Source organism: Mobula hypostoma, chromosome 7, assembly GCF_963921235.1.
Source record: "Mobula hypostoma chromosome 7, sMobHyp1.1, whole genome shotgun sequence".
Taxonomy (NCBI): Eukaryota; Metazoa; Chordata; class Chondrichthyes; order Myliobatiformes; family Myliobatidae; genus Mobula; species Mobula hypostoma.
In genome coordinates, this window is record NC_086103.1 from 21,075,895 (window position 1) to 21,147,983 (window position 72,089).

The following is a 72,089-nucleotide window of genomic DNA, read 5'->3' on the forward strand; positions in this document are numbered from 1 at the left end:
CTGGGGCAGCCTGCAAGTGTTGCTGCACATCCCAGCACCACGTAGATTACAACTAACAATAACAGAAAACAAAACAAGATAACAACAGCAAAACAAACTCCGTGTTACCCACTCCAACCCCAGGTAAATTCGTTTTATGGAAGATTAAATTATTTTCCTATCATCATCATGTGCTGTGTAGTATGACACAGGCATTAATTGCTACACTACCGCACTGACAAAGACTTGAATGCAGCTATTATCTAAATGGACTGAATGTCCTAATTCTGATCCTTTGTCTTAAGGTCTTATCACCCAGGAATTCAGTCACTTCGACATTGAACTAGCCAGCTCTTACTGATTATGTTCTAATCAGGGTGGTGATGTCAAGGAAAAATGTGATGGGTAAACCACTTTTTCTTCAATTAGTGAGAAAGCAACAAGTCCTCACAGTTCTCCAGGTTGCTCTAATCAGCACATTCCCATCATCAGCCTTCAGACTATGGGTATAGCTAAGGATTTCTATGCCACCCTTAAGAGCAATGGTATGTGCTCAGATAACACACTGAGTGTCAGAAGATGGCCGAGAAAGAAAATTATAGTATTTATAATTGCATGGTCCCAGCACCTCTCAGGTAGTGGATCAATAAGCTCCAACTCCTGTATGCCACCTCAGGGTGAATCTACTGGCCTGAGAAAGGGCGCAAAACAAATCTACCAGCACTGTGAAGTGCAGCTAAGGAATGGAACTATCTCAACAGTTTTCTTGGAATATAGAAGACAAAATAAGTAGTCCTAATAATGTGATGAAGTTTGTGAAAGGATTTGACCAGTACAAAATCATGTCCTAGAGCAGCAAAACCCAGAAGAGAGACATTACCTTAAACTTATTGCAAAGCCCTTCTGCAGTGTCATTAGAAGCTACTTTTCACAAGTTAGTAGAAACTCAATATCATTAAGATTTTTGTGTAGGGATGAACTGATGCAGATGAATGGATTAAGATCCGATCACCACCCTTGATGTAAATGAATACATTTATTCATTATACCTTTATCCACACATGAGGCTCATTACCAAGTTAAGAGACCATGGTATTACAGGAAAGTTACTAACATGGTTAGAGCATTGGCTGATTGGTAGGAGGCAGTGAGTGGGAATAAAAGGATCCTTTTCTGGTTGGCTGCCATTGATTAGTGTGTTCCGCAGGGACTGGTGTTGGGACCACTTCTTTTTATGCTGTATATAAATGAAATAGATGATGAAATAGATGGCTTTGTTGCCAATTTTGCAGATGACACGAAGGTTGGTGGAGGGGCAGGTAGTGTTGAGGAAACAGGTAGGATACAGAAGGACTTAGACAGATTAGGAGAACGGGCAAGAAAATGGCAAATGAAGTACAATGTTGGAAAATGCATGGTCATGCACTTTGATAGTAGAAATAAACGTGTGGACTATTTTATAAACGGGGAGAAAATCTAGGAATCTGTACCAGGGAGTCCTTGTACAGAACATCCTGAAGGCTAACTTGCAGGTTGAGTCAGTAGCGAAGAAGGCAAAGATAGTTAGTATTCATTTCAAGAGGTCTAGAATACAAGAGCAAAGACGTGATGCTCAGGTTTTATAAGGCACTGGTGAGGCTTCACCTTGAGTATTGCGAACAGTTTTGGACCCCTCATCTTAGAAAAGATGTGCTGATACTGTAGAGGGTCCAGAGGAGCTTCACAAGGATGATTCCAGGAATGAAAGGGTTATCATACAAGGAATGTTTGATGGCTCCAGGTACTCACTGGAATTCAGAAGGATGAGGGGTAATCTCATTGAAACCTTTTGAATGTTGAAAGACCTAGACAGAGTAGATGTGGAAAGGATGTTTCCCATGGTAGAGGAGACTAGTTCAAGAGGGCACAGCCTCAGGATACAGGGGCACCCTTTTAAAACAGCGATGCAGAGAAATTTCTTGAGCCAAAGGGTGGTGAATTTGTGGAATTTGTTGCCACTTGTAGCTGAGGAGGTCAGGTCGTTGGGTATATTTAAGGCAGAAATGGATATGTTCTTTATTGGACATGGCATCAAAGGTTATGTGGAGAAGGCCCAGAACTGGGGTTGAGGAGGAGATAGAAAAAAAGGATCAGCTCCTATATCTTATAGTCTATTAGTTATTGAGGTAGGAAAAGAGAGAGTTAATAATCAGTAAATTATTGTCCTGGAAAGGAAGTTTGCTAAGGCTATTGGGGAGAGTTTAAATTAGGATTGCTGAGATGTGGGAACCAAACTGAAGAGATGGAGCAAGAGACGGTTGGCTCACAAATAGAGAAAACTTGGAGACATTGCGAGAGGGAGGATAGGCAGGTGATAGAGAAGAGACGCACTCAGACCAATGGTTTGAGATGTGTCTATTTTAATGCAAGGAGTATTATGAACAAAGCAGATGAGCTTAGAATGTGGATCAGTACTTGGAGCTATAATGTTGTGGCCATTACAAAGACTTGGATGGCTCAGGGACAGGAATGATTACTTCGAGTGCCAGGCTTTAGATATTTCAGAAAGGACAGGGAGGGAGGCAAAAGAGGTGGGGGCGTGGCACTGTTGATCAGAGATAGCGTCACAGCCATAGAAAAAGAGGAAATCGTGGAGGGATAGTCTACTGAGTCTCTGTGGGTGGAAGTTAGAAACAGGAAGGAGACAATAACTTTACTTGGTGTTTTTTATAAACCACACAATAGTAACAGGGACATCGAGGAGCAGATAGGGATACAGGTTCTGGAAAGGTGTAATAATAATAGGGTTGTCGTGGTGGGAGATTTTAATTTCCCAAATATTGATTGGCATCTCCCTAGAGGGAGGGCTTTAGATGGGGTGGAGTTCGTTAGGTGTGATCAAGAAGGTTTCTTGACACAATATGTAGATTAAGCCTACAAGAGCAGAGGCTGTACTTGAACTGGTATTGGGAAATGAACCTGGTCAGGTGTCAGATCTCTCAGTGGGAGAGCATTTTGGAGATAGTGATCACAATTCTATCTCCTTTACCAGAGCATTGGAGAAGGATAGGAACAGACAAGTTAGGAAAGTGTTTAATTGGAGTAAGGGGAAATACGAGGCTATCAGGCAGGAACTTGGAAGCATAAACTGGGAACAGATATTCTCAGGGAAATGTATGGAAGAAATGTGGCAAATGTGCGGGGGATATTTGCGTGGAGTTCTGCATAGGTGCATTCCAAAGTACAGGAACCGTGGTGTAGAAAGGCTGTTGTAAATCTAGTCAAGAAAAGAAGAGCTTACGAAAGGTTCAAAAAACTGGGTAATGATAGAGATCTAGAAGAATATAAGGCTAGCAGGAAGGAGATTAAGAAAGAAATTAGGAGGCAGAAGGGGCCAGGAGAAGGCCTTGGCAGACAGGATTAAGGAAAAACTCAAGGCATTCTACAAGTATGTGAAGAGCAAGAGGATAAGACGTGAGAGAATAGAACCAGTGAGACAGTGGAAAAGTGTGTATGGAACCGGAAGAGAGAGCAGAGGTTCTTAGTAGGTACTTTGCTTCAATATTCACTACAGAAAAGGATCTTGATGATTGTAGGGATGACTTAACAGTGGACTGAAAAGCTTCAGCATGTAGATATTAAGGAGGATGTGTCGGAGCATTTAGAAAGCATCAAGTTGGATAAGTAACCAGAACAGGACAAGATATAGCCCAGGCTACAGTAGGAGGCAAGGGAGGAGATTGCTGAGCCTCTGGCAATGATCTTTGCATCAATGAGGGGAAAGGAGAGGTTCTGGAGGATTGGAGGGTTGCAGATGTTGTTCCCTTATACAAGAAAGGGAGTAGAGATAGCCCTGGAAATTATAGACCAGTGAGTCTTACTTCACTGGTTGGTAAGTTGATGGAGAAGATCCTGAGAGGCAGGATTTATGAATATTTGAAGGGGCATGATTAGGAATAGTCAGCATGGCTTTGTCAAAGGCAGGTCATGCCTTAAGAGCCTGATTAAATTTTTTGAGGATGTGACTAAACTCATTGATGAAGGTAGGGCAGTAGATGTAGTGTATATTGATTTCAGCAAGGCATTTGACAAGGTACTCCATGCAAGGCTTATTAAGAAAGTAAAGAGGTCTGGGATCCAAGGGGACATTGCTTTGCTGTTCCAGAACTGGCTTGCCCACAGAAGGCAAAGACTGGTTGTAGACGGGTCATATTCTGCATGGAGGTCGGCGACCAGTGGTGTGCCTCAGGGATCTGTTCTGGGACGCCTCGTCTTTGTGATTTTTATAAATTACCTGGATGAGGAAGTTGAGGAATGGGTTAGTAAATTTGCTGATGACACAAAGGTTGGAGGTGCTGTGAATAGTGCAGAGGGCTGTCAGAGGTTACAGCAGGACATTTTTAGGTTGCAAAACTGGGCTGAGAAGTGTCAGATGGAGTTCAACCCAGATAAGTATGAGGTGGTTCATTTTGGTAGGTCAAATATGATGGCAGAATATAGTATTAATGGTAAGACTCTTGGCAGTGTGAAGGAACAGAGGGATCTTGGGGTCCTAGTTCATAGGACACTCAAAGCTGCTGCACAGGTTGACTCTGTGGTTAGGAAAGCATATGGTGCATTAGCCTTCTTCAATCATGGGATTGAGTTTAGGAGCCGAGAGGTAATGTTGCTGCTCTATAGTACCCTGCTCAGACCCCACTTGCAGTACTGTGCTCAGTTCTGGTCAGCTCATTACAGGAAGGATGTGGAAACCATAGAAAGGGTACAGAGGAGATTTACAAGGATAACAACAGGAATTCTGCAGATGCTGGAAATTCAAGCAACACACATCAAAGTTGCTGGTGAACGCAGCAGGCCAAGCAGCATCTATAGGAAGAGGTGCAGTCGACGTTTCAGGCCGAGACCCTTCGTCAGGACTAACTGAAGGAAGACAAGGATGTTGCCTGGAGTGGGGAGCATGCCTTATGAGAAAAGGTTGAGTGAACTCAGCCTTTTTCCCTTGGCACACCAGAGGATGAGAGGTGACCTGATAGAGGAGTACAAGATGATGAGAGGCATTGATTGTGTGGATAGTCAGAGGCTCTTTCCCAGGGCTGAAATGGCTAGCACAAGAGGGCACAGTTTTAAAGTGCTTGGAAACAGGTACAGAGGAAATGTCGGGTAAGTTTTTTTTAAAATGCAGAGAGTGGTGAGCGCATGGAATGGGCTGCCGGCAACGGTGGTGGAGGCGGATATGACAGGGTCTTTTATGAGACGCCTGGAAAGGTACATGGAGCCTAGAAAAATAGAGAGCTATGGGTAACGGTTGGTAATTTTTAAGGTAAGGACATGTTCGGCACAACTTTGTGGGGCAAAGGGCCTGTATTGTGCTGTAGGTTTTCTATGTTTCTAAATTAGGGTTTAGCTTGTGCAGATGCGGTATCATGGAAACACTCAAGGTTTAATAATAAAGAGGGAATAGAGCTGTAACTGCACCAAGATACAGGGACTTGATGATCAGGTGATAACATACTACTATTGCTGTGCCCGAAACTTAGATCTGCTGCCAAGTAACTTAAGTGTTTTATTTTATAACTGGGTGGCAGGGAGATGTGAGCATGCAGGTCACCCTTGGGCTAGATGTTGCACCTGTTTAGCACCCCCTCCCACGGATCAGTGTCACATGAAGCCATGGGAGCAGGTGGAGGATTGTCGATTGAGCAGCAGGTGCATATCACACACAAGTCCTGGTTCTGCGACCACTGACGCCAGGCAGACAATCTCTGAAGAATATTGATAATGGCTGGGGTCACTTGTTTTGTGCAGACACTGTCCAGAAGGAAATGGCAAACTACTTCTGTAGAAAAACTTGTCAAGAACAATCATGATCATGGAAAGACCATGATTGTTCACGTTATATGACACAGCACATAACAAACAAAGAAATGCTTTGGTAACAATAATCTCGTTTTTCTATATTTAAGTCTATAATGACTTAATCTGAGAAATTTAACAAGCAAGACTTAGTTAATGATGCTTCCATGTAATCATGCAAGCATAGAGGTTTGTAAGGCCGTGCCGAAATTGTAATTGGGTAGATCAGCTTTGTCTGATCTCTTGGTGCACACCAGGTTTCAGTAAATCACACATTCTTCAAACACTAACTCCATGTTGCCTGTTTTATGCTCCTACAGGACCAATAGCCTACTTGTGTTACTGTGATATCCACCGCAGATTTTAATGGAGACACTGGCAAACTATTAAGGCCCTCAGCTGGAACTGATGTGCAATTGGGAGAGTAACATCAGAGAAAGCAACCAGCATTTTTAATTAACATCAATGTTACATTCATTTCAAATAGCATTGTTAGCAAATTATTAGTGATTACAATCAATATACACTTATTGACATTAACATGCTGTATATATACATATACATGTTCTCATATATACAACACTGCACAACTTATACATAACAGATTACAAAGAATAATCAGTAAAAAGACATTTATAAAGAGCTTAAATCAACTGTTCTGGACATATAAAGGAAGTTAATTCATACCAGGTAAAACAGTAAAATGGAACCCGGGGAACCCCTGTATTAAACTTATTACACAACCCAGTATTAGAATACAATTTAAGAACATGTGCAGGTTTCTGTTAATAATTTTTACTCATTTTACAATAAGCCTTACCACAACAATAGACATCACACACACATTAAAGTAACATTAACTCCACTGTATGAATATGACATGCAGCATTACATTCAAATGTTAAATTCAAATCTATGGTAGGTTATAAACTTTTTCTTGATCAAACTTGACATTACTTCAGGATGTTTGAGTAACTAGTGCTAATCCCACAGATCAAAGAACTAAGGTTTTTTTCAATATGCTTAAAGTAAACAATTTTTGGAGTACTTCCTTGAAATAAAATTGAGCAGATACCACACGGAACGTGAGCATTAAAGCTCACAAAAAAGTATGCAGACATATAAAAAAAGATCACTAGCAAACTATTTCAACAGTTTCTCCTCTGATAATGCCATACGTCCTTCAACAATTGATCAGTACAGTCAAGTGTCTATTTGATTCTATCACAGTTAATCAAATCAGCAGTATTATATTAGATAGGTCCACACTAAATGAATGACAATGCAGATTCGACCAGAACCTGTGGAGAAAAAAAAGTCTTGGATATGCAGAGCTTACATCTCACAGCAGATTTTATTCCAACACTGGGGGCTCAGTGCATAAGCTTTGGCAGTTGCAAGGGACAACTAACCTTAATTTTAGGGTACTTGGAGGGACCCACCTCGCCTTCACTAGTCACAAACCATCCCTGAGCTCTGATCACAATAAGTTCTAATCATTTACGTATGTGCTTTAGCCCCATGCAATTAATGACATTCATTATGACCAAGATAAATCAGCTGAAGCTGAAAATAGTGTATTTAATCAAATTAGTTGAAATTTGAATCTTTCAACCCTATTGCAGCTACAACATGATTTCTCACAGGCAAACATACCATTTTTTTTCTGAACATTTATTCTGAAAACCTTGGAAAAATTATTATAGTATTCAGAAATTTCTTGACATCTGATATAATTGGAACAATTTTTTTCTGCTCACAAACGTGTGCCAAGGAATCCATAGATAATCCCAGGTGCTGTCAATGACTTGCTTTGCATATTATATAGTAGGAATAAATTAAACCAATGTGGGCACAGCTGGAAGTCTCCTAATTTATGAAAAGGATGGGACTCTGGGGTTTTCACAGTGAAAGCCAAATCACCAAAATTTGAAAGGCTTATTGTACGCCATTACCCGCTACTACCCTACAGCTGCATAGCAGTACCAAACATCACTGCTGAAACCAAAAAGGCTTCAGAGTATGCAAACTGCAGATATTCCCAGGTCATGAACACGTCAAATTAGCCTGTGAATTCAAAATATCAGTAAATGAAGACTCTTGCTTTCCACTAGAGTAGCAAGTACCACCTCAGTCTTGGGAATGGAGGTGAACAGTCTGATTTGGAGGTAAAAAGTAATTCCTTTTCCATACATATTCAACCTTGTAAAATATTTACAACACTGAACACCTACACATTTAAGAGTATTGTTCAGAATCATCAGTAATGGGGGTTGAAGGTTGACATTTTTTACTTGACTTGTAGAACTGACTACTTTGTGTTCATCTATCCTCAGCAGTTTGAACAAATCCTTTGTTCCCTTCTCTAAGAGAAAATGTTCTTAGCGCAATACTTCATAAGTTCAAATAAGAGCAGCTTCCCTTTTAACAAATATAATTAAGGAATTGTTGAGCAAAACTTTTGAGTTAGTGTTTTAAGAATAATAGCAATTAAAGCCCAGAGTTCTTGCTAACATTAGACACTATGGACACACCCTACAATGAGCTAAAAGTGCTCTATTGTCTTTGTTTCCTATTTGTACTTCCACAATTTTCCTAGTTAACAGTTGCCAGTACACAGATTGCTTTAACTTATTTACCATGCACTAAGTTGCTGCAAATAACTGACTCTTAATATAAATAACTTTGAGAAGGCAGAATCCAAGAATGTCACAGTACTAGGCCATACAGCCCAGTGCAAATGTGACGATCCATTAAGTCTATTTCACTGCCCATTCTTCATTCCTTGTTTATTTTTGGTTCAGTGATTCAATTGCCTTTTGAAACATTTTACAAAACTTAGTTTCTACCCTTTTTAGTTGCTGTATTCCAATGTTAAGTACCTTACCATAAAATAATCCTCCACTATTCTCTTACAGTTCTGAAGAATGACTAACTTTTCCTGAGTATAAATCAACAGAAGAAATGATACCTCATCCACCATTATATTCCCAAAGCTTTCCCTAATTTCTTCTTGACCCCCACCATCTCATGAAAGTGCCACTTTCTGTGGCTCTCCAGAACTCTAATCTTTGTGAACTTCTTCTATAGTCTCTCCATGTACCTTCTGAAGAAGGAATAGAATGTGAACAATTTAACTGAACAATTTTTAATAAATATTTCTTCCCCCTCCTGCAACCCCAAGCTAAAGGTTAATAGATAATATACTCCTTTATACAAATAAAGGAGCCATATTATGCATCAAAGTATTAATCACCTAATCTACAACACTGAACACAATCAGAAAAGCATTGACATATTACAACAATAGAGCGGACAAGGCTTTAAACAAGAACTGGTGGTAAAAATTATAGCAAGTTTGAACTTGAAAGTCTATACACTTCAGAATGAAAACAAAATGACAGAGGTAACGGTTGCAACTAAACAAAGTTACTTGGTACCTGTTGTAGAAAACCTCAAGTCCTTTGAGTTTCAGGAAGTCTCTGAAAGTGTTAATTGGTGTTTTGATTTTCCGTCAAAAGCAGGTAATGTTTTAATTAACAGGTTAGCTGCCTGCTGAATATTTTTCACTAATAAGACAATAAGCCAAGACCAATATCATGAATAACTAAAGAACAGAATCTCACAATATTAGATAACAAAACTTGATCTCAGGGCATTCTACTATCAAGAACTTCAGACCTTTTCCTCATAGACCAGTATATGTGGATTCAAGAAAAGTTCATGTTGAGACATCACAGACCACTTATTAATGTCCTACAACATATCGCATCTAAAACAAAAGTTCACTTGTCAGCCTAGTCTTTTGGTCATTGAAGGAGAGAGTCAATTCCAGCTTCAGCTTTTGTCGAGCGCTTCCTGATGATGAAAAAGGAAACAAGCCACATTTATTCAAACATTTACTTTCATCTTCACATTTCCCTAATTGTGTACAAAATTATTAACCCATTGCTGATATACAATAATAACTTGTAATAAGAATATGAGCAGCTGATATGAAACTTTAAAGTACAGTATGCACAGAAGATTAACATTAGATTTGATGAGATTAACAAGCAAATGAATGAACATTTAGCAGATTAAGTCAAACACGAAAATATGATCTAATAGTTTGGTTGGGATAGACAATATAATCTGCATGCCATCCCGAGATTAAGACTTCTCAACATTGACACACTTACATACAAATGAGCTCTAACAGTATTATTTCAAGGGTTATACATACACACACAGTTGCTCCTATGAAAGTCTAAACTAGTTTTCTGTGTCTCCCCACTTTTCGTAATTCTTCTTTGCTATGTGCTATTGATGCACAGAAATATGGTTACTACATTGAAAACTTTTTGTGTATTGGACAAAATATACATGGATCCTTGTTTTAAAAAATGGAACCTATTTGTTACCCAGAGACAGCCTGGAGATTTTTCCCTATTCTTTCCCTTTCTCTTTCAGAGGTTTTCCTTCTGTTTCTCAGTTCTCTTAAAGTCATCAAACAATTTACTCCTAGAGTGGAACTTAGTAATTCTACTTTCAACAAGGGTGCACTACAATGTAGGAGGGGGAGTGTTGGAGGGAGGGGGGGGGTTGTTGGAGGGGAGGGTTGTTGGAGGGGTGGTGGGGGGGTGCAGGCCAGAGGCGGGGGGGAGAGATGGGAGGCAGAGCAGGGTATGAAAAATTGATTTGCAGGGGATGAAAGCAGCTGGGAGGGCAGTGTAAATGAGAGGTGAGAAATAAAAGAGGACAACACAGTGTGCAGTCGAAGAGAGAATAAAGCAGAAAATATTTTAATTACTAGCAGCAAACTTTATCAGCAGCCAAAACCTGCATGTGAAAACATAATATACAGTAGGCTAAATCCATCACTCAAAAATCACACAGGATCTAAACTTAAAAAAAGACAACACCCTCAGATAATGGAAATTCACCCCTGCAGAATTCACAAATTACCACCCAAAAATTTGTGAAGAAAGGAAAATAGATAGAAACAAAATTTTATTATCTTTCAGCTTCTGTTTCTTGTTTCATGCCCATATGATGTGGCTTCACATGATGCAAAATTGCAATACGGACTATTTTGTAGATGTGCAACTCCACTGTAATGTAGTCACCTGCAGCCACAATGAATGTCACAGTTTAAAACAAAATAGTAGGTTTGTAAAGACTGTTAGCAGAGAACTCTGTGATTACTATTTGCCGATTTGCATGGGCAAGTTGAATTATGAATACTTGCTGAAAACCTATAAGTTATCACAGAATAAATTGAATGAGTGTATATTTTTGCGTGAAAATGTTATCTCTCCTGTCAAAATAGCAATGAATCACTTTGAAAATGGACAAATTACTGGAAGTTGCCTAATACTTTCACAATAATCTCTTCATAGACATCTAGTTAAAAAGAAGTTTGAGAGAATAGAACACATGTTAAGAAAAATTTGACATTTAAAAGACAAGGATAAAATATTTCCTACAGCCTTACTTTCTTCCGGTTTTGGGTCTGGATTTTCCACTTTTTGAAGTTCTTGGTCGCTCCAGTTTCATTAATGACTGACGTAGACTCTCTTCAGTGTAGGCCAAGTAAACATGAGATAGATCCACTTCAAATGGCTGAAATAATCAAAAGTGAAACAAAGATCAGCTTTAAGAATCAAAGCCATTAAGAATTTTCTGTACATCTATCATTCAAGGCCACCTTCATTGTGAATTTCATTTTTTACACCAAAATTCCACAAATATAACTAACATCAAAACACATTATAAAATAATGCACTTAAGCACACAGGGATCATAAATCAAGATGTAAATAATACCTTGCACCAGATGATTAGAGGAAGTAAAAAGAAATTTGGGCAATATTTATAATTGTGTGAAAGAACATTGTGGAGTAAATAACTTGCAAATATACTAGGCCTTTTATTGTGCAGGATGACCCTGAGCACTTTAACAATTTATTCTTTTATTCCAAATATCTAAACAAATTTTGTTTGGTGGAAAGTGCCATCACTGTATTTCCATCAAGATTGTGTTCAAGTCCCACTCAGGCAAAGAAATAAAGGTAAATGTCAAATCCAGTTAAATTCCTACAATGTCAAAAGGACTTCAGTAACAGTATTATAACTCTATAATCCTATCACATTATGTAAGTTTTAAAATACATACAACTGGTAAAGAATGTATGAATCACAATCCTGAATTATAACCTACCCTTTTTATTTTACCATGTTTATTATAAAACTACAGGCCAACTTTCCACAGTATTCAAGTTGAAACACAGAGTCCATAATTACAAACGCAGATGCATTGCTCGATTTCTGCAAAATTAGTTACGCCTAAGATAATTTGGAGGTGCGGAGCGAAGTTAAATGGCAACTCCTTTGCTTGCATCTTCAGAAACAGCTCTATTTCCATCTTTGATATCTCTTGGCCTGCAGTTACATTCTGACTTTGGCTCTTTGCTGGAAAGGGACCCACTCTCAGGGCCTCACGCCCAGCCATTTTTTGATATCCCAAGGACGCGGCCTAGAAGACTAGTGCGCCTTCAAGGTGCTGGATTTTTGTGGCTCTGGAGACAGGCTGATTCTAGGCCGGTGCCCCTGACTGGGGTGGGGTGTCGCAGGAGAATACGGAACATCGGGAGCAGCGAGTTAGCTGCCATAGGCTCTGTGTCCAGAGACCCGAGTCTTTCTGGGGCCAACTCTCTGGGCACAGATCTTAGAAAAATCTACGCAACTGACTTCTAACATCATAAATCAGTGAGTTATGTCTCCCCTCTCGCTGTGAAACAAGGACACCTCTTTTTCCCTTATTCGGGGAGAGGGGGAGAAGGGGGGGAGAGGGAAGGGGAGGAGAGAGGGGGAGAGGAGAGAGGGGAGAGGAGAGAGGGGAGAGGAGAGAGGGGAGAGGAGAGAGGGGAGAGGAGAGGGGAGGGGGGCGAGGGGAGGGGGGGCGAGGGGAGGGGAGCGAGACAGATTGTGGTATGTTGAATTACTGGGTGAACGAGTAGCCTTTGGGGTACTGCAAGTTTGTGTCTTTATTGATGCTTTGCTGCACGCTTGAGTGCTCGGTGGGGGGGGTGGGTGCGAGGCGCAATGCTTTTTTTGCTGGTGGGTGGGAGGGGGTTTCAATGCCTTTCTGCTGTTTGTGCATGGGAGGAAGGAGCTGGGGGGGCTTTGAGGTTCTAACGTTTAACTGTCATTCATTCTTTGGGTCACTCTTCTGTTTTCGTGGATGTTTGTGAAGAAAAAGAATTTCAGTATGTATATTGTATACACTGTCCTGACATTAAATGTACCTATTGAAACCTATTGATCTGAATGAGGCACACAACTCCAAAACTTAAAATGATTTCATTTGATTAAATTTGAAACAATTGTCACAAAAACTGCTTTTCTCAGCATCAATTAAACTTATTTAAAAATAACATTAATGAAAACTATCATAATAATCTTTGGAATTCTCATTAATTTGAAAATATGGGCATTCAACCAGTTAAGTCGCATTTCAAATAGATGACACTTCCAACTGCTTATAAGTTTTATTAATATTTTGCCAAATATTAAAGACTGATTAACTAATAACAATTTTGAGGCATTGAATAAGGAAGGATAAAGAAAAATATGAATTGCATTCAGAATGAATTTTTTCCTCTATATAGTGAAGAATTCAGAAGGTGCCATCAACTTACATCTTTTTCCGTTTTGTCAGGGACCGGTGTCTGTTTTCTCATATTGTTTCCTGTATATGCCACACATTTCTACAAATAAGCAGAGAAATCTTTAGCCAAGCTCAAAAACCTATCTTTCTTCATATACAGCAAACATTGCCTTTGGAATGTACAATAAAAAATCAAATGTGTAGGTACCATATTACAATTCAGCTGGTTGGAATGAAGTACATGGATAAGTAAGCAGTAAGAATGGAAATACTACCCAGAAAAATATCTTAAGGGTGAGAAGATTAAGATACATGGGATCTGGAGCAACTTGATCTAGAAGATTAAACTGGATGTGATCCATGGTGACTTACTTGCTAGATTGGATTCGCAATTAGCTTGATATAGATGTCAGAGGATAATGGTGGAAGGGTGCAATTCTGAAAACAGGTCTATGAATGGTAGTGTGCTTTAGGGATCATTGCTGGGAGCTCTGCTGCTTGTCTTTTATCTAACCGACTGGGATAAAAATGTAAATGGACTGATTAATCCATATGCATATAACACAAAAATTGATGGAGGAGTTGTAGATGATGAAAAATGTTGACAAAGGATACATTCAGGCACAGATCGGGTGCAGGTATGGGCAGAGTAAAGGCAGATGAAGTTTAATCCAGGGAAGTGTGAGGTGTTGCATTTTAGGAGGTCAACTTCAAGAGAAACGTACATAGTAAATTGCAGGACCTTAACAGCATTGATATGCAGAAGCTGATTGGTAATCCGTTAGTTTATTATTGTCGCATGTACATATAGTACCAAGATACAACGTAAAGCTTTATTTTGCATGTCATCCAGAAAGATCATTCCAAACATAGTACAGAGCTTGTGCAAAAGGAAAAATATAACAGTATGTAAAATATAGTTTTATAGTTACAGAGAAAGTGCTTGCAGGTAGACAAATAAGGTGAAGGGCCATGACAAGGAAGAGTGAGATATCAAGAGTTCAGTTTATTGTAAAAGAGATCTGCTCAATAGTCTTTTATAGCAGTGGGATAGAAGCATAGGAGGGATATAGATTACTTGCAGGCAGATGAGATTAGTTTCATCATAGTTGGTACACATGTTGTGGGCTGAAGGCCCTGTTGCTTTTCTGTGTTCTGTAAATGCTCTTGGTGAAACACTTCTATGGCTTACATGTAGATATAGTCAACATAAATGCTCTGGTCTGTCTTAAATGTTACAATTAATCAACTTTGCAAACCTACCAGCTGCCACTCTCCAATGTCTTCATTCCAGTGTACGTAGTTTTCAATCATCTCCTTGAAGGTATAAATATCCATTTTAGACAAACTTGCTCTCTTTTTATCTATTGGTGCCAAGCACAAAATATAATAAATACAAGGTGTAACCCAGTTCAATGTAGTACATAATCTGATCAATCATGCTTGATTAAACTGTCAGGCTCTTCTGAAGTACAAATAAGCCTCTTATTCTCTAATTCTGTTATTAATGTCCTCAATTATCAATCAGAATTTTCAACAGGTTTAGGTTTTGCATATAATTTAATGGGAATTTCCTACCATTTGGCATAATCAATTCAAACAGTGGAAGATTAGATGTAGTCTGTAAACTTCCCAGCTTACTGCCCAAAATACAACTTTACTGAAACATTTATAATACCAAAATTTGGGAATATCGATTATCGTTACAAGTTCTATTGACAAGGTGCAGGCTAACATTTCACAGTAAAGGGCATTTTGCGTTTCCTTTTATGCACACACTGATTTTCATTGCTTATTCTTTTCCACCTGAATCATCAAATAGCCCTTAGACCTAGGTTCAAAATCTCACACGCAGCAGTGATGTACAGCATATATTATGAAATCACATTACATTCATGAAAACTGCACCATTCAAGCAATCCCAACAACTATCTAGACAAAAGGTATGCTCAATATACAAGTGGAAAATATTCAATTTTATAAAAACCCTGACGTAAGTAAATTATTAAAGAAAAGTTAACCTGGTATTCATGAGGAATAAAGTTGTCAACAATCAGCATCTGGAGTCTGAGCTCTCGGCCTAGCTGTCTTACATTCTCCAGCAGTCCTTCGATTTCACGTTGATGTTCTTGTTGCAAGTCTGCCATCTTTGAATAATAACCACAATAGACCATCATCAATGCCATCATGTCACACCTCAATGTTTTAACACAAAAACCTGGACTTTCAGTTTATTTCAATTCATTGGCCAATAAGAGCAATTTTAAACTGCTTTACTTTTATATTGAAAAAGCAATCACAAAATTAGGAGATGACCAGTAAATATATACAGTTTTGTTTTATATTTCTTAGCCCTTCTTCTTCAAATACAAGTCTTTCCTGTCAACTTTAAGTTACAAACACGAGAGATTCTGCAGATGCTGGAAATCCAGAGTAACACATACAAAATGCTGGATCCTTCATCACTGCCCGAGGCGTCAACTGTTTATTCCTTTCCATAGATGCTGTCTGACCTGCTGAGTTCCTCTAGCATTTTGTATGTGTTAACTTTAAATTAAAATTTCCAAGTTCTAAGCCTGACACTTCGGTGCATTCTATATGGGTACTCATTGCAGTGATTATACCAAAGCAAATGCAGAAAGTGCACTAGCCCCATGGCTGGCTGAGTAGTATAGATCATCTGATATGTTTTAAAATATATCTTTCCTAGTTTGGGCTTTCAGAATTTAATATACTCAAACCAAGTCAAGTGAAGTTTAATGTCATTTAACTACATACATGTCTATCAGCGGTCCCCAACCACTGGGCCGCGGACCAGTACCGGGCCGCAAAGCATATGCTACCGGGTCATGAGGAAACGATATGATTTGGCGATATGTGTTAGCTGCACCTTTCCTCATTCCCTTTCACGCCCACTGTTGAGCCATTACGCATGCGAGGTTATTACCCACGCGTCATCCATGTCAGCGCGGGAAGGAGATCAACTCCTCGAGCTTGCAAATGACGGCAGGCTGAAAAGTATGTTTGACATAACATCTCTGCCAGCATTCTGGATCAAAGTCAAGGCTAAATATCCTGAGATAGCCACGAAAGCACTGAAAACGTTGCTTCCAACGTATTTCTGCGAAGCGGAGTTTTGTGCAATGAATGCAAAGAAAACTAAATTGCGGAATAGACTGGACATAAGGAACCCCGTTCGAGTATCGCTGTCTCCCATCACCCCTCGATGGGACCGTCTTGTTGCAGGAAAACAAGCCCAGGGCTCCCACTGATTCAGCGATATTGGTGTGTTGCAATGATTTTATATGTTCATACGGGGAAAATATGTGCTGTGTGTTTCATATTCAAACGTTACTTAAAATGTTATGATGCTATTGACTTACTGATATAACCATATAACAATTACAGCACGGAAACAGGCCATCTCTGCCCTTCTAGTCCGTGCCGAACGCTACTCTCACCCAGTCCCACTGACCTGCACTCAGCCCATAACCCTCCATTCCTTTCCTGTCCATATACCTATCCAATTTTTCTTTAAATGATAATATTGAACCTGCCTCTACCACTTCTACTGGAAGTTCGTTCAACACTTACTTCAAGCTCCCCTGTCCTCCCCTGATAATTGACTTATTACTATATTCATGCGAGGAAAATATGCGCTGTGTGTTTAATATTAAATTCATTAGATAAACCCCTTTAGAAACGAAACTGAGTGTATTAGCCACTTATCACCTATATTCCGGTCCTGATTAACACCCCCCCCCCACCCGCCCCCTGAACAGAATTGCCAAAACGATTTGCAGGAATAAAATTGGGAGGCGCATGCATGCGCAGGTCACGCATGCGCACTGGTGCCCGCGCAAGGCTTCATGGTCATTGTAGTCTTACTCTGGGTAAACACAACGTATTTGACTGCTACTCTTGTCCATTGGCAACCCTACCCTCCCCCACCAATCCCCCCCTCCACCGCCCCGGGTCGACCGGTCCGCAAGAATATTGTCAATATTAAACCGGTCCGCAGTGCAAAAAAGGTTGGGGACCCTGATGTGTACTATATATATATACTGTATGTAGAAATGAGACATTTCTTCAAACCAAGGTGTAAAGCACATAACACACGATAACTTATGAAGATAAGGATAAAATCTACAGATGAATCACAGATAAATAACAAACTAAAGTGCATTAATATTAAATATCATAAAGTACGGAACAGATTGACCAGTGACATTTCAAATATGATGCAGCCAGGAGTTCAGAAGCCTAACGGTGTGGTCATCTAGTCATGCTTAAAGGAATCAGTACAACTTAAACAAGATCTTTTATGTCCTCAAGTAGTATCTCACCTCCGATTTTGCTGCCATCAGCATTGTCCAAACTTTCTTCAGTTTCTTTGTTTTACCTTGTGCCTCCTCCTGCAAACTGGTATACTTCTCCTCAATGTCTAGACGTTCTTGCTTCAATGAAAAACACAGCAAAAAGAAACATTTTTAGAAATAATCAACAATAATATACATGGAAGGCAATGTTGAGGACAATTATCTTTTCCTACAGCTGTTTCAAAAGCTTTGATGCAAAAAGAACATTATTGAGGTCAGCTGATAATTATAATATATCTGTGCTAATGTAGTTTCAACATAATGAATAATAGAGGAGGCTATTTGTATTAGTAAAATATCTTCAATGAAGGAAAATGAACTTCACTATTCCATAAAAATATAATCAGAAAACTAATGCGCACCAATCCAACAAACAGGTTATTAAATGAGAGGTTGAAGGGTGGCAAAAGGCAAAATGACAGAGAAATCAATACCGAAAAAAAAACTGGAACGGACAAAATTTTAAGGATGTCAAGAAAAGAGATGAAATTGAGAGATCTAGGGAGGAAGGTAGGAGGTAGAGAAGCCCGAAGGCACACACTCAACATTTCAGGAACGGCTTCTTCTCCTCCACCATCAGATTTCTAAATAGACAATGAATACTACCATGGTATTTTTCCCTCTTTTTGCATGACTCACTTAATATTCTTCCTTACTATATATTTACTGTAATTTATAGTTTTTTTATGTATTGCAATGTACTGCTGCCGCAAACCAAATGTTACGACATATGCCAGTGAAATTAAATTTGATTTTGAATCTGAATCTTCAGTGTAAGGAACCCAAAAGTTAAATAAAACAATAAAGGAAGGTTTAAAACAATAAAGAGGCCATTGGTTCCTTGTGTGTGATCTGCCATTCAATGTCACTTTAATCACTGAGCCACTTTCTTGTACTAACCACATATATCCAAGAAAACACTAATCTGAACTAAACAGACTGAACAACTTAGTCTCTGCAGTTACTTAATCATTGTGGAGGCTATATGTTAAGAAAAATACCTTCAATGAAGAAATATGACCCTGGTTATCTCAAACAGGAGTAATCAGAGGCCCAAGTTGTACATAAAGAAAAATATAGATGAAACAGAATAATAATCTTAAATGTAGGTCAGCATAGGGACAATTTATGGGTAAACAGTATTAGGTACAAGATAGGATCAGATAGGATAGATTAGAAGTAACAGGAGCAAAGACAAGGTTAACTAAGAAAAGGATGACAATTTTAACTTTAATTCCTTTAAATTACACATCATAAGGAAGATTAGCCGAGGTAGAGTTTAATTTTGTGATAATAGGATGGTGTTAAGAGCATTAACCTCTTTTTCCTCCAACTCCTTTCTAAGTTGTTCTGCGCGATTCCGGCGAGCTTCCAGTTCACAATTAGATTCATCCAGCAGCCTCTCTTGCTCTTCAGCTTTTGCCAAAAGATCCACTCCTCCCACGATCACCTTCTTCTCTAGAGCTGACAATTTTTCCAACAAAGACTGATGTTCTTGCCTAGGAGGTCCAGTGAAAGAATTCCATTATTCAATTACTTTGTAATAAACAGCTTTAGAATGTAAATTCTCTTTAAAAAAGTAATGAAAACACCAAGCTACAAGCAAGTCAGTGCAAGACCATATAACAGAGTCTGAAGTTATGCTCATCATTGCCAGTCAATAAAATGCAAGTAAATCGCCCATAAAGATGGAGAATGCAAATTTGAATGTCCACCCAAAAATTTCAACAAAATACCTTAATCAGAAAAATACAAACTCACTACAAATACGAGTCCTAATGGGAAATTGCCAACAACTACTAATGCAAAATTACTTGTAATCATGGTTGCAAACATTTGACATAACATACTTTAAAAGAGTATTCCTTCTGCAATATTTGCAGTCAGCACTTGAATCAAGCAGCTTTAATACAATTTGTCTTTACTAAAGTTTTTTTTTAATCCAAGTACAAGTTACAGAGACTAGATAGTTGCATCAGTCTTGTGATGCTGCTGTGACACTGTAATTTCCTTTGGGATCAATAAAGTATCATTTAAACTATATGAATTAACAGTATTTATCCATCAGCTTATTTCCAAGGGCAAAAAACAATTATAGGAACTATGTTGCATTTGGAGTCAATTTTAATGGAATGGTAAATTGATAACAATAAACAAACAACTTATCTAACTCTGAAAATTGATTTTTTTAAACCAGTGGGGGGGGGGGGATTGTTGCTCGCTGCTGCTTATGCGCGGGAGGGAGGGGAGCTGGGAGGGGGACTTTTCGGTTCTTACGTTTAACTGTCATTCGTTTTTTGGGGCATTTCTCTGTTTTTGTAGATGTTTGCGAAGAGAAAGCATTTCAGGATGTATATTGTATACATTTCTCTGATGTTAAAATGGACCTTTGAAGCTTTGAATGAATTTAAATTTCCTGATATTACAGTTGACAATATTTTTATACATTTTGTCTATTTCTATAATTATTGCCTCGTTTGTAGTCGGCTTTTTCCAATCTTCATTCTGCTCTCTGTACATGATTTACACCTAATTTATATTTCCTGCTTCAACCTTACATTTTTACTCAGCAATGATTCTTTGAAGTGACCAGTTGTAATATTCCACTGTTCTTGTCCTGTTCAGATATCTTTAGAAGGCACAAAACTGGATCAGACTAAAGGATCAAATACTCTATAATGAAGCTTTGAAATCTGTTAAAATCTTTCTCGGTATTTATGAAATGAATAGTGTAGAATGTCCCTTGTAAAAACTTTCAAAGTTCAAAATTCAAAGTAAATTTATTATCCAAGTACAATTTCTCACCATATACAACCCTGAGATTCATTTTCCTGTGGGCTTATTCAATAAAGCATAACAGAATCAATGAAAGACTGCATCAACATAGGTGTTCAACCAATCAGCAAAAGACAACAAATGGTGCAAATACAAAAAGAAATAAATAATAATAAATATATAAGCAATAAATATTGAAAACATGAGATGATGAGTCCTTGAAAGTGAGCCCATAGGTTGTGGGAACATTTCAGTGATGGGACAAGTGAAGTTATTCCTCTCGATTCAAGGGCCTGGTGGTTGAGGGGAAATAACTGTTCCTGAACCTGGTGGTGTGAGTCTTGAAGTTCCTGTACTTTCTTTCTGCAGCAGAGTGAAAACACAGTATGATCTAGGTGGTGAGGGTCCTTGATGATGAATGCAGCTTTCCTACAACAATGTAGATGAGCAAAATGGTTCATCCATCCTATTATGGTTATTATTCTATTATGGACTTACTGAGTATGCCTGCAAGAAAATGAATCTCAGGATTGTATATGGTGGCATATATGTACTTTGACAAAGTAGTGTTGAGGTGGAAGATCAGCAGTGAGCCTGCTGAGTGGTAGAGCATGAAGGACTGATTGGCCTAGTCTAGCTTCACTTACATTTTTCTCTTCACTGACATGATAGCCACATCTAGTGGATATAAGCAGATACTGCAAAACTAAAAATACAGTGAATACAACAAATCTGAAACAGAAGATAGATGACACATTAAGTAACCATACCTTTAGCATACATTTAAGGAAATCCTATTCTGTACATACCTTTCCAGGAGCAGAGTAAAATTTTCCAACTGATGTTAAAAATGTTAAGACACACTTAACTCAAAACTACTTCAGGATCTGAATAACAAAACTACAAAAGTAGCTGGCGCTTAAGAACATGAGTACAAATCATCTTACCTACCACCACATTATAATTTCACACAAACACACAATAAAAACCAGACTGTAAACATTTGTAATGAAAGCAATTTTCACCATCATTACAACTACAAAATTTAAGTCTACATATTTTAGTGATTTCTGTGACTTCCACCTCAAAAACTATTAACTGAACTTTATATTCTTTTATCTTACTGTGCTTTCAGCAGGTCTTTTTCTCTCTTCTCTAGCTCTGCTCTTGCTTTGTTTCTTTCTTCCTCCTCCATGTCAAGCTTGGCTTCAAGAACTTTTCTCTCTTCATCAATCTTTGCCTGCATTTCCGCCATCTTTTCAGGAGATACCTTCTTCCTTCCTTCATTACAGAATAAATTGTGTTATATCACAGTGCATGTCACATATCTAGATTTGGCCAAGTTTACTTACCTCTGGCAAAATAAGTCACCCTTACAATTAAACTCATTGCCAACTTTTATGCCTGTGCACTAACTCAAACTTTACGACATAAACAAAAAAGTACTTGAAACATTCAGTGTGTTAGACAGTGTGGAACATTTTAGGTCTTCAGAATAACCAATTCTTAGAGTCTCCAACCTGAAATATCAACTTTCTTTTTCCACAGATGCTGTCTTAATTTACTGGATACTTCCAGTATCTTCCGTTTTTATTTCAGATTTCCAGCATCTACATTTTTTTTTATTATTTCAAGAATCTGAGAGAATATGGGCGCAGATGCCATTGCATCCAAATAAAACATGCAAGCCAACCAAAGATGTCTGTTCACTTTTATTCTACTTAATGTTCATAGTTTAATGTTTTAAAGTAACTAGTTTAATACTTTCTTTTAATTATACAAGGCTGAATTACACTTAAAATGTCTCTGATTACCATTTTTCAAGCTCGCTGATAGAAGCTATCTGTCAAACGTCATCAAAACAATCGAGGATCCACCATCTGTGGCCCAATCACCACAACATTTACAGAGGACAATAGTCCGTGGAGAACCATGGTCATTTGCTCAATTTAATTGTTCTAGGATTTTGTGCTGTTCTTTTGTAAGCATGCAGTTCAGCATTTTATTTTAAATGGCACTGCATTCAGAATTTGCAAAGACAACGCAGGCAGAAAAAATGTATACGAAAAATATTCTACCAGAGAAAATAAGAAATTACAAACCTGCTTGATCTTTAATTGGGAAGAAATTAGTTTACCCCACATAGACAATATGCGAACATAGGAGGAAAAAGAAACAAATCATTAATTTCTGCATTTTTAATAGTTATAGCAATGAAGGCATGAACTGTCACAATAAACAAATAAAAGTTAATAAATCTTAACCATGCATCTGAACCGTGCTAAAAATTACAGAACATAAGAAATAAGAGCAGGAATAGGCCATCTGGCCCGTCAAGCCTGCTCCAACATTTAATTAAATCATGGCTGATCTGGCCATGGACTTATCTCCACCTACCTACCTTTTCCCCATAACCCTTAATAATTCCCCTACTATGCAAAAATCTATCCAACCTTAAATATATGTCTTAAATATATTTACTGAGGTAAACTCTACTGCTTCATTAGGTAGAGAATTTCACGGATTCACCACTCTCTGAGAAAAGCTGTTCCTCCTCACCTCCGTCCTAAATCTACTCGTCCGAATCTGGAAGCTATGTCCTCTAGTTCTAATCTCATCTACCAGTGGAAAAAAAACTTTCCTGCCTCTATCATATCTATCCCTTTCATAATTTTATATGTTTCTATAAGACCTCCTTTCTTCTGAATTCCAGCGAGTAGTCCCAGTCAACTCAATCTCTCCTCATAGTCTAACCCCCTCTTCTGTGGAAACAACCTGGTGAACCTCTTCTGCACCACCTCCGAAGCCAGTATATCCTTCCTCAAGTAAGGAGACCAGAACTGCACGCAATACTCCAGGTGTGGCCTCACCAGTATCCTGTACAGCTGCAGCATAACCTCCCTGCTCTTAAATTCAATCCCTCTAGAGATGAAGGCCAACATTCCATTTGCCTTCTTGATAGTCTGCTGCACCTGCAAGCTAGCTTTTTGTGAATCATGCACAAACACTCCCAAGTCCCTTTACACAATAGCATGCTGCAATTTTTAACCATTTTAATAATCTGATCTTCCATTTTTCCTTCCAAAGTGGATGAGCTTGCATTTACCTACATTGTATTCCATCTGCCAGATCCTTGCCCACTCAACCTGTCTATATCTCTGCAGATTCTCCACATCTTCTACACAATTTGCTTTTCCACTCAATTTAGTGTCATCAGCAAACTTGGATACACTACACACGGTCCCCTCTTCTAGATCGTTAATGTATATTGTGACAGTTGTGGGTCCAGCACCGAACCCTGCGACACACCGCTCACCACTGATTGCCAACCAGAGTAACACCCATGTATCCCAACTCTCTGCCTTCTATTAGCTAACTAATCCTCTATCCATGCTAACAAGTCACCCCAAAATCCATGCATCCTATCTTATGGATAAGTCTTTTATGCGGCACCTTATTGAACACCCTCTGGAAATACAAGTAAATAATGTCCATCTGTTCCCCTCTACCCACTGCACTGCTTTTCCCTTTACAACTGATGTCTGACACATTCAATACTTTGGAATTAATGTCTCATTAACATATATTACACACTGACCTACTCTAGAAACTGCCTAGAATTTCATTACCGCATAATCCTCTGTTTTTCTAAGCTCCATGTACCTATCTAAGAGTCTCTTAAAAGACACTAAAGGAGGACTAATTTGAAAGGTCAACTATTTCCCCCTCCTGCCAATTAGTTTCAGAATTTTCTGATTTTATATCTTAACAATAGTACTACTTCAAAATCATTTTAAATATTGAGAGTTACAGAGTGCAATTTAGAACAGGCAACATGACTACTTTAGCAATGAGGAAAAAGTACTTGCTTTGAGGCATTTTCCTCTCATCAAAACTGAAGCCCTGGCCCATTAACCCAAGAAAGTTAAGCATAGTCATAGAACACTATAGCACAGAAACAGGCCTTTCAGCCCAACTAGTCCATGGCAAACTATTAACCTGCCTCGTCTCGTCCCATCAACCTTTATACACCTATAGATATGCTCTTGATTAATCGAGAATTTCAGATTACTATCAAAGCAATGCAAAGTCAATGTTTACAAACTGTCAAAAGAAACAGCAGCATCATTGTGATACTGTGGATTTTTTTATGATTTACCACTTTTCACAAGAACTACTTTTCACATTTCAAGAAATTTTTGATATTTGAATTGACACAAGTTGCTTCACTCAACATCTACAGTTGCAAGAAAAAGTCTGTGAACTCTGCAATTACCTGGTTTTCTACATTAATTACTCTTAAAATATGGTCTCATCTTCATCTAAGTCTCAATAATAGAAAAACCCAATCTGCTTGAACTAATAACACACAATTGTACTTCTTCTCATCAATATTGAGTACACCATTCAATCATAGTCTAGGTTCAAAAAAGTATGTAAACCTCTGGGGTAATGCCTTCTACAAAAGCTACTTGGAGTCAATCAATGAGATGAGACTGAGGTGTGGGTTGAGGAGGTGCTTTGCCCTTTAAAAAAGACACACAAAGTCAGGTTACTGACAGGGCTGCTCTTCTCAAGAAAGATCCATTTATGTGCACCATGCCTCGATCAAAACAACTTTCAGAGGACCTTAAAATTGTAGAGATGCATGAAGCTGGAAAAAGCTACAGTAAGTATTTCTAAAGACCTGAGCATTCATTCGTCCACTGTAAGAGAAATTGTCTACAAATAGAGGATATTCAGTACTGATGCTACTCTCCCTAGGAGTGGGTGACTGCAAAGATCACACCAAGAGCACAACATGCAATGTTGAAGAAGGTGAAAATGAACACAAGGGTAACAGCAAAAGACCTGCAGAAATCTCTTGAACTTACTAAAGTCTCTGTTCATGTGTCCACTATAAGAAAAACATAAAACAGCTGAACATCCAAGGATACACGGTGTATCCGAAAGATAGGAAGGTAGGCAGAGGGGGTGGCGTGGCTTTATTGGTAAGAAATGATATCAAATCATTAGAAAGAGGTGACATAGGATCGGAAGGTGCAGAATCTTTATGGGTTGAGCTAAGAAATCACAGGGGTAAAAGGACCCTGATGGCAGTTATTTATAGGCCTCTGAACAGCTGCAGTGCTGTGGACTACAAATTACAACAGGAAATAGAAAAGGCTTGTCAGAAGGGCAGTGTTATGATAATTGTGAGGGGTTTTAACATACGAGTGGATTGGGAAAATCAGGTCAGCACTGGATCTCAAGAGAGAGAATTTGTAGAATGTCTACGAGATGGCTTTTTAGAACAGCTTGTTGTTGAGCCCACTAGGGGATCGGCTATACTGGATTGGGTATTGTGTAATGAACCGGAGGTGATCAGAGAGATTGAGGTGAAGGAACCCTTAGGAGGCAGTGATCATAGCATGATTGAGTTCACTGTGAAATTTGAAAAAGAGAAGTCAAAATCCAATGTGTCGGTATTTCAGTGGAGTAAAGGAAATTACAGCGGCATGAGAGAGGAACTGGCCAAAGTTGACTGGAAAGGGACACTGGTGGGAAGGACAGCAGAGCAGCAGTGGCTGGAGTTTATGCGAGAAGTGAGGAAGGTGCAAGACAGGTATATTCCAAAAAAGAAGAAATTTTCGAATGGAAAAAGGATGCAACCGTGGCTGACAAGAGAAGTCAAAGCCAAAGTTAAAGCAAAGGAGAGGACGTACAAGGAAGCAAACATTAGTGGGAAGACAGAGGGTTGAGAAGTTTTTAAAAGCTTACAAAAGGAAACTAAGAAGGTCATTAAGAGGGAAAAGATGAACTATGAAAGGAAGCTAGCTAATAATATCAAAGAGGATACTGAAAGCTTTTTCAAGTATATAAAGAGTAAAAGACAGGTGAGAGTAGATGTAGGACCGATAGAAAATGATGCTGGAGAAATTGTAATGGGAGATAAGGAGATGGTGGAGGAACTGAACGAGTATAGGAAACAGAGAGTGGGAATAAAGGGATCCTACTCTGGATGGCTGCCGGTTACCAGCAGTATTCCACAGGGATCAGTGTTGGGGCCGCTTCTTTTTACATTGTACATCAACGATTTGGATTATGGAATAGATGACTTTGTGGCTAAGTTTGCTGATGATACGAAGATAGGTGGAGGGGCCGGTAGTGCTGAGGAAACGGAGAGTCTGCAGAGAGACTTGGATAGATTGGAAGAATGGGCTGAGAAGTGGCAAATGAAATACAATGTTGGAAAGTGTATGGTTATGCACTTTGGCAGAAGAAATAAACGGGCAGACTATTATTTAAATGGGGAAAGACTTCAAAGTTCTGAGATGCAACGGGACTTGGGAGTCCTCGTACAGGATACCCTTAAGGTTAACCTCCAGGTTGAGTCGTTGGTGAAGAAGGCGAATGCAATGTTGGCACTCATTTCTAGAGGAATAGAGTATAAGAGCAGGGATGTGATGTTGAGGCTCTATAAGGCGCTGATGAGACCTCACTTGGAGTACTGTGGCAAGTTTTGGTCTCCTTATTTAAGAAAGGATGTGTTGACATTGGAGAGGGTACAGAGAAGATTCAATAGAATGATTCCGGGAATGAGAGGGTTAACATATGAGGAACGTTTGTAAGCTCTTGGACTGTATTCCTTGGAGTTTAGAAGAATGAGGGGGGACCTCATAGTAACATTTCGAATGTTGAAAGGCATGGACAGAGTGGATGTGGCAAAGTTGTTTCCCATGATGGGGGAGTCTAGTACAAGAGGGCATGACTTAAGGATTGAAGGGCGCTCATTCAGAACAGAGATGCGAAGAAATTTTTTAGCCAGAGGGTGGTGAATCTATGGAATTTGTTGCTACGGGCAGCAGTGGAGGCCAAGTCATTGGGTGTATTTAAGGCAGAGATTGATAGGTATCTGAGTAGCCAGGGTATCAAAGGTTATGGTGAGAAGGCGGGGGAGTGGGACTAAATGGGAGAATGGATCAGCTCATGATAAAATGGTGGAGCAAACTCGATGGGCTGACTTCTGCTCCTTTGTCTTATGGTCTAAACAAGAATATTATTCATGGAAGGACACCATGGAGGGAACCACTGCTCTCCAAGTTTGCAAAAGACTACCTGGATGTTCCACAAGGCTTCTAGGATAATGTTCTGTGGACAGACGATACGAAAGTTGAACTTTCTGGTAGAAACACACACTGCTATGTTTGGAGGAAAACGGGCATTGCGCACCAAAACCTTATTCCAACTGTGAAGCATGGTAGAGGAGCATCATGGATTGGGCTGCTTTACTGCCTCAGAGCCTGGAGAGCTTGCAATCGTTCAGGGGACAATTAATTCAAAATTGCATTAAAACATTTCGCAAGAGACTGTCAGCGTAGCAGCCTGTCACCTGAAGGAAGGCAGAGGGGGCAGCTTTGCTCTGTTGGTAAAGAGTTAAATAAAATCATTAGAAAAAGGTGACAGAGTCAGAAGGTGTTGAATCATTGTGGATAGTGCGAAGGGACTGCAAGGGTCCAAAGACACTGATGGGGGTTATATACCACAAACAGTAGTAAGGATGGAGCCTACAAATTACAATGGGAGATAGAAAATGCATGCCAAAAGAGCAATGTTACAATAGGCATGAGGGACTTCAATATGCAGATAGATTAGGAAAATCAGGTTGGTGCTGGATACCAGGAGAGGAATCTTCCAGTTTGCCTACAAGATGGCTTTTGAGAGCAGATCGTGGTTGAGTCCATGAGGGGGATCAGCTATTTTGGATTGGGTGCTCTGCAATAAACCAGAATTGATTAGAGAGCTTATGGTGAAAGAACCCTTAGGGGAAGTGAAGATAATGACAAGTAAAGAAAGTGTTTAATTGAAGTAAGGTATGAAGCTATCAGCCAAGAACTTGGAAGCATAAATTGGGAACAGATGTTCTCAGGGAAATGTACAGAAGAAATGCGGCAAATGTTCAGGGGATATTTGCATAAGTACATTCCAATGAGATAGGGAAAGGATGGTAGGGTACAGGAACCATGGTGTACAAAGGCTGTTGAAAATCTAGTCAAGAAGAAAAGTAAAGCTTACGAAAGGTTCAAAAAACTAGACAATGATAGAGATCTAGAAGATTATAAGGCAGGCAGGAAGGAGCTTAAGAATGAAATGAGGAGAGCCAGAAGGGGCTATGAGAAGCCCTTGGCGAGCAGGATTAAGGAAAACCCCAAGGCATTCTTCAAGTATGTGAAGAGCAAGAGGATAAGATGTGACAGAATAGGACCAATCAAGTGTGACAGTGGAAATGTGTGTATGGAACCAGAGGAGATAGCAGAAATACTTAATGAATACTTTGCTTCAGTATTCAAGACAGAAAAGGATCTTGGCAATAAAGAGATGTGCTGGAACTTTTGGAAAGCATTAAGTTGGGTAAGCCTCCAGGACCAGATCAGATGTACCCAAGGCTACTGTGGGAGGTGAGGGAGGAGTTTGCTGAGCCTCTGGCAATGATCTTCGCATCATCAATGGGGACGGGAGAGGTTCTGGAGGATTGGAGGGTTGCAGATGTTGTTCCCTTATTCAAGAAGAAGAGTAAAGATAGCCCAGGAAATTATAGACCAGTGAGATTTACTTCAGTGGTTGGTAAGTTGATGGAGAAGATCCTGAAAGGCAGGATTTATGAACATTTGGAGAGGCATGATTAGGAATAGTCAGCATGGCTTTGTCAAAGGCAGGTCATGCCTTAAGAGCCTGATTAAATTTTTTGAAGATGTGACTAAACATATTGATGAAGGTAGAGCAGTAGATGTAGTGTATATGGATTTCAGCAAGGCATTTGACAAGGTACCCCATGCAAGGCTTATTGAGAAGATAAGGAGACCTGGGATCCAAGGGGACATTGCTTTGTTGATCCAGAACTGGCTTGCCCACAGAAGGCAAAGAGTGGTTGTAGATGGGTCATATACTGCATGGAGGTCGGTGACCAGTGGTGTGCCTCAGGGATCTGTTCTGGGACCCCTAGTCTTTGTGATTTTTTATAAATGACCTGGATGAGGAAGTGGAGGGATGGGTTAGTAAATCTGCTGATGACACAAAGCTTGGAGGTGTTGTAGAAAGTGTGGTGGGCTGTCAGAGGTTACGGCGGGACATCGATAGTATACAAAACTGGGCTGAGAAGTGGCAGATGGAATTCGACCCAGATAAGTGTGAGGTGGTTCATTTTGGTAGATCAAATATGATGGCAGAATACAGTATTAATGGTCAGACTCTTGGCAGTGTGGAAGATCAGAGGGATCTTGGGATCCGAGTGCATAGGATACCCAAAGCTGCTGCGTAGGTTGACTCTGTGGTTAAGAAGGCATACAGTGCATTGGCCTTCATCAATCGTGGGTTTGAGTTTAAGGGCTGAGAGATAACGTTACAGTTACATAGGACCTTGGTCAGACCCCACTTGGAGTACTGTGTTCAATTCTGGTCACCTCACTGCAGGAAGGACGTGGAAACCATAGAAAAGGTGCAGAGGAGATTAACAAGGATGTTGCCCAGATTAGGGAGCATGCCTTATGAGATTAGAAAAAAAAAAGGTTGAGTTAACCAGAAACGGTATTATTAAAGCTAATCAGACCAGTAGAACCTAGAAAACACAGAAATTTTCAAGGGAAAAAAAAAATCATCAGCAGGTAAAATAGTTAAATAACTTCTGTAGTTCAGTTGGTGACTTACTCACTTCAAGAGCAGATTGCATCTTCACACACCAGTCTGAAAGATCTGGGCACTAAATTTTAGTCTGAGACTGTGGTATTGTACTATAGGCCATGTTACAGATAGAGATAACGTCTTTCGGGTACAGTATTAACACCCAGGTTTGTGTTCTTAAGATATCTCATGCACTTATGAACGAGCAGCAGACTTTCGCTATTTCGCTTGTTTCTCTTATGTCACAAAAGGATGCAAACTGATTTCATTTTAGAAATAGGGTTATTAGGTGTGGAAATGGATTAAAAGACATTGGTACAGTTGGATGATTAGCAGGGATAGTTGAAATACTGAGGCGTGAATTAACTGAGAGGAATTATTCCTTTTCTTTCCTATTATATGGCCTTCATCAATCATGGGATTGGGTTTAGGAGCCGAGGGGTAATGTTGCAGCTATACAGGACCCTAGTCAGACCCCAGGAGTACTGCACTCAGTTCTGGTCACGTCACTACAAGAAGGATATGTAAATTATAGAAAGGGTGCAGAGGAGATTTATGAGAGAGTTGCCTGGATTGGGGAGCATGCCTTATGAGAATAGGTTGAGTGAACTCGGCCTTTTCTCCTTGGTGCGGTGGAGGATAAGAGGTGACCTGATAGAGGTGTGCAAGATGATGAATGACATTGATCATGTGGATAGCCGGAGGCCTTTTCCCAGGGCTGAAATGGCTAACATAAGAGGTCACAGTTTTAAGGTATTTTGGAAGTAAGTGCCGAGGAGATGTCAGGGTTAAGTTGTTTTGTTTATTTGTTGTTTTTTTAAACACAAAGAGTGGTGAGTGTGTCGCAACAGTGGTGGAGGCAGATACAATAGGGTCTTTTAAGAGATTCCTGGACAGGTACATGGAGCTTAGAAAAATAGAGGGCTATGGGTAACCCTAGGTAATTTCTAAATTAAGTACATGATCGGCACAGCATTGTGGGCCGAAAGGCCTGTATTGTACTGTAGGTTTTCTATGTTTCTATGTAATGTGATCAAATTCACCCCGAAATTTAGATTTTTTTTAGATTATGAAGACACGCAGTCCTCTTTTATTGTCATTTAGCAATGCATGCATTAAGAAATGATACAATATTTCCTCCAGTGTGATGTCACAAAACACAGGACAGACCAAGACTGAAAAAACTAACAAAACCACATAATTATAACATATAGTTACAACAGTGCAACAACACCATAACTTGATGAAGAACAGTCCATGAGCAAAGTAAAAAGTTCAAAGTCTCTCAAATGTCCCACATCTCACCCTGACGGGAGAAGGAAGAAAAACTCTCCCTGCCATGCCCGACCACAGTCCGACTCTGAGTCGTCCGAAAACTTCGAGCCTCCAATCAGCTCTCCGACACCAAGTACCGAGCACCATCTCTATCCGAACAATTCGACCTCAGTCTCGGTCGCCAACAGCAGGCAAAGCCGGGGATTTTGAGACCTTCCCCCCAGAAGATTCTCGATCGGGCAGTAACAACAGCAGCGAACCTGCGTTTCAGAAATTTCTCCAGATGTTCCACTGTGCTTTCACGTCTGTCTCCGTCAAATCAGAATTGTCCATGGCCCCTATTTAACGGATACGATATCATTTTCACCGGAGGGCTGCGCACGTGCTGCTATCTTCTCCTCCCGCAAATTTGAGAAGGAAAAGCTAAAATCAGATGTATCAGTATTACAGTGGAGTAAAAGGAATTATAGAGATGTAACATGCTGTAATGTTTCACTGATAATGTATCGGTTTCTCTGTAGCAGTAATGTTTGGGTTACGACTAGAGATAATGGGGTTTGGAATGCTGTTGTTCTTTCTTGAGAGTCTGGAAGAGAGATTTTCACAGTCTTTGGTTGGCGAGAGGAGAAGGAAGACGTATGTGGAGAGAGCTGGAAGACCACCAGATGGAGCGGACCAGGAGTGAGGGTCCGAAGGTCAACGATGCTCGGAGGTCGATGGTTGACGAATGGCCGTATTTGTGAGCTCCAATGTGCACTTTTGACTTTTCTCATAAAATGGGCCCTTTTTCTTTTTATTTTCTTTACTAACCCTCTATTCAGATTAAGATTTATAAAGTTCAATCAGTTAATTGCATACAGTGTCAGTCAGTGTATGCCGTCCCAAATCCAGGGTAGGCGGCTATGCACCTCCCATCTTCTTCGATCTTGCACTCTTTTTCTGGCCTCAGCATAACTCAACCCAGTCCATTGCCTCACATTATCGTACCAAGTGGTTTGCTGCCTTCCTCTTTCCCTCTTTCCTTCTACCAATAACAATTTCTGCAGTCCACCACCTCTTAACAAATGCCCAGCATATTCCAGCTTCCTTTTCTGCACATTCTTCAGCAACTCCTTTTCTCTCCTCACTCTCTTCAACACTTCCATATTACTGACCTTCATCACCCATCTAATTTTCTGCATTCTCCTTAAACACCACATTTCAAACGCCTCCAGTCATCGTTGCGCTTCCTTGCATAAGGTCCACGATTTGACTCCATACAACAGACGGCTCCAAACGTAGCATTTCCAAATTCTACAACGCAGCCCAAAGTCCAACCTCTTGCCACACAGCACGTCACTCAGGCTCCAGAACGTTGATCTTGCAATGTCAATTCTTCATCTAATTTCTGTATCACATTTCCCGTCCTCTGTGACCATTTGTCCCAAGTACACAAACTTCTTGACTTGCTCTATGCCTGCGCCATTAATTTTGACACTGATCTTGGGGACTTCTTTCTTCTGTGATACTACCATCATCTTCGTCTTTGCAGCATTTATTTTCATTCCAAATCGTTCTCCTTCAGCATTTATCTTATCTACTATTCTGAGTAACTCGTCCTCAGTCTCGGCAAACAACACTGAATCATCTGCATTCCTCAAGTTGTTCACCATCACTCCACCAATTTGGACATCAGCTTCATCGTTCAACACCCTGAAGATTATTATCTCTGAGTAAATGTTAAGTAATAAAGGGGAGATAATGTAGCCCTGGCAAACCCCTTTTTGGATCTCAACTTCCGGTGAATTCTCTCCATTAGTTCTTATTACTGCTTTCTGATGACAGTACAGACTCGCAATCAGTCGAACATCTTTCCCATCCAGCCCCAATGAGTTCAGGCAATTGACTAGCATTGACTCGGTCAAAAGCTTTTTCATAATCCAGGAAGGACATGTAAATGTCTTTTTTTTAAATCTAGACCTCGTTCCACAATCATTCGCAAATTGAAAATCCCTTCACGAGTTTTGAGGAAGTAGAGAGGCTACAGAAGGACCTGGGCAGATTAGAAAAATGGGGAAAGAAACGGCAGATGGAGGTGTCAGGAAGTGTATGGTCATACACTTTAGTAGAAGAAATGAAAGGGTTAACTATTTTCTAAATGGTAGAAAATACAACAAAAAAAAAGGGAATTGGGAGTCCTTGTGCAGGGTTCATTAAAGATTAATTTGCAAGTTGAGTCTGTGGTGAGGAAGGCAAATGCAATGTCAACATTCATTTTAAGAGGACTAGAATAAAAAGCAAGGATATAATGTTGAGACTTTATAAAGCACTGGTGAGGCCTCACTTGGAGAATTGTGAGCAGTTTTGCCTCCTTATCTAAGAAAGTATGTGCCGAAACTGGAGAGGGTTCAAAGAAGGTTCACGAAAATGATTGCTGGATTGAATGGTTTGTCATATGAAGAGCATTTGATGGCTCGGGGTCTGTATTCACTAGAATTCAGAAGAATGAGGGGTGACCCCATTGAAACCTATCGAATGGTGAAAGGCCTTGATAGACTGGATATGGAGAGGAGGTCTGGTATGGTGGGAGAGTCTACGAGCAGAGAAAATAGCCTCAGAATAGAGTGTCATCCTTTTAGAATGTAGATTAGGAGGAATTTCTTCAGCCAGGGAGTGGTGTGTCTGTAGAGTTCTTTGCCACAGGCAGCAGTGAAGGCCAAGTGTTTATGTATATTTAAGGCAGAGCTTGATAGATTCTTGATTGGTCAGGGATACAGGGAGAAGGTAGGAGACTGGGTTGAGAGGATCAGCCAAGATGAATGACTCAATGGGCCAAATGGCCTAATTCTGCTCCTGTATGTTATGGTCTTAATGGAAGTTGGATGATGCAATAAGATAATGATCCAAAACACAAGGGTAAATCCACAACAGATGGTTTAAAAAGAAGAAAACTTGAGTTTTGGAGTGGCCAAGTCATAGTCTAGACCTTAACCCAATTGAGATGCTGTGGCATGACCTAAGAGGGCTGTTCATGTAAGGTATCCCAGAAAGAGTGCTGAAGTGAAACAGTTTTGTATGTAGGAGTGGTCTAAAATTCCTCCTTGCCGTTGCACAAATTTGTGTTACTCTATTATACTTATACTTTATTGTTGCCAAACAATTGATACTAGAACGTACAATCATCACAGCGATATTTGATTCTGCGCTTCCCGCTCCCTGGATTACAAATATTAAATATTAAAAATAGTAAAAAATAGTAAATATTTAAAATCTAAATTATAAATCATAAATAGAAAATAGAAAAATGGGAAGTGAGGTAGTGCAAATAAAAACCCGAGAGGCAGATCCGGATATTTGGAGGGTACGGTATTATTGTGACTTAACAGAAGGTCAGACCACATTTTATGAGTAATTAATGCAGAAAACGAGGTAACTGCAAAAGGTTCACAAACTTTTTCTTGCAGTTGTATACATTTATCCTGTAATCACTCTCAGACATAAATATACAATTAGAACTCCTGTGCAAATTTTGGCAATGGAAGAAGCATGTGGATGGAAGAAGCTAGCTCACCAGATTAATTGTATGAAGGCAGCCCATTATCTGCATTAGGTGTCTGTGCTAATTTTGTACAATTATAGTCAGACAAAAGGACACGGCAGCATACATTGGATGAGTTCCTCCACTGATAACTATTAAAAAACTAATGCAGTTTTATAGCACTGTAATAGAATTGGTAGTGTTCTAATTTGTTCTGTATTTCATTGAAATACATAATTTGTTGCTCAGTTAAATGATAGTTTGTCTTTTTTATACATTTTTACTATTTCCATGAAACCTCAGCTAATTGAGACAGCCACTTAATTGGGGCAAAATATACTGGTCACAATGTACCCCAATTAACTAAAATTTACTGTATCCCCTGCTGGAGAGGTCTTGAAAAAGGCAGTGCTGTCTCACAGTAAGGTACCAATCATCAAGTACTGAGATAACGGAAGATCTTTTTCTTTAAGGTTTTAAAGCTTTGAAATTCTTTATCCTGTAAAGCTGAGTTAGCCAAAATATTAAGTACATTCAAGGCTAAGATGGATAGATTTTTTTGACTAGCAAACAAATCAAGCTTTGTGGTAGGATGCTGGAGCAAGCTTGCCAGGCTGCATGGACTAACCCTGCTTCTTTTGTTATAACATAATAGCAATGTTTTAAGTCCATAAAGTGAAAGGTTAATGACCAAGAATGGCTTCAATGAGGAACTAAGAAAAAAAAATGTTGACTACAATTCAGAAAAGAACACAAGCAGGACAAGGCTACTCTGCAGCTCCAGCTCATCCCACCATTCAATATGCTGTTTTATCAAATATGGGGTATTTTACATCCACCTGAGAGGAAAGATGGCACCTTAACATTTAATCTGAAATACTGTTACAATAACAGTATATTTTAGAACTGAAGCAATGCTTATGATTACCAAGCATATTGATATTTTAAAACAAAATAAGCATAATTTGTTGGTTTAATAATTGGCCTCTTACAATAACTAATCAAATCAGATAATAGATCAATGGCCCATCAGTTTTCTTCTGGTCAATAAAAAAATATTTACTCAAGTGAACTTGTGTAGAAACGCAAATATTACAATTAAAAATTAGGGAAGAAGATGACAAAGCTAGAGGTATTAACATAACATAAGTAGATCAGAGCCAAATAAAATCTTGGTTTGTGTTAATTAAGTACCTTTTCTTTTCTTTTTTTTCTCTCCTCCCTCTCCATTTTCCCCTTCTTCTTCTTCTTCTTCATCTTCAGAACCACTTATTTCTGAACCAGAGATTTCTTCACCTACAAATCAATAAAATGTTTAAATAAATCAAATATTATTTCACCTATAGTTCAAATATCCTCCACGGATCCATACCTTCTTTCAGTTTATTTCTGAGATCTTCAATTTCCTTCTGGAACTGACGCAATAGAGCATCTTTAGGGTCTTCATTAATTCTGGCTTTATTCTTTATATTCTTTGCTCTGTTTGCATATCGTAAAGTACTGATAGTTTCATCATAATTGTAATCTGCTGGTCCAATGTTTGCACACTATTTTGAAAAAAAATGTAATCATAAAATAAGTTTAACTCTTCGTTATTGAGTAATCAGTTTTAGCAATTTTGGTATGAAGACGTGTCAAGCAGAGGGAAGTTAGAATCCTCCCCATGAGGTGAAGTAAACACTGCTGTGAAACGAAGTTAACTCATTTAGCAAGCTGCAGGTGGTCTGTTATTAAATAATAAAACAATCTCTCAAAAGAACCCACAGCTCAATATTAAACAAGATTAGTTATGTAAACGTTCACTCTTGGAAAATTCAGCAAGAAAGAAGTCTACAAAAAGATGTAGACGGAAAAATAGTTCATCAGTTAAGACAAACTTTATAGCTAGCCACATTGGATTCTGTACCTCTTCAACAGAAATCATGGGGATAAAAGTGAATGCATTCTTAGCACGAACCTATCTTCATATCATCCTTTCAGAAAAGGTCCAATATTGTCATTGAGAAAACTGCAGAGAGCATGTTTATCCCCTATTATCCATGGAAAGAGATCCACTTATGAGAGTATTGCAATAATGATTTTGGACTATTTTTACAAAGTAGGTCTTGAAATATAGATACAATTGTCTAATCATGCAATTGTCTAATCATGTTAACAATGTTGAAATACAGTATCATTCCAAAAAATTATCTATTACAAATATTAATAGGAATAAATTATAGTCTCACCATCATAGTCTTTGAATTTCCTCCTAATGAATCCTGAAGTAAACGTGTCAACTTGGAATTACGGTAGGGCACATGTGTACTTTTACCATCAACAAGAGCTGAGATAACATTACCAAGGGTGGATAGTGAGAGGTTAATCTTTGTTGCTTCTTTTAATCGCTGCCCTGTGGCCCCAGTCTTTCCTTGTCGTTCTGAACCCTGTAAGCAAATAATGGCATTGTTTCTTTACCATTCAAACTTATTAAAAAAATCAACTTTCACAATTACAAAAGTTGTATCTGATATATGCTTTAAAATGTTTCTAAGTGAAGAGCAGTAAAACTAAACGCACAGAACATTAATCAGCAGTTTTAAAGACACGTTACAACAAAAGCAGAAAATGCTGCAATACTTAGCAAGACAGAAAGCTTTATGCAGGAAAAGAAACACCTCCAAGCTTTTGATGAAAGATCACTGATCCAAAATAGTTACTGTTCCTGTCTCCACAGAGTTTACCTAAATTAAATAGCAAACCAGAATCTTTCACGTGGTCAGAGGACAACCTAGATTACGTGCTCAAATTCAGAAGTAGAGGCTTAACAAACAATGGACTGACGTGAAAGCAAATAAGCAATACCAGTAGAGTAAGTTGTAAATCTTATAATATTTTTAAATTGTCGGAGCACATTAGATACCGAAAATGTGAAATAAAAAAACAGAAAATGATGGAAATATTCAACAGTTCAGAGAGAATGTGGGGAGGTCAAAACTGAGTTAATGTTTCAAGATGATTAATTTATAAATGCCCTTGACATGCTATTAGGCTGTGAACAATGAAACAGAAACTAGTGAAAAAAAATATATTGAAATAGATGCAAAATAATGATAATTTTTTTACATTTTAATCATCAAAAAGAACCCAGAGGAAGTAAGTAGCTGCCGTAATACGCACATTGAAAAAAAATGTTTGTAAGTTTTCCAGAACATGGCTTGGGAAGTGTTCGTGTTACAAACCACATTTCAAAACAAAACTTTGAGAAACAGAGTCAACAACCAGACTGCAAAACACTAGAATGTCCAAGAGTGAAGATGAAGTAAATATGGAAGCAATGATTAAATGATGCACTGAAATGTTTAAATCTGGACTTTACAGGGGGAACAAAGAACTGCAGATAGGAGGGCAAAAAGGATATCACTTATTAATAATGGCTGATTAGAACAGTTATTAATAGATGATTAGAACAGGCACAATTAAAACACAAGTTAACGATAAAATGAAACATCAAGATTTCATGATGCAAAGTCACATCTTAAAGTTAGTAAACTACAAATCCAGCAAATGCATAACTTTGCACTTTAAGTTTATAAGTATTCTCCAATATATGCTGGCAAATCTTACAGCAAGATCCACAAGGTGTAGTTTGCCCATGCGTACGTGAATATTTCCATCTATTCCTTTTTCACTACACTCAATAGTAATGGTGAAAATAGCATGAGAACGTGAGCTGTGCTCATTCATATTTGTAGCACCAACAGAACCTGGGAGGAAAAAAAACATCACTATATGACCACATTGCTTTCTAAATAAGTGAAAGGTAAAACACAACTGAGGTACACTATGATTTTTACTAGTAACAATCTCACAAAGTAGAGGATGCAATTCTCCCTCCTCTGACTTGGGAACTAAGGACCTTCAGCAACCAGTTACAAGACATTTTTTTTTACCCTGGGTTCTGTTTGCAGACTTCACATGGTTTGACAGCATAGAAGCTTGTGTTTTAATTAAGAACTAATACAGATATTTAACAATATCTGTATTACTTCAATATAGCAAATTACTATATAGGTACCACTATACAGTAATAAGAGAAAGTTTAGACCTAAAATACTCCAATCCATCCACAGCATTTAATGCTCCCACATAAAAGAAACTTAAAAAGGCCTAGTTAGTATTTTTATAATGTTGCTACTTCTAACATTCTGACAAATTAAGAAAAACCAACATGCCCCAAAATTCATGAAAAATAAATAAGCTTCCACTATTACTAATTTCCATAAGGACATAATTTATACAACTTAAAATCGTACAGCAGTCAGAAGAGAGATGTCAAGTATTCCATTCAGCCAGCTGGAGAGGGAAAAGGAGGGAGTGATGCTGGGAACCACAAAACAAAGGAATAGTGAAGGACACACGAGATCTGACAGTTTGTGAGAGTCATAGTCATAGTCATACTTTATTGATCCCGGGGGAAATTGGCTTTCGTTACAGTTGCACCATAAATAATTAAATAGTAATAAAACCATAAACAGTTAAATAGTGATATGTAAATTATGCCAGGAAATAAGTCCAGGACCAGCCTATTGGCTCAGGGTGTCTGACCCTCCAAGGGAGGAGTTGTAAAGTTTGATGGCCACAGGCAGGAATGACCTCCTATTACGCTCTGTGTTGCATCTCGGTGGAATGAGTCTCTGGCTGAATGTACTCCTCTGCCCAACCAGTACATTATGTAGTGGATGGGAGACATTGTCCAAGATGGCATGACAGACGAATGAATTTCCAAAGCACAATCTTTCGTCTTTTTCTTTGAATTACACAACCACTGGTAACTGGCTATAAAGAACAATGTCTGGAAATTATGTGAAGAAATATATAAAAAGGTGTTTCATAAGGTAACCAGCACCAATAACTCGGGAAACCAATAATTGTGGAAGACACAAAGACCTTGATAAAGGTATCAGGTTTTGGAAGATAGAGAAGTAAATTAAGAAGTTGCATAACTAAGAACTAAGTAACTGAAGAGTTAATGAGCCATGTTTGAATTATATTAAACTCATCAAAAAATCATTGCCTGGCTTGATTTGATCATATCCTGAATTTAATTCTTAACCTAATTTGATAGATGGGACAAACAAGAGAAAATATGCAGATGCTGAGATCCAAATAACACACACAAATTGCTGGAGGAACTCAGTAGGTCAGGCAGCATCTATGGAAAAGAGTGCAGCCAACATTTTGGGCCGAGACCCTTCAGCAGTACTGGAGAAAAAAAAGATGAGGAGTCAGTGGTAAAAGGTGACTGACTCATCTTCTTTTCTTCAGTCCAAAATGTCAGCTGCACTCTTTTCCATAGATGTTGATAGATGAGGCACCAAGGTAATGTACTGGTTAGCACAACACTACTACAGCTTGTGGTGTCAGAGTCATCTGTAAGGAGTCAGTACATCCTTTCCATGGATTTCCCCCCACAGTCACAAGACATATCAGTTAGTAGGTTAACATAAGGATCTATACCGTGCTGCTTCTCAATTAATAAATATAAATGTACAAATCTATGAAGATAGAAATTGCTTTTGTGTCCATCATCCTGTCTAAACAGAGGCAGCTCAGAGATCAGTGAGAATGACCATATCGTTTTAAATTGGAGATTAGAAAATCCACCACTTTTCAAGAAGTTAAGTCAAACAGAAGTCTTTGATGGATTTGACTAAACTGATAGAAAATGTTAACAATTAAAATTTTGTGCAACTTTATTAAGAAGCGTACTTTGCCTATCCACCAAAATACAAAAAAGAAAAATTTCATGCCAGATTTTTTTTTTAAACTTACGGTTCTTATTTCCCAAAGTCATAATACGATCCATGTCATCAGCATTGTTAACTACATAGCCAGAGAGATCTTTAATATATACTCCAACATCAGGCCGTTCCTTAACCTACAGAATGAAGGAGAAACAAAAAATGGAAATGAAGAAAGAACGTGAATTTTCACTATAACTCACAAAACCAAAGTAATTGGAGTAATTTTAAATCATAGACAGTAGTTTGGTGGAGTGGAGTAAATGAAATTTCCCCATAAAGTAGGCAAATCCATTCTCTTTTTCAGCTGGTGAAGTAGAAGGTTATCCTAACGAATGAGCAGTGCAAGTAGTAAAGAATTATTTAAAATATATATAAATCTAAAATGGAATTACTAATAAAAGTACTTGATAGCTATGAGTATTCATATCCACTGGAAGGCATCAATGTACCCCTAATCTGCTCTGTGCAAAATTAATATCTATTAAATTACAGGCTTAATGGGTTATATCTTCCTTCTTCACTAGTTGGCTGCACAACATTTTTTGAATTTCTTACCTCCAGTCTCTGGCTCTGATCCTTTCCAAGAAGATCGCGAACCTCCTCATTATAAATTTCCAGGTAAGATACTCGTACAAGGAATCTAAGAAGATAGAAGTCCTATAGTTAGCAATTTAAATTTGTTAATATACAGTAAATTACTGACATACTCAAAGGGTTCATGAGTTTCAAATGCACAGACAGCATTAGTATTACTACATTCTTTACATTGCACATTTCAATTATTTCACCAATGGAAGCACAAATTTCTCCTAGTTAATCTAACTAAACAATGAATGGTACAGTGGTATTGAGTTTATTTTAATAAATTTTTGGTCAGACTAATCATGAAATAAAAGAATTATACACAGTAACCACCCAAAAAAAAATCAGAAATCAGGCTAGATCATGCCGAACACCAACTTCCACCCAGAATTGTCCCTGCACAACATTTGTTGTTGTTAACCCTCTCCACGCCTTGTGGCGCATCAGGCAGCAACTTCGACATTTCTTCAGCATTTGTCTGTTTTTATGAGGCTGAGTTGCTAGCTCGATGCTCAACTCAGCATGGACGGGAAGTGTGTAAGGAGCCCACCAGATTCAAACATGGGACCACTCACCTCGAAGTTCAGTGTGGATGCCATTACACCACCAGCCAGCTAGCACATTTACCCGAATCAAATACAGAGGGCTGATTTGCTGACTCAGATGCTGAGGTGGATGTACTACAAAGATATGCAACATGGTTTAACCCCATTCTAGATCAAGGAAGATATCCACCACTTATTTGCTAATGATCCCAGTACCGTCCAATGCACAATTATTACTGGAATGTTACCTGGTATCTCCCTCAGACTTTGCAATGTGGCCAAATATGTGAGCAAATGAATTGGGAATAATTCCCCTAAGTTCAGGCACTGCCCGTACTCCTTCCATAGTGAATGTCTTCCCAGTGCCAGTTTGTCCATAAGCAAATACCGTGCCTAAAGAATTAAGAAAATTGTGATTTTAGATAAAAAATAATATATTGAGATGAACCGATAAACAAATATCACAAGTAAAAATTGTGATGCAAGAATATTTAGATTTCACTTTGTTATTTTTATCTATTGCATCAGAAGTCCCAGACTTCGACTATCAATAAAATAAAAAAAGAAAAACAAAAATTAAGAGCTAACTTGATTGGGATCTTTAAGATAAAAATATTCAGTAGGATAACAGCAAAAAAGACAAAACAGGCATGCATAGTAACAATAGTCACTTATAAATCCAATATAGAATTTGGGGTGGGGGGGGAATCATCAAATGTATATGAATAGCATTGAGCATTTAAAAAAAATGATCAAGGAATACATTTCACTCAATGAGATGAAATAAACTCATCTGAATGTAATACTGATGCTAACCAGTTAGGTCAAAGGCCCTACCTTTGAGCTGTGAATCAATGACAACTTGCATTGATAGCAAAAATAACATAGAAAAGTTGTAAGACATACAGTAAGGTACTTTTAAAGTTGTTGCCATCAACTCAAAGCAAAGGTTAAATTTTGAAATGACTACTCTCTTATTGTTTTTCGAAGATAACTCCTAAACAATTAGCCACACTAGAGATAGGAATTGAACAGGTCATTTTAGCTGGTCCATCCTATCTACTTTGGCGAGACTCACTTATTTTCCAAAGTACCAAGTTATTTACAACTCCTTCTGGGCATTCATTATGCCTAAGAATCAGATTGTAATAATCAGAGGGTAAGCATACATCACTTCCAGGGGTTAAACCTCAAAGCCAACTATGGCTATATGATGGGGCTCAAATCTCAGACCTTAGTTGTTATTCACCACCCACTTTAGATGGCAAGATCCCTTTCAATGATGAAAGTATGGAATCATCATCAAAAATGTTGTTACCCATTGTCCTAACTCATTCTAATTCATATGCACTGAATACATCTGGCACATCCGTGATTCTACCGAAAATTACCAAGTTTTCAGCTACTAAGGGCCTAGGCTCTGGAATTTCATCCCAAAGTTAAGGTATGATGAGGAGAAGCTTAAGAAAGATAATGGTTAATGATTTCAGAGAATAGGGGTGAAAATTGAAAGCATTGAGGACAAGCAGCATAGAAGACAGGGCAGCAAAGGAGGAAGAAATTATCAACGAGAAACCTAAAACAAAGCATAAAGTGAATGTAGACAACTGTTTACAAAACAAAACCTCTGAGCAGAGTGGAATAAGAAGTGTGCCACGGTTACTTCTAATATAACACTTAGTTTTTCACAGTTTTTCACTAGATCCATAAACAAGGCCCTTTTTCCTAACTAACTTAAAATACCCAAGCAAATGTTTGAAAATATGCTGAGGACTGACCAAAATAATTGTCTTTATTTCAGGGCCTTTAGCTTTCCCTCCTCTATGTACATGCCTATTACATTTTTGCAACATAGAGCTGTTATATCAGTTTTTCATTTTCTTAAGACTTTCGCGTGAATTCAAAGAGGATGAAGTATTTCAACTCTTCCGTAAGTGAGAGAATGACAACAGGCAAATCAATGATTATGAAAAGCAAAAAAAGGAGTCAAGACAAAGATCAGATCAGACACAACCCTACTGAATGATAAAACAGGCTCATGGAGCCACACCGCCTACTCCTGTTCCTCGATGATCTCAAAAAGACATTCACTGTTGGTACTTGGCAATACATCACAAATTCTACAATCTCTTTTCACAAACTTAAACAGCAAGACTAGAAAATTTGAAAAAAGACTATTGCAACAACATGTAGGTTAAGCTTGTAGGCAAATAGCTTGATATCAATGGAATCCTTAAATTACTTAGCATTTGAGTATCTAGACTTCAAAGAATAAGTTATTCTCTAATATCTAGTTAGAATGTATCTAGTATTCAAGGCACTTAAATGATTAACAGAACATACTCCCATAATAAGAATAAAGAAATAAAACATAAAATTTTGAATCAAACAAATTGTATCCATATACATAGCACCTATTATACATTTATTTGTGGTCTTTATTCTTATAAATGTTATTACATTGGTTTGATTCTGGCAACCCAATATCAGAAATGCACTGAAGACTTTAAAAAAACCTGAAAATTTAAAATAACGACAAAAATTATTGGAAAAACACAGCCGATTACAAAGCATCTGGAAATCTCAAGTTAGCGTTTCAGGACCAAACTCCTTATCAGAAATGTATTACCTTAAGTAATTAAATTAATGTATTGGCATTTAGTAGTGAAGGCACTTAGCAGTGTTAGCACTTAAAATTTGAAATATAAAAAAATAAAGAAAAACACTGCAAAGATCAGTAAGGAGAGAAAGCTAAAAAATAAAATCTGGTCAAATTCTTTATTCTACTCCATCCAATATTTAAATACTTCACAAAAATAATCAGAGTTTTGGAAGTATTCTTAAAAAATGCATCTTTGAAGCCAACAATATTGACAATGTTTTTAAAATTAAGTGTAGTATACATGAAACAAGAACAAAAGGCTTCATCATTCATAAGTGACTTTTTCCTCTATGCAATCTGATCCCCACTTATTCAATTTGGGGATTCCCTTCTTCCATCACTCTATTTCCGTTACAGTTTGGCTTTCCCCACACAACTTCCACTAAAAGCAATGAGCTATGGATGTATCGATTTTCTGCATGCCTTGCTGCATCCAATGTAGCAGGTTTACAGGGCTGTAAATAGATAGAGAGACTGTGACCTTAGCATATTTTTCTTTAAACAGAAATTTCATATTCAAATTGTTCCATCTATGAAAATATTATTATGTACAGGTCGACCTTCACTAATCCGGCACCTTCGGGACCTGAGGAGTGCCGGATTAGTGAAAGTGCCAAATTACAGAAGGATCACTTTAAGCATAATCAGTGACGGATTATCGAAGGAACCAGATTACAGGTAGTCCGATTAGTGAAGGTCGACTGTACTTTACTAAATGACTGTGAAGTGACTTGAATCTTTCAGAAATATAATTTTATGGTAGCTATGAAATGAGTTACTTTAGAAATATATTTTCATAACTTAAAGTAGTGATAAGGCTCAAGATTTACCATTATAGCCTTCCAGAACAGAATCAACAATGGGTCTTGCTGTGAGATTGTACACATCTACTTGCTTGCTCTCTGGACCGAAGACTGTATCAAAAGTGAATGTTTTTGGTGGCTCATTGGAAGCATCTGTCTTATAAACTGTGATTGTTCCTCGTATCTCATCCACATTCACCACTTGTCTATGTCCCATAGTCCTTTCTTTTTCATTCATCGGCCGGCAGCGTACCACAACCTTCACATTATCACTGGCTTCAATGCGGTCAGTCCTCTCTAATTTATTACTCTGGAAAATAAACAAAAATGATCAATAAAGTTGAATTTATTTTCTTTCTCGTAAAATAAAGTGGCCAGTTAATCCCTGAACAAAATATTCTTTTACGTCATTCTTCAATTTTCTATCCAGTTTAAAAGGCATCAACTGCCAATTTTGGTTAAATACTTTATCTGTCAACTTCATTCTGCATACATTCCCTCTGTTGTCTCTATCCCTCCCCCTCTTCCTCTGCACTGAAAACCAACTCACCTTCTCCCTTTTCTAGTTGTGATGAAGGATCTTTGAACCAAAATATTGAGCCTGTTCCTCTCCCCAATGATGCCACCTGACCCGAGTGCTTCCAGCATTTTCTATTTAGGTTGCTACAAATTTTTTTTTTGCTCCAACACAATTGTAGCCCCCCTGGCCAGCCTCAGGGTCACTCGGCTCGCTGTCGTCTAGGGAAACAGCCCTCCGCCCCGGCAAACTGGGTAGTAGTTTGTGTGGATGCTGTGTGATGTACCCCACCCTGCCCAAATAACAGACAATACACAAGATACGATTAAATGATTTACAGTTTATAGATATTACTGGAACTATATAATTAATAGAGAATAAAATATAAAAGGAAAATAAAAGGCGCCACACTTATCAAAGTTCAATCTCTTCGTGCACAAACAGTTGGAGCTCAGGACCCTTCTTCTTCTTCACCCTGCAACCCCTCGGACCACCTCGACCAGCCGCCTGGGACCAACAACAGTGGTCGACCAGACGCTCCACACGAGTCCGTCTCCGTCTCCTCTCCTTACCGAATGCCCTGCTCAGGGTCCAACCCCATTAGCGAACATCACAGCACCTGGTCCATCCTCTGTCTCTCTCTCCTGCCTTCTCCCCCGAAACCCCGCGCATACAGCATCTTCAAGTACACCAAAAACACATAACAACTATCCCAATTGGTTCGTAACATATTCTTATCACACTTTAACCCAAAACAAGCTGCTAGCACAAGAACTTTCTCAGCTTTTAACATAACAAAGAAGCATTCCCAAGTATAACATAACAAAGAAGCCATTTTAATTAGCTCACGCAGTAACATAAAAGATGAAACCCCCTTACACAATCAATGTAGTTAGGTGAAGCAGCCCTATCAATCATTCTTTATGTTCTAATCCAGAAATACTGGCAAGCTATTCATTGAGAATATTCCACAGATGAATCCAATGTCTGCTTCAACTGACCCGACAGCAGATACAGCAAAAAAAAATTGATATTTCTCTTCACTACCCTATAAATAAGGGAAAACTTGTATTTTTATTAAATGTTATTACACAAAGGTTTATTACACATTTGATGGCAATAAAATCTTCTTAAGTCAAGAACATCATTGAATATTATACTGTTCAATACATTCTGATCAGGCAATTAAATGGGTGGGGTGGTGACGTTCTGCTCTATGTACCTATCCAAATGCACCTTAAGTGTTCCCTCAACCATTTCCTCCGGCAGCTCATTCTAGATCTGTGTAAAGATGTTACCTCTTAACTCTCTTACCTTGTACCTGAGCCCTCTAGTTTAAGACTACCCAATTCTGGGAAGATGAGTATGACTGTCCACCCTATCCATACCCCTCACCATTTTATAAAGTTCTATGAGGTCACCTCTCATGCACTTATGCTCCAAGGAATAAAGATCCAGTGTAGTCAATCTCTCTTTGTGTGGTTGAGAAGAGCTTTTAGATCACTAGTGACCCACGGTTTGTTGCCAGGGAAGGAGCAAACAGTCCTTGATGGTATTAGTGCCCACACAGAAATTGATGTAGCTAGTGATGCAATTAGTAATGTCCTCCCCATATGGTTCACGAAGCACATTCCAGTCAGTAACCTCAAAGCAGCTGTTCAAGGATTCGATGGCCTCTGGATACCATTTCTTTACTATCTTGGTGGTAGTTAGCTGTTGCTGTAATCTGCGCTTATACAAGGACATGAGGTGAACCAGGTTGTGATCTGATCTTCCAAGTGGAGACAGAGCTGTGGAGCTGTATGCATCTTTAGTATCTGCATACAAGAGATCCAGTGTTTTCTTTTCTGTTGTATGACACTTGACAAACTGATCAGAGGTGGGAAGGGTTGTCAAGAGAGAAAGATGCTTGAAGTCTCCCAATTCTGCAACGTACGCATTGGAGTGTTGAGTCCAAAGTCCCACAATGGTAGTGAGTATGACATCATCTACAGCACTGGAACTGCATCAGGAAGACGGAATGTAAACAATGAGCAATATGGCGTGGCTGAACTCACGTGGTAGATAAAATGGACACAAACTCACAGCAAGCAGTTCAGAGTCCGGAATGCAGGTTCATTCTTTCACAGCCATCACTCCGTTTGTTGTTCAGAAGCACAGCAAGCCCACCTCCCTTCCACTTACCGCCCTGTAGATTAACTCTGTCTGCTCTTAGCGTTGAAAACCCATTCACAGTAGCTTTGGAATCCGGGATTTGCTCACATAATCATGTCTTGGTGAAACACATAACACTGCATTCCCAATATTCGTTCTAAGTTCTCTTGAGTATTGCTAGTTCCTCCATTTTATTTGCCCATAATGATTGACGGGAGATATGGTTTATATCTCCATCTCTTGTTGCACTGCTTTTTACCCGATCTGCAGCCTTGGTATCTCTGTCTCAGCTTGTCTGGAATATCAAGCTTCTGCTGGGCAAACAAAGGCTGCTTGCTGGCTGCTCCCTCATATATACAATTTTGGCTCCACTACTGTAGTCAAAGCACTTGATGGAATAAATTATCCCGGGAGCCAGAAGGATGGTGAAGATGTTCTTAAACAAATTAATGTCCATTGGTCCCGTGCACACACAACAGACTCAGGCTCTCTGGACTAGGTACCATCATAAATTTCATTTGCACCATTTCCAGCTTGACAATCGCTTTCCTAAAACAGGATGACCAATACTACAGAATCCTCCAAGTGCAGTCTCACCAACAACTTATCTAACAACAACATAACATCCCTACTCCTAAACTCAAAGACCTGACTGATAAGGCCAATGTGTTGAACACCTTCTTCACCACTCTGTCTACTTGTGTGGAAGTTTTCAGCAATCGGTGAACTTGTACTCCCAGGTTCCTCTCTTCCACAACATCATCTATGCCCTGCATTCTCTATACTAGTCCTACCCTGGTTTGAATATGCAAAATGCATCACCTCACTTACTTAAGTTGAACTTTACTTATTTGCAAACCTTCTCCATTTAAATAATGATAATCTGCTTTTTGATTCCTCTTACCAAAGTGCATAACTCTGCACTTTCCCACATTAAACAAGTCTGCAAAATTTTCATCCATAAAAACATAAGAAATAGGTACAGGAGTAGGCCATCTGGCCTGTCGAGCCTGTTCTGCCATTCAATAAGACAGTGGTCTCCAACCACCAGGCGGCGGACCGGTACCGGGCCACAAAGCATGTGCTACTGGGCCGTGGGGAAACGATATGAGTCAACTGCACCTTTCCTCATTCCCTGTCACGCCCACTGTTAAACTTGAACGCATGCGAGGTCATTACCCACGCAAGGACATCAGTCGGTCATTAACCTACAACTACTCGATGAGTAAAAAACAAACGTGGCCTGAGAGTTTCTTTGGGAGAGATGGCAGGGGACATAAAAGGTCTAACGATGATGATAACGCAGAGACAGCTGGGGCTAAGACTGCAAAAAAAAAGAAAGCTTCCTTCAACAGAAAATACGACGAGTCGTACATAAAATATGGCTTTATTGCGACCGGTGACTTGCACGCTCCAAGCCCCCTGTGTGTGATATGTGGAGACAAGCTGTCTAATGAGGCAATGAAGCCCTCAAAACTGCTTCAGAACCTTGAGTCCAAGCACCCTGCACTTAAAGACAAACCCGTTGAGTTTTTTGAGTGGAAAAAACGTGAGCAAGCGGGACAGAAGCAAGTGCTGACAGCCACCGCCCCCACAAATGCTGCTGCTCTGAGAGCGTCGTACTTAGTGGCTACCCGTATTGCTAAGGCTAGGAAGCCTTTCACTGTTGGTGAAGGAACTGATTCTGCCTGCTGCCAAGGACATGTGCCATGAACTGTTGGGAGAAGCTGCAGCTAACAAGATGGCACAGGTTTCTCTTTCAGCTACCACAGTTTCAAGGAGAATCGATGACATAGCGGAGGACATCAAAGCACAGCTGTTGGAACGGCTTAACGAGTCTGGTTTCACTACCCAAATCAAACAGGCTACTCCTGAATGCCAGTCTACACACAGTGTCACACCCAGGGAAATTGCTGGCTAGCCGAAAAATGACACCTGATCTTAACAGCGTATTGAATGACGTTGTTGAAGTTATCAATCATATCAAAGCAAAAGCCCTTAACTCACGTCTGTTTGAGCAGCTTTGGGGGGAAATGGATGCAGAGCACAAACGCCTTCTCTTACACACTGAAGTCAGGTTGCTATCAAGGGGGAGAGCCCTGGCCAGGGTTTTTGAGATAAGAGAGCAGCTACAGAGATTTCTTTCAGGAAAAAGTCACCACTGGCAGCACACTTCAGTGACGAGGAGTGGATAGGAATACCTGCTCATCTCTGTGACATCTTCAACCTGCTCAATGAACATAATTTGTCACTGCAGGGGAGAATGACAACTATCAAGTTGGCAGATAAAGTGTCTGCTTTCAAAGCCCAACTGGAACTGTGGGGACAAAGAGTGGACAGGGGCATATTTGACATGTTCCCAACATTAGCTGGGAATTTGGGAGAGACTGAGGCTCACAGCTGGTGCGCGAACACCTATCTTCGCTGTCAACAGAATTCAAGCATTACTTCCCAACTGCAGATGACCCAAGACGTGCAAAAGAATGGGTCCGTGACCCATTTGTGAATGTCCCCGGTGAATCATTCATGTCAGCATGGGAAGAAGATCAACTCCTTGAGCTTGCAAATGACGGTGGGCTGAGAAGTATGCTTGACATAACATCTCTGCCGGCAATCTGGATCAAAGTCAAGGCTGAATATCCTGAGATAGCCACAAAAGCACTGAAAACGTTGCTTCCATTTCCAACATCATATATCTCTGCGAAGCTGAGTTTTCTGCAATGAATGCAACGAAAACTAAATTGCAGAATAAAATGGACATAAGGAACGCCCTTATGACTTATAATTGACGTATTACTATATTCATGCGAGGAAAATATGCGCTGTGAAATTAACATTACAGCCCCCTGCTGTACTCACTGTACACCCATGATTGTGTAGCCAAGTTTCCATCAAACTGAATATATGAGTTTGCTGATGACACAACAATTGTAGGCCATATCTCGGGTAATGATGAGTTTGAGTACAGAGAGGAAATTAAGAACCTGGTGGCATGGTGCGAAGACAATAACCTATCCCTCAACGTCAGCAAGACGAAGGAATTGGTTGTTGACTTCAGAAGGAGTAGTGGGCCGCACGACCCAACTTACATCGGTGGTACGCAAGTGGAACAGGTCAAAAGCTTTAAGTTCCTCGGGGTCAGTATCACAAATGACCTGACTTGGTCCATCCAAGCAGAGTTCACTGCCAAGAAGGCCCACCAGCACCTTTACTTCCTGAGAAAACTAAAGAAATTTGGCCTGTCCCCTAAAACCCTCACTAATTTTTATAGATGCACCATTGAAAGCATTCTTCTAGGGTGTATCACAACCTGGTACGGAAGTTGTCCTGTCCAAGACCGAAAGACGCTGCAGAAGATCGTGAACACGGCGCAGCACATCACACAAACCAATCTTCCGTCCTTGGACTCACTTTACACTGCATGCTGTCGGAGCAGGACTGCCAGGATAATCGAGGACACGACCCACCCAGCCAACACACTTTTCATCCCTCTTCCCTCCGGGAGAAGGCTCAGTAGCTTGAAGACTTGTACGGCCAGATTTGGGAACAGCTTCTTTTCAACTGTGGTAAGACTGCTGACCGGATCCTGACTCCGATCTGGGCCGTACTCTCCAAATATCTGGACCTGCCTCTCGGTTTTTTTGCACTACCTTATTTTCCATTTTTCTATTTTCTATTTATGATTTATAGTTTAAATTTTTAATATTTACAAATTTTTAATATTTGATATTTGTAATCCAGGGAGCGGGAAGCGCAGAATCAAATATTGCTGTGATGATTGTACGTTCTAGTATCAACTGTTTGGCAACAATAAAGTTTAGGGTAAACCCTTTTAGAAACAAAATTGAGTGTATTAGCCACTGATAAGTGACTTATAGTTGACGTAACACCTATATTCCGGTCGTGAGTAACACCCCGTTCCGCCCCCCCACCCTCCGGTCAGCTGGTCTGCAAGAATATTGTCAATATTAAACCAGTCCATGGTGCAAAAAAGGTTGGGGATCCCTGCAATAAGATCATAGCTGATCTGGCCATGGACTCATCTCCACCTACCTGCCTTTATTCCATAACCCTTAATTCCCCTACTATGCAAAAATGTATCCAATCTTGCCTTAAGTACACTTAATCTTAATACATAATCTATATTCTTTGCAGAATTAATATGTTTTGTAATAGTATGCTCTCCTGCCTATCACAGTCCCTCACCTCCCACCTTCCCACTATTACCAATGTTATCTTCACCTGCTTCCCTCTCTGCACCTTAAAACTTTTCTGGTTCCAGTGAAAGCTCATTGACCAGAAACATACACTATTTTTCACTCCATAGGTCCTGCCTGACTTGCTAAATCAGCAACATTTTCTGCTTTTAATGTAAGTAAATAGAATTTTTTTTAATATAATTTTTATTGAATTTTCAAAAAGAATACATGAAAAGATAAAATCTACCCACCCCCCCTCCCCTTAACCCTCCCCCCCCATGTATATAGTCCTACCTAAAAGAAAAAAAGAGAAAAAAAAGAAGAGCCGCCTGGATATTGGAAGGTTTCCACATGCTCCATGGGATTCAAAATAAACTTGGTATAATTATTCGTTATTTTCCCCAAGTAACCAAATTCTTTGTCGGAGCGGGCACATAGAGCTTTAAGACCAAAACCAAAAGATGACCAATATCCACGATCGATTTTAATAAAATTCTTAAGATTTCAAGACAAGGATAGAATATTTTTTTAAGTGTCTACATTGTAATTAACCTCGATAAAGGTAAATAAATTTAAGATATTATCCTTTATAATTTTGAGGCTAGTTTTGGCTTCTATTCTCAGACACAAATGCTCTATGTTTTACAAAGCATACCAAGAGGTGCAAATGCTAGATTCCTGGGCTGTTCTCCAAGTTTTATGAGAACCAGCTGAGGCAACTTAAAAAGAAATACGATACTTATTTTAAAAATTAATTAATGAAGCTTGTGCATGCTATTTTAATCTGGAAGTAATGACTCATTCTATAAGATTAGAAATTTGTACTGGGGAGATAAACTAAATAAAACTTGTTTAAAGAATTGCTGAAATACAGTAACAAGCCAGATTGTGGTGCAAGGAAGATTGAGTACAATGTATAAAACAGAAAGAACCAGATATATGTAATGAATTTAAACACAATTAATAGAAATGAATACAGAGGATCGAGGAAGGAAACTTAAGATATTATAGTAGGAATATAATTTTTAACCCCAGATTAAGTATAATAGTAAGTGGTGCTACTCTGTCATTTTCTTAAGTTCTTTGCAACTTAACATGCTATGTATACTGAAGTAGAGAGATCACTCAAAGGAGTAGGGCCCCTTTTAAGCTGCAAATGGAATCAAATGTTTCATAAAACTATACTGACAGGCACTCAAAAATGAATTCATTATGATAGTGTGACTCTGGAACATTTCTCTGGGGAAACTACTTTCTAAGGCAATGGTAGCCATATTAGTGCAGCGACTGTCACTTCCAATTCAGTAACCTAGAAAAATGATAACATATAAAGAAAAATGGAAAATCTACCACATCTACTTGTATTAGGAATCAAGTCATTTGTAGGCCTGGTCTGAGTAACGATGCAATGCTTTACCCAAACAATTAGATTTAGGCAACACACATCAAAGTTGCTGGTGAACGCAGCAGGCCAGGCAGCATCTATAGGAAGAGGCGCAGTCGACGTTTCAGGCCGAGACCCTTCGTCAGGACTAACTGAAGGAAGAGTGAGTAAGGGATTTGAAAGCTGGAGGGGGAGGGGGAGATGCAAAATGATAGGAGAAGACAGGAGGGGGAGGGATGGAGCCGAGAGCTGGACAGGTGATAGGCAGAAGGGGATACGAGAGGATCATGGGACAGGAGGTCCGGGAAGAAAGACGGTGGGGGGGGTGACCCAGAGGATGGGCAAGAGGTATATTCAGAGGGACAGAGGGAGAAAAAGGAGAGTGAGAGAAAGAATGTGTGCATAAAAAAGAGTAACAGATGGGGTACGAGGGGGAGGTGGGGCCTAGCGGAAGTTAGAGAAGTCAATGTTCATGCCATCAGGTTGGAGGCTACCCATACGGAATATAAGGTGTTGTTCCTCCAACCTGAGTGTGGCTTCATCTTTACAGTAGAGGAGGCCGTGGATAGACATGTCAGAATGGGAATGGGATGTGGAATTAAAATGTGTGGCCACTGGGAGATCCTGCTTTCTCTGGCGGACAGAGCGTAGATGTTCAGCGAAGCGGTCTCCCAGTCTGCGTCGGGTCTCACCAATATATAAAAGGCCACATCGGGAGCACCGGACGCAGTATATCACCCCAGTCGACTCACAGGTGAAGTGATGCCTCACCTGGAAGGACTGTTTGGGGCCCTGAATGGTGGTAAGGGAGGAAGTGTAAGGGCATGTGTAGCACTTGTTCCGCTTACACGGATAAGTGCCAGGAGGGAGATCAGTGGGGAGGGATGGGGGGGACGAATGGACAAGGGAGTTGTGTAGGGAGCGATCCCTGCGGAATGCAGAGGGGGGGGGAGGGAAAGATATGCTTAGTGGTGGGATCCCGTTGGAGGTGGCGGAAGTTACGGATTAGATTTAGTGTAGGATTTGATGGTACACAGCAATACTAAATATAAAATCACCTCTAAAGGTGATCTTAAGATACTTTACAATTTACAACTCATATACAGTATCTTCAATGTGTAAAAAAAAATCTCTCATGTTTATGCAATCATGTAGAACCAAAAGATGATAACTACACTTAGACCCCACTTAACGCAAAGAATGCATTCCTCGGAGGTGGAGCACTACGTAAATCAGCGGTTTGCAGGGTCATTATAACATTACATAAACGAAAATGTGTGCCCGATAAAAAAAATCAAACCGGATAGATGTATTATTTTATGTATACACAATAATTTGTGGAGTAACAAACACACAAACGGGCCTAACCTGTACATCAGTGGAGCACCAACACATCACAGCAGTAGCGGAGGGAAGTGGGTGGTGGTTACATTTCAGAGTAGGGACCAGGCTGTTGGTCCTCCTCTAACTTTGGCTTCTTCTTCAAGTAGGCATCGAGATTTGACTGCCTTTTCTTAAGTTTCCTCTCATGAAGCAGTTCTTGATAGCAGGAAATCATGTCGAAAACACTGCTCATTGCTTCGCTCCCAGCCAGTATTCATGAACCGGTCCATGATTGTGATTGTGATGATGCTAGTGCTGAGGAATTTTGTGGTGAGGTTTCTTGCTGGTGTTACTTCTTCTCCATCTGTGTCCTCAGATTCACCCAGGATGCATTGCTCTGCCAATTCTCGAAGCTCTTCGTTATTAAGGCCTCTCACCATGAGAATGCAGCAACTCTTCAGCATCATCATCATTAACATCCTCTAATTCTACCTCAGTGGCCAGTTCAATGATGTTTTGAATGATTGGTTCTGCCTGAAATCCTGGGATGTCATTGCATGCTTCTGGTCATAGCTTCTTCTACATTCCATTCATGCAGTTTGAAGCTACTTCAACTCAGGCTGCTCTGACATTGTCTACAGTTTTCATGGCATTGTAGTTTTTCCAAAATTGCCTCATGAGTTGTTTGTCTTGACCTTTTGTTTCCCCTACAAGTTGCTTGAATGTGCAACGAAGATAGTAAGCTTTAAAATTCAATATTACTCCTTGATCCATTGGTTGGAGTAATACAGCAGTGCTGGGTGGAAGGTAAACCATTTCTACAGGAATGCAGGTCAAAAGCATATCAAGATTCTCAGGGTGGCCTGGGACATAATCAAGCACCAATATTGCTTTAGGTTCAAGGTCATGCTCCTCTTCACTGCTGGACAAAAATGTGAAACAAACCAATTTTGGAAAACTTCAATCGTCACCTAGGCTTTCTTGTTTGACTTCCATATCACTAGTAGATTTGACTTTAAAATGCCTTTCATTGCTCACTGTGTTTCAGAGTGATACACAACCATAGGCTTAAACTTAAAGTCTTCTTTAGCTCTGCCTCCTGGTAAGAGTTAACCGGTCCTTTGCAGCCTTGAACCCAGATGCACATTTCTCTTCTCGGGTGATGAAATATGAGAAGGCATTCTGTTCCAAATTAGGCTCATTTCACTCACATTGAAGACAAACTTGGGAGAATAATCATCCTTTTGATTATGGCCTTCTATGTTGCAGGAAAATCCTGGGCTCACTTGCTGTCTACATTAGCCGCTTCACCAGAGATACGTACTCTACGGTGGTCATTGCCCTGTTTAAATCTATCAAACCAGCCTCCGCTGTGAATGTTACCGATGTACCTTCTTCTTGAATATGACTGCTCTGCTGGAGGAGAAGCTGACAGTGATGCAGGTGGATGCCATGGATTCTTGATTACCTGACTGGCAGACCACTGTACGTGTGCTTGCAACACTGTGTGGCCGACAGAGTGATCAGCAGCACTGGAGCTCCACGGGGGACTGTCTCGTCTCCCTTTCTCTTCACCATTTACACCTCGGACTTCAACTACTGCACAGAGTCTTGTCATCTTCAGAAGTTTTCTGATGACTCTGCCAAAGTTGGATGCATCAGCAAGGGAGATGAGGCTGAGTACAAGCTATGGTAGGAAACTTTGCCACATGATGTGAGCAGAATTATCTGCAACTTAATGTGAAAAAGACTAAGGAGCTGGTGGTAGACTTGAGGACAGCTAAGGTACCGGTGACCCGTTTCCATCCAGGGGGTCAGTGTGGACATGGTGGAGGATTACAAGTACCTGGGGATACGAATTGACAATAAACTGGACTAATCAAAGAACACTGAAGCTATCTACAAGAAGGGTCAGACTCCTCTCTATTTCCTGAGGAGACTGAGGTCCTTTAACATCTGCCGGATGATGCTGAGGATGTTCTACGAGTCTGTGGTGGCCAGTGCTATCATGTTTGCTGTTGTGTGCTGGGGCAGCAAGCTGAGGGTGGCAGACACCAACAGAATCAACAAACTCATTCGTAAGGCCAGTGATGTTGTGGGGATGGAACTGGACTCTCTCACGGTGGTGTCTGAAAAGAGGATGCTGTCTAAGTTGCATGCCATCTTGGACAATGTCTCCCATCCACTACATAATGTACTGGTTGGGCACAGGAGTACATTCAGCCAGAGACTCATTCCACCGAGATGCAACACAAAGCATCATAGGAAGTCATTCCTGCCTGTGGCCATCAGACTTTACAACTCCTCCCTTGGAGGGTCAGACACCCTGAGCCAATAGGCTGGTCCTGGACTTATTTCTTGGCATAATTTACATATTACTATTTAACTATTTATGGTTTTATTACTATTTAATTATTTATGGTGCAACTGTAACGAAAACCAATTTCCCCCGGGATCAGTAAAGTATGACTATGACTATTGAAGTTGCTTCTTGCCTGTTCCATTATTAGCAGCTGGCTAAGGGGCATTGTTTCATTGTGTTTGGTCATCCATCTATGTATTTAGTCTTTTTTCAAACAAGTCACCTTTGTTGATTATAACTTTGAGGTCGCAGTTGCAGAAGCTTTTATCTTGTCTGCATCTTTTACAATTGTTCTGATCGTCAATGTAGCCAACATCAACCTGACGCTCACCAGCTTCCAAATGCCATTTTGACGTCTTCGATGTACTACCCTCACCGGAAGTTGCAGGCCATTTTCCAGACATTATGGGTGAAAAAAAATGGAATAAATTGGCAAGGGAGCAAGGACTTTTACACACATGGGGGAAGCAGAGCATAACGCAATTGGCTGTGAGTGGCTCACAGCATATGTAAAGTGCTCTCATCGGCTGATTGTTTATTGCAACAGTGGCCACTCTTGAGAAGTTTTATTTAAAATTTCATTAAAGAACTGAATAACCACATTGTAACGAATCAGCACTATGTTAGGTAGCGTTATGCGGGGTCGGAGTGTATATTCCCATGATAAAACATTAACTTCATGATTTATCAAAGGAATGCATTCCTGTAAAGGTCTCTTATTGCAAAATTTCACTCATTGTAAAGGCAGGCAAAATGCATTATTGGTATATTAGCAATGCATTCCAATGGGCAGATAGTGACTTTACATAACTATAAACTATAAACATTCATTAATCAAGGAAGGTCTATATTTTACAGATAACGTCTTCACATATGACAAGTAAAGAAATGGATACAATATATATGGGAACCAGGGGAGTGTAGCAGCCAGCACAACCCTATTACAGTTCAGGGCTTTCCAGAGATCAGAGTTCAATTCCAACACTATTCTGTCAGAAATCTCTGTACGTTGTCCCCGTGAAATGCATGTGTTTTCCCAGGTGCTCCGGTTTCCTCTCACAGTCCAAAGACATACTAGGTCATTGTAAATAGTTCTGTGGTCAGGTTAGGGTTAATCAGGGATGTGGAGTTGCTGGGGTGGCATGGCTCAAAGAGCCGAAGAGCCTACTCCACAGCATATCATTAAATAAATATTAGGATTAGAACACAAGAATAATTCAATAGTTCTGAGGATGCTTTTAAAGATGGAAAGTAATAAAGTAAAAAGCTTCAGGAGTTTCAGGAAGTAGAAACAGCACCACCAATACTGAAACAAACCATCAGACGACATAAAATTAAAGAAGATGGGTGAAACAAGAATTTTGAATTGGGGAAGAGTGGTTTGAACTCAATTATTCCAGGAGGGGAAGGGAAGTGGTTACCCAGCACACAATGGAGACATGAAGAAACAAGGATAACGAACAATGGAATGTATTGCACAAAAGAACACAGCAATAAATCTCTTACGCACTCTTCCTTCAGTTAGTCCTGACGAAGGGTCTCGGCCTGAAACGTCAACTGCACCTCTTCCTAGAGATGCTGCCTGGCCTGTTGCATTCACCAGTAACTTTGATGTGTGTTACAGCAATGAAGTGTTAGCCAAGTTCGGGGCTCAATAAATTGTGCATTAGGTAAACAAAATTCAAAACTGCCACTTAACAAAAAATTCAGCAAGGAATTTTAAATACTAAATTCCGGTTAATTAGACTGTTGGCTAATTGAGGCAACTACTTCTTTTGGACAACACTTAAAGAGAAAAATCTATTCAAGAAAATAGACTTGATTTCCTTCATTTATTTGGGGCTTTATGCCACTTAATCAGTATCAGATTTATTATCACCAGCATGTGATGTGAAATTGGTTAACTTAGCAGCAGCAGTTCAATGCAATACATAATCTAGCAGAGAAAAATAATAATAATAAAGTAAATCAATTATGTACATTGGATAGATTTTTAAAATATGTAAAAACAGAAATACTGTGTATTAAAAAAAAGTGAGGTAGTTTCCAAAGATTCAACGTCCATTTAGGAATCGGATGGTAGAGGGGAAGAAGCTGTTCCTGAATCGCTGAGTGTGTGCCTTCAGGCTTCTGTGCCTCCTACCTGATGGTAAGACTGAGAAAAGGGCACGCCCTGGGTGCTGGAGGTCCTTAATAATGGACACTGCCTTTCTGAGACACTGCTCCCTAAAGATGTCCTGGGTACTTTGTAGGTTAGTAATTGGGACAGGAGATTGCGGTTGAACAGTTTCTAACATAAGGCGCATGCATTTATTTGTGTGGCCGTTGGACACTACACCGTGCTTAGGCCAAACAGTTTTGAAATAGTGTCAGTTACATGTGTTTTGTGTGCAGAAAGCAGTGATTTTCGTCACTCATAGATGGTGAGAAATAAGCAGCAATTTAATTCACAGCTGTTTTGCTCACTGTGATTTCAAGCCTTCAGGCTTGGAATTGCCAGAACTGTCTGGGAGTGAAAATGAAATGATTTGACTACTTGAACAAGTACGGGACTACAAATAATTTGAAGGTATCGACAATCATCTTCAATGTTACAATAAAAATGATGCAATCGTTGTAATGATTATACAAAGGCAGCCTACTATTTGTGCTGATTGTGATCATTTACAGTCAATCAAAAGAACATGGCGGCATATATTGGAGAATTCCACATATTGGTAACTATTAGGAACCACTGGTCCTGATGTATCCCAATTAACCAACACCCACTGTATATTAGAGATGAGGTTAGAGGGGCAGTGTTAAAATCATGTAGTTTTGGAAATGCATCTTCAGTCACACTTGTGTTCTTGTGCCGCCGCTCTATTATGTGCAAGCTACCAGAGGAAAGTAAAGATATAGGGTATTCTTGCTAAGTAAATAGGTAGCTTCAATATTTCTGTTTACTTAGTGATATTTTAAGTTTGTATCTTGTTTCTGTTAAGGCAAATACCAAAGATGATATCAGGAAGTCAGCAAGAGTACGGGGAGAGAAAAGGGAATGCTAAATACGTTTACAGGTGTCCCCTGCTTTTCGAACCTTCGCTTTACAAAACCTCACTGTTACAAAAGACCTACATTAGTACCCTGTTTTCGCTTTCAGAAGGTGTTTTCACTGTTACGAAAAAAAATTCAGCGTGCGATAAAAAATTCAGTGCACAAAAAAAGCAGCGCGCGATAAAAGGAAGCGTGCGATAAAAGGCAGCGCGCGCCCCGAGTAGCTGCTCTCCCCCAGATTCAGAACGGCATTGCTTAAACACTAGCCTGTGAGCAGCCATTTGCAAGATGAATTCTATGGTGTCGGAAAAGCCTAAAAGAGCTCATAAGGGTGTTACACTTAGCGTAAAACTAGACATAATTAAGCGTTTCAATCATGGTGAACAAAGTAAGGACTAAGTGAGTTTGGCTTGTGGAAGCTGATGAAGATGATGTTGAAGAGGTTTTGGCATCCCATGACCAAGAACTGATAGATGAACAGCTGATGCAATTGGAAGAGGAAAGGATAACAATCGAAACCGAATGAGTAATGATAAAGTACAACTTTAATTTTGAAAGGGTACGTCGGTTTAGGGGATATTTGCAGAATGGTTTCAGTCCTTACAAAGAACTGTATGATAGAAAAATGCGCGAGGCTCAGCAGTCAAGCAAGCCTTCCACATCAGCCACAGTAGACGACGAACCTCGACCTTCGACATCGAGGCGGGCAGTCATAGGAGAAGACGAGCTGCCTGCTCTAATGGAAAGAGACGATGATATGATACCCCAGTGTCCCACCACCCCAACACCCAGGCCACGGACAGATACTGTACCGATTCGCGGAGAATGCAGCAGTAGCCGGGAGGCACACAGCACATCTTTAAGAAAAAAGCCGAAATAAACATGCTAATTAATTAGGTGCCGCCCCACACGTAAATATCGGCCCAGATCAAAGGCGAGGCAATCAGAAATCAGCACTGATCTGAGCCGACAATTACGTGCCGGGCAGCACCTAATTAATTAGCATGTTTATTTCAGCTTTTTTCTTAAAGATGTGCTGTGTGCCTCCCGGCTACCGCTGGACCCCTGCGTGCCTCGCGGCAATGTATCACTCGGCGGCATGGAGGGTGGGGGTCACTGCACCACCCAAACTCCGACTCGGCCTAACACACCACCATCCGTGTGCTCGGCGCTGTCGCGATTCCGGTAAGTGATACTACACTGTACATACATTATTTCTACTTTATATAGGCTGTGTATTTTTACATGTTATTTGGTATGATTTGGCAGCTTCATAGCTTAAAGGTTACTGGAGAGCGCTTGCGCCGTGTTTTTGCCAACAGCGCTTGCGTGAGATTTTCGCTTCGGCGAACAGTGCAGTAATGATTGGGGAAAGTATTTCTACTTTATATAGGCTGTGTATTTATCATATCATTCCTGCTTTTACTATATCTTACTGTTATTTTAGGTTTTATGTGTTATTTGGCATGATTTGGTAGGTTATTTTTGGGTCTGCGAACGCTCACAAAATTTTCCCATATAAATAAATGGTAATTGCTTCTTCGCTTTATGACATTTCGGCTTCTGTTTCATAGGAATGCTCTACCTTCAGATGGCGGGGGAAACCTGTATCAGAATCAAAATCAAGTTTAATATCACTGGCACATGTGAAATTTGTTGTAATGCAGCAGCAGTACAATGCAATACATAATAATGAAAACTTAAATTAAGAACATATATATATTTTAAAAAGTAAAATTAAATGAGTAATGCAAAAAGAGGGGAAAAAAGTAGCAAGGGAATGTTCATGGTTTCAATGTCCATTCAGAAATCTGATGCCAGAGGGGAAGAAGCTGTTCCTGAATCATTGAGCATGTGCCTTCAGGCTCGTGTACCTCCTCCCTGATGGTAGCAATGAGAAGAGGACATGTCGTGGGTCATAGGGGCCCTTAATGATGAATGTTAAAACTGTTTATTGAAATAATTACCAAAACTGATGTTTGAAGAGCACTCCAATTACAAAATATTCTACAAAAGACTAGACAGTCTCAGTGCATAGACCAAAGCAAAAAAATCAACATAAGGGTCTTAATCACGAACCTGCAAGAAATACAGAACTAGGAATAATAAGGTATACAGTGATCATAAGAGAGGCAGGAAATTAGGAACTTATTATTTGAAGAGGACAGAAGAGCATTTAAATGGAGTTGAATAACATTTCAGTTTACTGAAGACTAAATCACAGAAATTTATAGCAATGAATAGTCAAAAATTAATATTTATAATCAGATTGATTAATGGAAACCTAAATGGAAATTTATATCTTTCACCTAGGATATTTTGTGCTCCCATGTTTGTATAAAGGAAGCCATCCTTTCTAAATTTCCACATAATTGTCATACCATTTTCAACAATATACAATAGAAATACGAGAACATGGTATTTCACAATGACCAATTAACCTACTAACTGGTACATGCTTGGACTGCGGTGATAAAGTTTAAGGGAATGGGGGATCCTCAAGATTCCTGTAAACAATGGATTAAGTACTGACTATGTCTGTGACTGCAGTGTGTTTGAATAATGTCTCACAACTGCCTTCTTTGGAGCAAGGTAAGGGTTAAAGTTCGCCCAGATCCACATAAGATGCCTCTGGGCTTTTCACACCTTTTGATTTTGACAAAATGCAGTATCTGATGGAAATTAGACAGAACATTCCTTTCTTAATTCAAGCATAAATTTGACAGATGTTCCTATCTTTGTAATTAAGTTGTGGCTCCAGCAAACCAGGTAGGACATTCCTTTCTTTAATTAAGGTGGCTGGAGTGTCTAACAAATTGATTGTACTTTTCTATCAACAGTCCATTGACTTGGCCGGAATAGTTATCAAACTGATTATTCTCTGTATCAATAATCCATTGACTTGACCGGAATGGTTATCAAACTGATTGTTCTTTTGTATCGGTGGCCTTATATCTTCTGACAATTCTGACATCGGGCAGTGAACTTGTAGAACCGCCGGGGAGATGAGAAAGGGTCTCTCCCTGATGTTGGGTCTAAGTTCATTCGCCGGCTGAGCTCGAAGAAATAAACAGGTGAAAAGATAAGTAACGATCTTTTTGTGCTGTCATTATTTGATCTGGCAAAGTTACGTTTACAGTGGGAGGGAACTGGAGCACCCAGAGGAAACCCACACATTTACATACAGGAAGGAATGTGCAAACTTGCTTACAGAGGATGTCAGAATTGAAGTGTGAACTCTGACACCCCCAAGCTGTAATGGTATTGTGAGAATTGCTGCACTCGTGATTATTTGTTTACCAATATGTATATTATTACATACATTTTTTTACCCATATCCCCCCCATCTCAAAATATTTATTGCACTGTTGCAAATGAAACATTCATACTAATTTCATCCAGAAAAACTTCCATTTATACAGCACTTTTCATATCCTTTTCAGGAGACACTACAGTTTTATTAAAGGAAACCCAAGAGAAACTTCAGATGCTAGAAATTTGGAACAACACACACAAAATGCCAAAGGAGCTCAGCAGGTCAGGTAGCATCGATGGAAGGAAATGAACAGTCAACAAGACTCAGCACCTAAAGTGCCAACCCCATATGCTTCCAAAAAGCACTTTAAAACAGGGGTTGGGCCATTTTTCTGTGTTGTTTGATGAATGACTCTACTTAGGCCAAAACACAAGCAATAACATCCTTGTTCAAAGAGCTAAAGAGCACAGTAACAGGCTCTTTGACACGCACATCAATATTGAATATTAAATACTCATCCATACTAATCCCATTTACCAGATCTTGATCCACAACCTTCAATGCTTTGGCTCAATATTTCTTAAACAGTGCTTAATCTAAGTGCTTGCATCAATATTTCTTAAACATTCTAGAAATACCCATGTCTATCACCCACTCAGTAAGATTTTCTAGGGTGAGAATTCTTCCTTAATTCCCCTCTCAAGCTTATGCATTTTACCATAGAGCCACATCCTTTTGCTTAAGATACCTCCATTATGAGGAATGTTGTTCCTCCCTTTGTCTCAACGGATGTTGCTTGACCCACTGAGCAAATCCATTTGTCTGCTTTTTTGCTCTAGAGTCTGTATTTGCAGCATCTTGAGCCAACACCCTAGTGAATCTCTTCTGCACCTCCTCCCATGTAATCGCATCCAATCTGTAGCACGGTGACCAGCACAGTATATGGTGCTCAAGCTACAGCCTAATCAATGTTTTAATCAGTCCTTCAATGTTTAAAATGTTGTGCATAACCTCCCTGTTTTTACATTTATCCCTTAGTTAACAAAGTACAGGCACCTCCCCCCACCCATTCCAAGGAGCTGGTGGTCGTGGGGAGGTGTCGTGCCCCTAAAAATCAGACCATATTACGAGTTAACATTACAAGAAGCGTGTTCATCAGGAAGAACGAGTATTTTGTATTTATTTACTTTCTTCTCATGCCACATAAATTCTAAGAGCAAATTTTATCCTGTATCTCAAATTTTTGGGTAATGATATGTGAATTTTATAACAACAAATTTTCATTACCCAAACAGCCTTAACACCAGGATTGTCTGTTTCCCATATCCTTTTTCGCCATTTTTCTATCTGTGCCACCTCCTTCAGGGACCATTGGATGCACAGCAAGGACCTCTATACTCCTTAGAGCAGGGGTCGGCAACCTTTTTGCCTTTGTGGGCCGGATCACATATTAATGAGCAGACGGTGGGCCAGTTAAATGCAATAAGAAAACTTGAAATATGGGAATTATCCATTTAAATACATCAAGTTATGTTTTGCCTCTAATTAATAAATAACGCATGCTAGAAAATAATTTGTGCTTAAGGTTGCCTACCCCTGCCTTAGAGCCCTACTATTCACTGTGTAAATCTGATCCTTGTTGGTCATCCAAAAGTACATCACCTCACACTTAATTAGGATTAAATTCCATTTGATATTGCTTTGCTCTCTCCTTCTCCAAACTGTCTCTCTGGATCTTTTTCTCATGCAGGCAGCCAGGTTTAGCCTCTCAAAGACAGAGGTCTTTGCAGATGACACTAAATTAGGCAGCATCATTGACAGTGAGGATGGAATGGATATTGGGATTTACAAAGGAATCTTTATCACCTGGGAAAATAGGACAAGGAAAGTGGCAAATGGAGTTTGATTAAGTGCACGGTGTTGAATGTTATTAGAAAAACAAGGGTAGGGCACTGGGAAGAGTTGTAGAACACTTAATAATACAATTAATAATAATAAGACAGTGCCAGTAGACAGGGAAGTGAGGGAGGCTTTTGTTATGTTGACATTCATCTGTAAGGGAATTAAGTATAGAAATTGGGATGGTATGTTACAATTTTTCAAGTGAGGCTTCAAAACTGTGTTCAGTTTTGGTCACCCTACTGTAGGAAAGATGTCAATAAGCTGGGAAGAGTGCAGAGAAAATTTCAGGATGTTGCTGGGCGTTGAGGGACTGAGTTAAGGAGGTTGTAACATTTTTCATTGCAGCGTAGGAGAATGAGGTGTGATTTTACATATATTTAGATCACAAGGGGGTACATATAGGGTAAATTCCCAATTTGTTTTTCTAAGATGGAGGAATCAAGAACTAGAGAGCATAGGTTTAAAGTGAGATGTGAGAGTTTTTATAGGAACCTGAGGGGCAAGCGTTTCACCCAGATGGTGGTCAAGTATATGGAATGAGCAGCCCAAGGAAACTGCAGCAGATACATTCACAACATTTAAAAGTTACTTGGAAAGGTACATGGATAAGAAGGGCTTAGAGGGATATGGACCAAACACGTTCAAATTAGACCAGCTTAGATGGGTATCTTGGTCAGCATGGACCAGTTGGGTCTACGACTCAATGACAATACTTCACAGTTCTGCACACTTCCAATGCTGCACAGGACTGCCAGCCTAACCTTATGTAAGAATCTCAGGAATTAACTTGAACTAACGACCTGTGCGAAGGGCAAAAAATAAATCTCAAACGTAATTCTCTTTCATATCCATAATATGCATTAGTAATTGCCAGACACTGAACATACAAACCTTCATTGTTTCAAAATAAATGAGCCCTCCCTCTCTCCTAGTGTAACGAGGCGGATTCACCTCATATCCCTCATGCAGCAGGAGCCAGTTCACTCAGAAAAACATCATTAGCATTCAAGCTGATCCAAATATTGTTTACAGCACAATCGTGTTTATCAGCGATCCGCCTCATTCATGACCCCATTCTCTCAATCCAGCTAACCACCCTCACTTCTCAAGGCAATATCGAGTAGTAGCGGTTTCTAAATTAATATGAATGAAAAACGCCCAACGCCAACGCACAACGATGGTTTATTTGAGAGTTAGATGATGCTGAAGAGATGGTCCCCGATGATTTCCTCCATGGGAATATTCGGGGAACCAGGAGCAGGGTACATGTGGCTGTATGAAGGTCTGTGTGTGAGTGTGATAGGAGTCTGTACATGGAGGTGGTTGGGGAGGGAGAAAGAAAATGGGATGCTTTCACTACGTCTGGAGACCTGGAGCTCTGTGCCTAATTACCGCCGCGGAACCAGTCCAGGTAGATCCGGTGCTGATAACACGCAGGAGCTTTGTTGTCCTGATCGCCTACATCGGGCCTACCTCGCGTCAACGCCGCAACCACGGGCGCTCGACCGACTAAAAACCGGCAGTAAAGGCCCGAACCGTCGCCCGCCCACCCGGCCGGCCGCAGCCTCGCAGCTCATTACCTGCAACCTCACTAGCGCCGCTTCACTCACCGGCATGTTGGAAGCCGCGGCCTCGGGAGCACTCGAGCAGGAAGCGCCCCTTTCTCCCCTTTGCCTTCCCTGATCCGATCACGGTTCCCACCCCGCTCAACAACGGCGGCGGCCGCAGCGAGAGCTCGCACCGAACCGACAACAACTCCGCCCCAGCCCGCGCACGCTCCCTGCCGCTCTGCGGACCGGCCGGCCAGGACGGCTCTGATGGGCAGCCCTACTCTCCAATCACCAGCCGCGGAGTCGCGGAACTGGGCGGGTCTTGCCACAGTTTAAGCAATCAGAACGGGGGGATTTGGGCGCGTCTGGTTGCCTTGGACACGGCTAAGTAATAGGACCGAGAGATCTGGAGAATTACAGTGAAATAGAAGACGTCAAAAGTGAATTGGCGAAAATAGTTGTTAAAATAGATTGTTCCTTTAATTTTATGAAGACAAATTAAAAGAGAATCACTTTACCTTACAATAACATTTAGAAGTTTAAGTGAGATCAACAGACCTGGCCTTCTCCCTCCTGGGTGACGGCAAGAAATTGACCAAACACAGTCAACTTAGAAGTGATTTTCTTTCCATCGGCATGGGAAGAAATTTTACCTTGGGGACATGATAGTCAAACGCCTAATCCGTTGCTTTAACGTGTCTTCTCTTTATGTTCGTGCACATAAATTGCATTTATAAATGTCTCGTAATTTTAATTTCATGTTTGATTGCAATCTTTTTTGTGTTTCACTGTTTCAAGTAAATAATTATTATTCTTAGATGATCAATGTTTGATTTGAAACTGCCAGTGATCTAAATTCTACATTGCAAAGGAATGAAAGTACTATAAAATAAAGGTTCAACAGCAAATAAGTTGTTATTTCACGCAACACACATCAAAGTTGCTGGTGAACGCAGCAGGCCAGGCAGCATTTCACGGACGGGTGTTTAAATACTGTCGTAAACGCCTCCATACTATGAAATCGACACTATAACACTGGCTTATTAAATAAATGCAACTTTGAATTTGAGAATGTGTAATAGCCAGGCTACATGTTTTTCTTATGTTACTTTCTAATAACTGCATTATTTGGTTAGAGGAAGGAACCAAAAGAACGTAGGACTGCAGAGACTACAGATTAGAATAATAAACAAAATGATAATTTTACATTTTTGTGTATGAATTTAAAAGGAATTTCTTTAGACATTTAAAGTTTAAAGTCTTCCATTGAACCATTCAAAAATATTCACATTTTGTTATTTAAGAGTATGATTAACTCTTGATAATCACTTGACAATTCTAATTTTCAATATCAAAGAGTTTAGTTGACAGTAAATAATGTCCAACACTTACACAAAGTGCTGGACAAGATAGACAAGATTTTAATTTGTGGGCATACTTAGTCTGCATGTACTACTCAAATGCAGTAGCTACACACCATTGTATTTCAACATTAAATCAGATTTCTCAATGTCAATTTAGCAAAACTAATCCAGATTATGGTAATTTGTGCAGTAAAATCTGGTGAACTGGAATTACCTTCCGATGCTGTTATACAATACATCTATAAACAGAGGCAATTTTCAAACACCTGACATTCACCTTTGCGCCATCCTTCCACTGCCACACCAGGGATAGGGTTCCTCTTGTCGTCACCTACCACTCCACATAATTCACCATAACTTCTGCCATCTCCAGCGGGATCCTACCACCAAGCACATCTCCCCCCTCCCTCCCCCCACTTTCTGCTTTCCACAGGGATCGCTCCCTATGCGACTTCCTTGTCCACTCGACCCTCCCCACTGATCTCCCTCCTGGTGCTTAATCCTTGCAAGCAGAACAAATGCCACACCTGCCCCTACACCTCCTCGCTCACTACCATTCAGGGCCCCAAACAGTCCTTCCAGGTAAAGGGACACTTCAGCTGTCAGCTTGTTAGTGTCATCTACTGTATTTTGTGCTCCTGATGTGGCCTCCTGAATATTGGTGAGACCCAGTGTAAATTGGGAGACCACTTCACCAAGCACCTTTGCTCCATATGCCAGAAAAAGCAGGATCTTCTGGTAGCCACCCATTTCAATTCTACTTCCCATTGCCACACTCAGGTTGGAGGAGCAACACCTTATATTCCGCATGGGTAACCTCCAGCCTGATGGCATGAACATCAATTTCTTGAACTTCTGGTAATTGCCCCCCCTCCAATCATTCCCCATTCCTGTTTTCCTCTCTCACCTTACTTGCCCATCACCTCCCTCGGGTGCTCATCCTTCTTCCCTTTCTTTTGTGGTCTTCTACACTCTCCTATCAGATTTCTCCTGCCCTTTATCCCTTTCACCAATCAACTTCCCAGCTCTTTACATCACCTCCTCCACTTCTCCCATTTCTCCTATCACCTACCATCTTGTACTTCTTCCTCCCCTCCCCCCACCTTCCTGCACTGATTTCTCATCTTTCTTCCCAGTCCTGGTGAAAGTTCTTGGCCCGAAACATCAACTATTTACTCTTTCTCATTGATGCTGCCTGGCCTGCTGAGTTCCTCCGGCCTTTTGGGTGTGTTGCTCTCGTGTCTGTCAAATATCTTGATGTTATTCCATTGGCAATTACATCCTGTCACATATTAGTTGACACTAAAAGATTTAAGTTTTTAGAAGAAGGATTGATAATTCAGACATCCTAAATTAACTGTTCCTTTAAATATTACTTTTTGTAAATGGAGTCTCACCAGCGTGTCCTGAAAAAACGGATGACAACAGTTGACTACAAGGGTATAATTAATTAGCTAAAAACAGCAAATTTCCTTCCAAAAGGAAAATCAATCTAAAGATAACCAACAGTTATAAAAGTTGCCTTCATTTCTAATTTTTTATACTTAATTCAGTATCTCAAATAGTTGACTTTGATCTCACTTTCCTCAAAATTATTTGTCTAAACCTTTGAATAATATAACAGTCAAATTGCATAAAATCCACACCACCATGACAGAGCAAAACTTGTGTCCAGATGGTTCATGGGATTTAACAATTTATTCTGGCATGTTGCCATATAGATGAGCTGACCTTTGAAAGCAAAACATTCAGCTTGTGCTGCCTGCGCTCTTTGGTACAAGAAGTTCAGCAGTTTTGTCGGACACCAGAAGAATACAAGAAGAAAAATTAATATCATTCATTCAAAAATCTAACCTTTTTACCTCTTAATCAGAATTCTGATTCTGATTCAGATGTTATCTGGCCCATATCTGCAGAACTCTGTTACAGATTTTGAACTATTCTCTAAGTACAAAACCAGATTTTGCAATTTTTTTCATTATTTATAATTATATATTTACTGAAACTATAACCTTATACAGGTTTATAACCTTAACAGCCGGAGGTCGTGGTACATGTTGGTACCAACGACATAGGTAGGAAAAGGGAGGAGGTCCTGAATACAGACTACAAGGAGTTAGGGAGGAAGTTGAGAAGCAGGACCTCAAAGGTAATAATCTTGGGATTATTGTCTGTGCTGCGTGACATTGAGTAGGAATAGAGTGAGGTGGAGGATAAATGTGTGGCTGAGGAATTGGAGCAGGGGACAGGGATTCAGATTTCTGGATCACTGGGGCCTCTTTTTGGGCAGGAGTGACCAAAGCAGATGAACTTAGAGCGTGAATCAGTACTTGGAGCTATGATGTTGTGGCCATTACAGACACAAAATAATCTGCAGATGCTGGGGTCAAAGCAACACTCACAACACGCTGGAGGAACTCAGCAGGTCGGGCAGCAACCGTGGGAAAGATCGGTCGACGTTTTGGGCCGGAACCCTTTGTCAGGACTGTAGAGGGAAACTATGCTTCCCACTCCCATTCAGATATGTCCATACATGGCCTCCTCTACTGCCACGATGAGGCTAAACTCAGGTTGGAGGAGCAACACCTCATATACTGTCTAGGTAGTCTCCAGTCTGTTGGTATGAAATTAGAATTCTCCAACCTCCGGTAATTCCCTACCCCTCCCTTCCCCTATCCCTATGTCACTCTGCCCCCTCCCCCAGCTGCCTATCACCTCCCTCGTGGTTCTGCCTCCTTCTACTACCCATTGTGTTTTCCCCTATTCTTTCTTCACCTTTCCTGCCTATCACCTCCCTGCCTCCCCTTCCCCACCCCTTTATCTTTCCCCTTACTGGTTTTTCACCTGGAACCTACCAGCCTTCTCCTTCCCACCCTCCCCCCACCTTCTTTATAGGGCCTCTGCCCCTTCCCTCTACAGTCCTGATGAAGGATTCCGGCCCGAAACGTCGACCGATCTTTTCCACGGATGTTGCCCGACCTGCTGAGTTCCTCCAGCGTGTTGTGAGTGTGGCCATTACAGAGACTTGGATGGCTCAGGGTAGGAATGGCTACTTTGAGTGCCAGGGTTTAGATGTTTCAGAGGTGACCTGATAGAGTTTTATAAGATGATGAGAGGCCTTGATCGTGTGGATAGTCAGAGGCTTTTTCCCAAAGATGAAATGGCTAACACGAGAAGGCGGTGCAGAGTGATGACAGCGCTAAACAGTGACTCCTTTGCTTGCATCTTTGGAAACAGCTCTATTTCCAATTTTAATATCTTTATTTTTCCCTTTCAGGGTTCTTTTGAAGACCCTGACCTGGAGCTACACGCTGACTATGGTTCTTTGCGGGAATGGGACCTGCTCTCAGGGTTTCAGGACTCGTCATTGTTCAGCACGCCAAGGGCTCGGCCTAAGTATTTGGCTCAGCTTTGGAAGCCTAAGATCTTAGGCCTCTGGAAACAGGCGGATTGAGGGTCGGTGTCATAATAGGAGAACCATGTGTCATTGGGGGAGTCAGAATATCTGCGGCAGTAAGCCCAGAGACTCATGATCTTTGGGTCTTTGGGCACAGAGCTCGAAACAAGTGATGTGGCGGACTTTTAACATCATAAACCAGT

General features: G+C 40.0%; 1 protein-coding gene across 1 annotated transcript; it reads right to left on the bottom strand.

Annotated features, from left to right (window-relative positions):
* Window positions 1-6,211: 6,211 nt before the first annotated feature.
* Window positions 6,212-55,297, bottom strand: kif3a (kinesin family member 3A). The gene is made up of 18 exons (XM_063053127.1): window positions 55,065-55,297; window positions 45,470-45,752; window positions 42,226-42,370; window positions 41,406-41,490; window positions 40,879-40,984; window positions 38,671-38,810; window positions 37,293-37,490; window positions 36,437-36,611; window positions 36,259-36,360; window positions 22,718-22,726; window positions 21,740-21,896; window positions 19,159-19,339; window positions 17,808-17,918; window positions 15,483-15,608; window positions 14,725-14,778; window positions 13,493-13,561; window positions 11,288-11,415; window positions 6,212-9,669 (listed from the first exon to the last, which is right to left on the bottom strand). The coding sequence occupies exons 1-18, from the start codon at window positions 55,089-55,091 to the stop codon at window positions 9,621-9,623; spliced, it is 2,145 nt and encodes a 714-aa protein (XP_062909197.1). The 5' UTR covers window positions 55,092-55,297; the 3' UTR covers window positions 6,212-9,620.
* Between the last annotated feature and the right edge of the window lie 16,792 nt (window positions 55,298-72,089).

Coding starts and splice junctions, on each gene's coding strand:
- kif3a (XM_063053127.1), bottom strand. CDS start 55,091: ATGTGTTGGTGCTCCACTGATGTACAG. Junction 45,753..55,064: donor GGTGCTCCACTGATGTACAG/GTTAGGCCCGTT, acceptor TTTATTTTCCAG/AGTAATAAATTAGAGAGGAC. Junction 11,416..13,492: donor CTGACAAAACGGAAAAAGAT/GTAAGTTGATGG, acceptor TGATTATTTCAG/CCATTTGAAGTGGATCTATC.